Here is a 72089-nt window from a genome sequence, read left to right as displayed (position 1 = left end):
GAAAAATTCATAGGTAAAGTATTTTATAGAGTATGAGTAACATAATTATAATTCAGAATATTTTAGGAGCAGGAGGCAGTTTTACTACAGCCCTTCTCCATCAGACTGTGAATTACTCTTAAAAAGCACTGTATTACTAAAAACTTGTGCAGGCCTGCCACAGGTGAGGCAAGGAAAATGGCTCAGATTCAGTCCTTCAGGATGGATCCACAACCAGCATTTGTCCAAGCAAGTATATAGGAAACATTTCTTATGGCTTCAGAGGACTTTGAATTAGGCACTTCATAATGGTATTGTTGAACCCTGATCAGAAATAGGAGCAATGGTCTCAGGTTGCTCTTCAAGCTGATCTTCCCTGGTATAAGTCACATGCAGCTGCTCCTAGTTGTGCGAACTGCAGATTAACTGCTGGGGGTGAGGGAATCCTTCTCTCCTGATCACCTGCCCTTTTCGAGCAACACCAACTCTTTCCTGCAGTACAGCCATAATGTTCATGTTCCTACTGATGGAAATGCAGGCCAAAAGCTATGCATTTTATTTTATCTTTTTTATTTCCCTCCATTTTTACTTTGCTACGTGCTGTTTGCCCGAGCAGCTGTCTGGCTTGCAGGTTGAGTAATGCTGCTCCAGACCACGCAGGCCCTGGAGAGATGTTCCCATTTATTACCCTATTGTCCCAGAGATGAATAAAGTGGGTTTTACTCATGAATGCACTTTAAAGCACACTGGTGGTTGGAACAAGCTGCACATCCAGCTATATTAAAATAAAACTATGGAGTGTTTTTGCTTTTAGAAGTCCTTAGTTCAGGTTTTAAGGAATAGTCTATATTTGAGCACCTTTTTCCCAGGAAATGAGACATGCTTTAAATCGCCCTTGCAACACACAGCTTAAATCATGCCACTGCTGCACAACTTGGAGAGAGATTTACCCCCATCCAGGTTTTCATCACAGTCTTCTAGATGGAAATTAGAGTCTGCAGCTCCTATGCTTTCAGCATGTTATTCCCTAGCTAAGTAGATGCAGGCATTCGTGCAATGAAGACTGGTCACAGAGCTCTGGGAACACCAAAGAGGAAGGAGAAAACTCTTCCCCACTTTTCTGGGCTGTTGGAGCAAAAACGTGACTGGATGAAGCCCATGTCATAGTGGAACTGACCAACTTTTATATGCGTTTATGTATGTATATGTATATGTATACGTATATGTATATGTATATGTATGTATTTATAATTACTAGAGGGGATAGTAAAGCACATATACACTAGGGTATTTTAGGCAACAAGGAGGCTGATTTGCTAAACCAGATACTCAGTGTGCAGGCAGGAGCTCCTTGTCTCAGACACCTCCTGCCTTCCTGTCATTCACATACCAAGAAACACAAGTTATAAACAAGCTCAGTTGCTACGGCTCATGCCTTCTTCTCCCTCCGGAGGGATCCATGCTCTTTGACTTGGGTCCAACTGCCCTCCCGCCTCCGGCTGCCCTGGCACTTGGAGCAGTCTGTCAAGGTCACCTCCCCGCTACCGGGCCAGACAGTGTGAGTGCTTGCAGTCATCCTCCTCATTCTGTGCATACTGACCATCCCCTGGCGGGTCAGGCATCCACCAAGCCAAGAAGATCTTAGCCCAACCGAGCTGGACTGTATCTGTCTAGATTCCTCCTGCGTCTCTCATTTCTGGTCTCCTTCCTCCTCTCTTCCTCTGGCCGAGATGCACCTTAGTCTGCCTAGGAACAGCAGAAGATGACATTGCTGTCGGTCAAATATAAACCCAGCGCTGCAGTCTGGAGTCCCTCTCTGTGGACTCAGACAAGTAGAGCCAAGGAGAAGACCAGCACACAAGCAGCTTTAGCAATACTGGTCATAGACACTGTAAGGTACTCTTTGCTTTGCCACATTTTGATGTCAAAAGTTGAATTCAACTGTGGAAAACATGTCAGTATTTACCCCACTTCACCATGAAAAACTGAGCTGAGATAATATTGTCTCTGATTACAGACAATTACACATTGTTACTTTGGTCTGGTTTTTCAAGTTGCCTCTTGTCTCCCATAGCAAGGTTTGGAGGGGCTAGCAATAGCTTTTATTGGGCCAACAGATAGAGGCAGAAAAAACGGGTGAGCTTTCAGACACCCCTAAGGCAGACCTATATATAGACAAAAGTTCACTTATTTTTCTCCACCTGTAATATCTGATCCAGTAAAAGCTGTTGTTCTTCCTGCATCTCCTCCCTCAGTTATGTCCAAAACCTGCCACAACACCATGACAGCTGCCAGCTCCTGAGAGATGCCTGAAGTCTGCAGTGCCAGAGTGAATCGCTTCCCTTTTCACAGGATTGCAGGATCTAACACGAGTTTTAGCAGGGCTCCTTGCACACCACCTCGCAGCTGTCCTGGGAAGAGGTTTCCCTGGGCAGAGAAGCAGTTGGAGGAAGAGTGATAAGCCAGGAGCCCACATCCACCTCATGCACACAGGGAATGAAGCCATCTTGAAGGCTACACATTGGTGCTGCTCTTCCCCTTCCAGGGCTGCCACAGAGCATCCAAAAGCACACACAGTTACATCTACCTTTGACAACAGTCTTGCTTTTGCCTGGTGTCTCTCCTGGTTTGGTGGTCTGTGGGGAACCCACAAGCAGCCCCATACTGTGACAGTGCAAAGACTGGATATAGCCACTTGGACTAGTACCCCCTTGACTCCTGGGCATGTTGTTGAAAGGCCAGCAGCCAGGGAATGGAAGGAGATTGGACAAAGTTCTGCCAGGACGCTCTCCACCCAGCTGTGCTGAATCAATCGCCATCACCTCTTGGTTAAATCAACTACCACTCCTGGTGCTACTTCTAAAAACCTTCACACCCCACGGTACACTGACCTCTATTCTCCTGGCCCCACAAGTGCCTTGTTCCAGCCCCAGCCTCCCATCTGCACGGACAATAACACCTTCCCAGTTCACCTTCTTTTGCCAGCTCCTCGTTTCTACACCAAGACAGAGAAGTGGCTCAAACATGCCCACACTGGCAAGCAAAGACAGTTTGGAGCTGACTCTGTCCATGTGGACTCCCGAAGCCCATGGGGCAGGGCACGTAAGCACGGACACGGTGGGAAAGCCAATGGGTGGCTCTGCCCCTGGCCCCAAGCTCACAGGTTGCTCACGGTGCTGTGTTGCACCAAGCAGGCAGAAACACACCACCCTCCGCTCCTCAATGCCCGGAGACATCCTCGCTGCCCCCGCTGACTCAGCCACCCTCACTCACCTGAGAGCACCGGCCATCGCTGCCTGTCGAGGCAGGGAGCTGCCTGCACTCCTGTCACCCCTCCACCTCACTGCAGATCAAGCCCACGCAAAAAACAACTTTGCTGCATATAGTTCTATGCTCGACCAGGGCTTGGGGTCACCTGTGTGGCTGAGACGTGCTGGTATTGCTGCTATTTGAGTCTCCCGTGGCTCCTGAGGAGAAGGGAGGAGGCAGGGGAACAGGCGATGGGTCCCTGTGAGCTGCATCCCAGCTTGTGTATCAGGCTGCACATCTTGCTCTTCCATGTCCATACCAAATACAGCATCCTTCCCATTAAACTATAACACAGACGAGGAGGATGTGACCTATGTAAAAGAAATTTATGTTTACATTTGACATTTATGCCTGAATTGTGCTTTTGCTACAGAATTGGCTCAAAGACTCTCAGTGCAGAACTGGTCTTCGCTATGCATTCCCCAGAAAAGAAAAAAAGAAAGAAAAAAAAAGAATGAAAAAGATGACAACAAACAAACAACCACCGAAAAACCTCAAACAAATTTAAATCCTCTGCCTTTTTATTTGGAAAGTAACTAAAATGCTCCATACTTTATGTATCCATTCTCCTCCTCAATTCAGAAGGTGTTGTTCTGTCTGGTTATACTCCCAGACCATCAAGTGAGGAGGGAAATGTTCCCCACTGGCAACTGGCCCTTGAGTTGCCTCAAAGTGAGCATGGGGCCAGACAGGGTGTAGGAAGTCTTCAGTGATTCTCTTGAGAGTTATTTCTACTTCAGAGAGCACTTTCTGTCTGTAAGCAAGACCTCAAGCCCTGCAGCCTCCTCCCAAAAGCACGTCAGAAAACATGCTTAGAACTGTCTTTTTGGAAAGGGAAATTTTGCATCCTCTGTGGACTTTCATTTTTATAAATCACACCTTCTTTTACTTGCACAAATACAAAAAAAGCTCTCCCACCAACAAACCTGTTTGGTTTTTTTCAAAATGCCCAGCTCAAAATAAGCAAAACAATGCATGGCTTTTTAACGTAAGAAAAAAAAATATAGCCCAAGGCTGAGCCTTCTTGCTAAGAACAATTTTCAAAAAAGACACTTCTGAAGGTCCATGAATAGATTTTTATAATTGGAAGTGCCTGCAAGGGCCTAAGTATAGCAGGCTTTATTACATCTCCACTACCAGGTACTTAGGTGCTTCTCAGAACCTGCCATTAGGCAGGTCTTTTGAACAGGGCACACAATTATTTTTTTTATGAAAATGCTGGCAGGGGTTCACACGCAAGGAAGGTGCTGAGCCTTTGATCCTGAGCGCCAGGCAGATCCTTGAAAATGTCACAGAGTGATTCATGTGTCCAAGAAAAGGGAGATCTTCTGCTGAAGAAAAGCAGGTGTGAGGCTGCTTCTAGTCAGGCTTTGTACCAGTGGAGCAGAGCCATGAGGATGAGAGCACTAGGAGAAGAGCTCAGCAGAGCAGGATGCTTGGGTCCTGCCCTGGAGACAGAGATTGTCTAGCCAAAACTTTTTCGGCCTCAGCATTGCCTTTCCCCTTCTTGCAATAAACAGGACATTTTTCACTTGAGGTTTGTGTGCCTCATTTCAACGGGAGACCAAGTGACTCTGCCCAAAAATAGTCCATATGTAAAAGATGGCAAGAGGGGAAAGAAAAGACAATTTCTTTGATTTGGCTGTTTTAACATGGCTGGTGTGTTTGAGTAGGCGGTAGGGTGCCAGAATAGAAGGGATAACAGCGTGTCACTGTGCAGAAATACTTTGGGCTCAGAACATAAAGGCCAACATTTTCAAAGCAACGGTCTAAAGTTAGGAACCTAAATCTGTCCAGGAGCAGCGCTAGACTCCCAGCAGACAGAGAGCTCTGTCAAAGCCTGCAGAGTCTCAGTGCTTGCGAAGCACTGAGCTGCTGATTTAAGAGACGGGGAACTTCTACTCTGAGCTGAATATCTAATCCTGCCGGGGGGCTCTGCCTGAGCATCCCAGTGCTGCTACTTAGATTTGAGCATCCAGATGTGAGCAGGCTCAGCTGAGGGCAGAACAAAGTGGAGCGCACGCTTGCTTTGAAGACACTCTGCTTCTAAATCTGCTCCTTTGGGGTGGAGGCTGCCTGGAGTATAAATCAATGGCCATGCTACATATGTGTGTTGTAAATAAGCGCTGGAGAGCATCCAAGGCAGCCCGCTTCCTGGCTGAGGCGCCAAGAGTCAAACCTGGACTCTCCAAAGTCTAAAGCACGAGATAAGATAGGTTGGGTTAAAAAGCTAACCATCTGTAGCTGGGGGCTGCAACGACCCATAGCTTCTGCAACTGGGCCAAAGAGGGTTAGCAACATTTTCTCCACTGGTTTCGGGGACAACTGTGTCTTTAAAAGGCTCCAGGCTGAACCAGTTGGTAACAGGGTTGAAAATGCCAGACCTCTGTCAAACTCCCTGAACACCTCTGAGCCCTTGTTCACAGTCAGCTCGGCAGCCACTGACAAAGCCCCTAAAATTAGCTCCCAGGACGGCAGAGATCTCCCCGTAGGCAGAGGAGGGGTCACCATGAGCACTTAAGCTTTCTGCAGAAGCTGGGTTTGGAGAACACCGCCAGCGCTACTGTGGGCTTCATGGCTCCCTTGGGCCCCCTCATCTTCTGTTCAGCAATGCTGCATCATGCTGGTCCAGGGAACTCCGCATGGGTCAGCCTGCTCCTCAGGGCAATGCTGGTAGAGAACAGCAAGAGGGAAAATGATGCAATGTTGTACAAATAAAGGCAGCAAAAAAAAAAAAAAAAAAAAATCACAAAAGCCACAACTAAAAGCCAAAGCTCAGCTCTGACATTTTTGCTTCTAAATGCTTCTGTGCTTAACTTTGCTAAAGAGAGCAGCTCATTTCCAAATGGGTAAACACAGCAGAGCCGCCCTAGTCCTCTGTCTGGTACTTGAACACTGCAAAAAGAGAGCATTTCTTCCCTTACAAGCCCACAGCTACTTAGCGTGCACTGTAGCCACCACAGAACTTTGCCTCCAAGTGAGGGAGTTAAAGATATTATTCTCCATGACAACCCTCATCTCCTGCTTTCCTGCCATGCTTTGCAAGTACCATGCTCTGTGGCCACTGCTTCTTTCTGCATATGCATCCACAGTTCCTTGTATCTGCAAGCCCTCCCACAGGGCTGCTCCTGGGAGCCCCAGGACTCATCACCAGGCTTATCCAGGAGATGTTCAGAAAGGGAAGAGGGTGGGGAGGGCCAGCCCAGGGGCTGTCGGCATCAGATTTAGGGCTGGGATGCGGAACTGAAGGGTACCACCTCTGACAGCTGGGAAGGGCTCGAGGAGGAGCAAGTGCTGGCGCCGCTCGCCGGGCCCTGGCTGCCAGCAGTTGAAGTCTGTGGCCACTGGATGCCTCTTAACATATTCCAGTGCCCTCAAGACAAGGTAAATTGGTGGTTGAGGCAAAACTCAGTTTGTGTGCAGTTGCACTGCCTGAATTCTTGGTCAACCAATTTTTGTTTGTTTGTGTTACATACTCATTTCCCTTCCCACTTTAAAGGCCATTTTATGCTGGCAGAAGGTGCCATGCTGGCAGCTCTGGTTGACCCAAGAGTTAAATTTAAGCCCTCGGATAGGTAGAGTGGAGGCAGCGGCTCTTTTTCCCCCCTGCCCACCATGGCGGTGGCCAGCCCAGAGGGAGCTTGTCCAAGTGGCTCTTTACCCTGGAGCCTGTCTGACAGCACCAACACCAGACAGGGCCTGCAGCAGAGCGCGTATCACCATGGGCAGCTGCCCAGCAGGGTCCAGCAGGGCGGGGAACCTGACCCTGCGTGGACACAAATTGAGTACAGGGAGCACTATCTAGTTATCAAAGTCCATTTGGCTTCTAAATATGGACCAGGTCCCCCAGGTACTGATGTCCTTCCTGCCCCAAAGAATGGTCCAGCAATCCTGACTGCAGGCAGCAGTGAGGTATCTGCCTTTTAGTATCTAATGCAGACAGTCACAGGCCCTGAAGCAAGTTTTCATGTACATTTTAACAACTTTCCTAGTTTTTTCTTGCTTTAACCATTGCTGCTGTATCTTCTGCCATTCACATTAATTATATTGACATCCAGCAATCCTAAGCAAGGAGTGACCCCTGGGACTCTCTGCCACAAGTAACTCTGTACTGACATTCCTCTTCTCTACATTACATATTTTCTTTTTGTTTTTCATATTCCTCAAGTATGCCCTTTTCCCTGTGTTCTGATTCAGCACAAAGCCTGTTAGACCTTGTTTGTATCTGTTAATTAAGCTTCTCTCTCCAGCTACATCCACCCATGACTTTGCACTCTGCCCAGGCACTGAGCAAGCATGATCAAGACCTGTCTGTGCACAGAGTTGAATGGAAGTTGCTTTAAAGGAGTTATCACCTTGAAAAACCCAAGCTCAGGTTATTGTAGGGTCAGTGCTATCCTATGGCATCTGATCGGTTCAGAGTTCAGACTGTGTATCTGTATCTGGCTGCGAAATACTTTGTAGGCATGCCCATAGCCCCAGGTTTGACCTAAAAGAAGTAATTCACCTAACTCCTTTACACTTATTTTTATTCCCCTAACAGCTTTTGGTCAGTAAGCTTTGACAGTCCCTTAATGAATCATTTCAATCATTTCAGCTACCAGTTTGCTGCCTCATTTGGAGACCTTCTGGCAGACGGACAAGGTCCAGCTTCCCCTTGTGAAGACTTGGTTCTTTGAAATCCACTCTACTGAAATCACTTAGTCAATTAATAGTTCTGGTTTCAATTAATTGTCAGCTGATCCCATGCCCTTTATGCACAACATGCTTGTCTAGTTCCCACTGTTCCTAGCCTGCCAGTCCCCCGCTGTCACTTGAAAGCAGCAAGTATAGGCATTTTCATGTTTTCAGCCCCCTTGCTCTCCAATCAGCTGCCCACACAGAGACTCGGAGGTCTCAGTTCCCATCAAGAGGTGACAAAGTGCTAACATTTTCAAAAACACCTGACATCCGAGAGGAGAACGTGAGCTCTTCTGGAAACCCAGGCAAGCACAGGAGAGGGAAATGCTATTCATTGTGGCACCAGTGAAGGAAAGCACAAGCAGATTTGGACCATCCCCAGCTGCTTGCCTGCGACAGGATGGGCACTTGCCACAGAAGCACTGATACCTCCTTGGGGTTACGCAGGGTTGTACGCTGTCTTCAGAGTGTTGCTGTGCTAGGTGCTCTTGATAGGAGCTCAGCCACTAATTTTCTCCAGAGTTGTTCAGATATTTCTGCCTAGCCCTTGGTAAAATATTTACTATGCCTTCTTATCACTTCCCTAGAAGGTTTTGTTGGAGGTGACTGATGCATTAATTCCTTCAGGATCTAGTTCGGGGTTTTTCTGCACAGTCCTGGAACACGTCCAACAACATTAAGAAAAAACCTTTCCTTTCTCAGTCCATTCTTTTAGGCAGAATTTCACCTGAAACCTGGACTCCATCTGGCACCAAGATGGCTGCACGGAGCCACCCTCCTCTCTCTTGAGTATGGCTGCAACTGTTGGCTTGTATGTAGGAAAGAGCAACCCCTCATAAGCTATTTGTCACATCTCCAGGAGCAGGATAATAATTAATGAGCTTAAGTAGAGCGAGGGAGAGCCATGTTAGAGACTGGGGAATGCTTTCTAATGCTAAGGGTGCGAGGCAGTGACACAGGGTACCTGTGAAGGCCACAGGGTACGTTTAAGAGGAGGTGATGCCCACACACATACAGGGCAGGTGACCCCAAGCTGCACGGCCTGGAAGGACCAGGTGGGCTCTCAGCTTCCTTCTGCCCCTGGCTTGCTGTGGTGCCACCCTCCTTCATCCCGCTCTTACCACAAACACTTTCCACCAGCTTGTTGTGTCCCGTTATCCCTTCTAATTCCTGTTCCTCCCTGCCAAAGTTACGTGTTTTGGTCTTTGCTATACTTCTCGCTGCAGTCACATCTGTGTTTTGTCCTTCTGTTCTTTTTCTTGATATGTTTACATGAGAAGGTGCTTACAGTGCAGCTGCAATTTGGTTACTTGTCAGTGCTTCCCCAGCATCTCTGCTGTAATTTCAGCTTCACACTCCAAAGGGTGCAGCAAGGTGCTATCGATGCTGGATCTCATCCAGTCATGTGAACAAGCAAGCTTTCACTCAGGATTATCACCAAGAAATTCCTTCCTAGGATAAATGAATGGCTGCTGCTGATGAACAGATATAGCTTGCCATTGTCTCGTGGTGTTTGGTAACTATCAGAAAGTTTTCTATTCCATTTAAATAGCATTTCTTATGAAAAAGCCCCTATGAGCCAAGGTGTTAGACAAAGACTACATTGAGCTCCTCCAAAATGTACATGAAAATTGAATTAACATCCCGTATGTTATATACAGTACCTGTGCAGCAGAGCGACTCCCAGGCAGGCCAAGACAGAACAATGTCATTGTCTATTCCCCACAGACCCCCTCCAAAGTCATCACCTACATGATGGGATCTTTCCACACAACAGAGGACAGATTGCCTGCAGCACAGTGAGCAGACAGAATGTGGAAAGGTCTCTCTGCAGTGAGGGACCAAAACATGCAAACCCACTACATTGCAGAGCTGATGCCTGATAGGTCAATTTTGCACTCTAAATGGTACAATATTATCTCCATCCCTGGCTCCTGGGACCTCATTCTCCTCTTGCCCCCCGTCAGAATGAAGCAGTGGTCATTGACTTCTCCATAATTAATCTCACACATGTCTCTGTCCACAACAGACTTGCACACCAAGCTGCAGTATGGATGATCGTAGCAGCCAATTGGTTTCTCCCCTGGGAATGCAATGAAGTAGAAGGCAAAGTGAACACTGCATCTGCACTGTTTAAGCTGAACCATCCTCTTTATACACCCACATCAGAAATGAGACCCCAGCCAGAACTCAGGCAACACCTCAGTGGTCAGGAAGGACAGGAGGTGGGGTGGAAGAAGGAGGAGAGCAGAAGTCCTCTCTACATCCTTTCTGGCTGTCCACTTGGGGTCTTCTGAGGACGTGAGGTGCCAATTTTCCTTCACCTCCTTGTCCTCCCGCTTCAGCAGCCTAACTGAAGGGCGAGATGGTGGTAGTGATAGGCTGGGGCAGGGTGGCAGAGGAGAGAGAAGAGTGGGACAGGGCTGCCCATCATGTCCCCCCAGGGCTCTTTGCCTCAAGGTCCTCATTGCTTGCCGAGGGCATGACCTGCCATGTCCTTGCTTACCCCTGTGGTTTTTTGTTTGCTTTTTATTGCAAAACTCAACACATGGATCAGCCTGTTGTCAGGGTGCCAGCCATTGTATTTGGCAGTGGAAGAAGAGGATTATCATTAGCCCTGCATTCGTGTGCAGCTCCCCCAAACAAGGATTAACACATCATTGTACTAACCCATAACCCAGGCGGCGCTGCCTCCTCTAGGAAGTGGGCAGTCTGGTCTTGAAACAATATATGTATCACACAGATGAGTGCAAAAAGGGAGGAAGAACCAGACCGGAAAGCAGGGGCCAGGAAGAAGAGAGAGATGCAGACACCGAAGGCCAAACACAGCAGCCTCAGCAGCCAGAGGTGGAAAGTATAAAATGGAGTAATCTGTTTTGACCAAGACTTATCCAGGAACACCCCATGTCTCTAATGACTGGACTTTATCTGGTAGCATTCCTCTATCACAGAATCACAGAATCACAGAATCGATTGGGTTGGAAAAGACCTCAGAGATCATCGAGTCCAACCCTTGGTCCAGCTCTAGTCTCTTTACTAGATCATGGCACTAAGTGCCATGTCCAACCTCACTTTAAAAACCTCCAGGGACGGCGAGTCCACCACCTCCCTGGGCAGGCCGTTCCAATGCCTGATCACTCTCTCTGTAAAGAATTTCTTCCTAATTTCCAGTCTAAATTTCCCCTGGCAGAGTTTAAGCCCATGCCCCCTTGTCCTATTGCTGACTGCCTGGGAGAAGAGACCAATCCCCACCTGGCTATAGCTTCCCTTCAGATAGTTATAGAGAGTGATGAGGTCACCTCTGAGCCTCCTCTTCTCCAGACTAAACAACCCCAGCTCCCTCAGCCTCTCCCCATAGGTCTTGTGCTCAAGTCCCTTCACCAGTCTTGTTGCTCTTCTCTGGACCCGCTCCAGCACTTCAATGTCTTTCCTGAACTGAGGGGCCCAGAACTGAACACAATACTCCAGGTGTGGCCTCACTAATGCGGAGTACAGGGGAAGGATCACTTCCCTTGTCCTGCTGACCACGCTATTTTTGATACAGGACATGATACCATTGGCCTTCTTGGCCAATCCTTCACTGTCCCAGGTTTCTCCAGGAGCTCCCTCAGGTCTCCATCACCCATTGACGAGAGCGTGGAGAAGGAAGAGTCACCACCAGAAACTGTCTTTTTTTTTCCCCATGGGTGACTTAGGAGCCCAGTTTAAAGGAAAGGTAATTTTTCCACCATGCAAAAGTTAGGCCAGGGGGATCCGGCCCTTGTAAAATAATTGCAGTGATCTACCATTCCTACCATCACTTGCTAGCGAAGGCCTAATCATAAAGTATCTGTCTGTAGGCAAAGGTGTCAGTGTTTGTTACATCCCAGTTTGTCAGTCCATCCATGGGCCTGCCACCCAACAGTGTCCCATTAAGTCACTTTTTCTGAAAAGGCAGCATTTCAAAAGTGGAAGAATCCAAAATATTACTTACCAAAGCAGACATTTTCTGCAAACATTTTTTTCTTTCAGATTAAAAAGCCATTTTATATTAAAGCTTTTTTTTTTTTTTTCTTAAAGCGTGGGGAAAAATTTGATTGTGAAAATGAATGTTGCCACTATGATGGCAACACAGCAGTAAAATCTGCTTTCAAGATTCAGCTACTTGGAAGCAGGAGCATGGGACAAACAAGGAATATTTTTCCTTCCCCCTATGTTACGTTTTCATCCACAATCAGACATGTGAGTTGTGGAGCAATTTGAAATCACTTTCTTCTGGAACATCAAACACTTCTCAGACTTTGAAGGCGGAGTCTTTTGCATTGATAACTATATGTAGAGGACTGACTGAACATGGTGGACTTCCCAGAGGAGCTCTCTGAGAAGGTTAAGGTGTCTTTGCAGAGCTTTTCTGGGGACCCAGCAGCAGAACAGGAAAATAATATTTTCCCAAGTAAAAACTACACCAGCTGTGGTGGTGTATGCTTCAGAAAATACCATGAAAGTGAGAATGCAGCTGTGGAAAACAGGAAGCTTGGGAGAGCTCAGATTTTGAGACTGATAGGGAAGCCTTGTGGAGGGAAGGGAGAGGCTGGGCAAGGTCTGTGGTCTCTGGGTCTAACACTTAGGTTTAGTAAGGAAGGACTGGGTTTGGGAACGTTTCTGTTGGTGGAGAGAAAATTATTTTTGCATAAAGAACAGATAAGAATCCAAACAAACGAGTCTTATCCAAACCTTGCAGAAATGTTTGATATTCACCATCCTTTTGATGGACTAAATTTAATCTCTAGTTTGTTTCATCCAGATAAAGCTGGTGTTCATGCTGTACTAGAAAATAAACCTGCCTCCCCGTCTTGATTTTTTTTTCTCTATTTGAAATGCTGTAGCTGAATATGTTTCAGTCAGGACACATTTCCAAAGGCAAACAGAAGACAGATCCTGAAACTCAGTGAAAGACTGTGCAAGTTATGTACCTAACATGGAATTTTTGTACTCAAAAGCTCTCCTTACTATGACCAGTAAAACATCCTCCTGTTACTTTTGTGCAAAAGAGTCTTCCTCTAGCTCTTTGCTGGCTAAATGAGGAGTAGGCACCATTGAAGCTGTTTGGAACACTATAGTCCATGGAGTGTCAGATCCAAACTGTGACACAAAGCAGCCTGTGGGTAACTGAGAGGGATCTTAACACAAAACTCTCATTTTTAAGTAAAAAGTGACATTTAAGTAAAAGAATGAAATAAGAGTACCACATTATGAAATGTTATCTGGCAGAAAGTCATCTCTTCTAGTGCCTTTCAGGACCTTCTGGTGTGCCACAGAGATGAAAGGTTGCTTTCAGTATTCCATGCCATATAATTAAACGTCAAATATGTGCACACTGAAAGACATGTATGTTATTTCAAATATATTTCATCCCGGATACTGGACTCACATCCTTAGATGGTGTAAATCCACATGGCTACATCATTCACAAGTATGCTTCACTGTCACTCAAGTTAACACCACATTTCTGCCCATAGCCCACTCTCTGTGCAAGTTTCGTGATTCTCCTTTTGGAACCCATTCCAGAGGTTAAATGTATTGGTAGTATATAGCAGCACATAAGTCCTCAGAGCTGTGTTACTCCTCAGTCAGCCTCCTTTTTTTCCAGTTGCGGAAAAAACAAAAGGCAGTTGCCTCAGCTTCTGAGCAATACCTTCCTATTTCCAGCATTGTAAGCACCCATTCCCAAATGCCCACCTCTCTTCCCAGCCTGCAGCCCCATTTCTGTTTGAAAGCCTTACTTCTGAAATCTAATTTTAGCCAAGTGGATGCACACTTGCAAACTGCCTTGGGGTCAAGACCTCTGATCTAGAAGCAGCTTTGTTAGATGCCATAGGGTTTATGCCTCCTCCCAGTACATAATTTTCCAGTCCTTCCCATCACAAGTCTTGCAATTCGAGTCAGCAGCAGAACTGTCAGATCCTTGCAGTAATTCTTCCAAATCTGTGGTTTGCTTGCCTGTTGTGTCATGGGGTTTTACAGGGTAATTCCACCAAGAATCACAAACCCATCACTTTTTCTCAGTTTGAAGATGGAACAGCTGAGTTTATCTTCCCTGCCCTATTCTACATCCTCTATTCTTTCTCTTATGATTTTTAATTGGTCCCCTCTATATCCTTCTTTTTACCTGTACAGTTTCCCCTGATAAGCAACATTAGACTATCTATAAATATACTTATAAGGGTTTATATATTTACATATTTCAAAAACATAAAAGTGATCTAACCTCTCAAGAAAAGCCACACACACAACTTTTTTTGGCTACATTTTTACTCAACTTTGTCTCGGTTGTAGTTAGTGGTTTGGCAGATCTTTGTGTATTTTTGGATCAAACACTCACGCCAGGGACACAAAGGGTCCTGGTATGAAATTCAGAGGAAGACCTCAAAGAGGGGTATTTATTTTTGTTAAAAATAGTTCAGCCCATCTCTATCTGTATTGAAATTGGCAAAAGAATGGGTATGATTTTCATTTTTTTGCAATGCTCCATTTTAAACATTTGATAAAAATAGTCAATAACAAAAAAGCCAGTTTATTTTTACTGCAATGCAATTTTTTTCTCTGCTGTTGAAGTCCTAGATGACAAATATAGGCCATCGGGATAGCATGCTAAGGGGAAAAGGAGACTTTTCCTTCTCCTTTCCACTGAACTGAGCATGTAACCAAAAGCCTGATAACCTCTTCATCTGATATCTTCTGTCTTTCTCCTACCTATAGACTACCTCCAGTTCCATCTTTAAAAATATATATATATATATTTCCATGCTCGTGTCTGTACTGGTAGCTTTCTCAGTTACTCAATTCCTCTCAAAAAGATCAATATTTGAATGAGAATTTTGCATGCCCAGTGGCTACCAAACAGTACAACTCAAGATATCAAGGCACCTCTCAACTCTTTAATGTGCTCCTAGATAACATTTTTCTCTACTTAATGTCCTACTCCTGAAAACTTTGTCCCACAGTAAGAATCCCATGAAGGGTATGGTGGAGAAAAGTGGTCTCTGTGGTGAACGGGAGATGTCCTCTTGTGTGCTCTCTATGAAGACTTCCTCATCTGTGAGGAAGGTGGGAGGCTAAACCTCCTGGGCGCTGGCATCAGCTGCCAAAAAGCACTTAGGCCCCACCAAAGAACCATGTGGCCATGCAGATTTGCACCTCTTACAGACAAAAGCTATTACCCACAGCGAGGTGGCATTTTAATGTGATGCATAGCTTTTAGGGCATCCATATCTCACCTCAGATCTGTAGGAAGTTGGCAGCCCTGTCAGTAACATCCAAGGAAACTCAGGCTCCACAGTCAGTTGTGACCAGGAGCAGCAGCCCCTCAGAGGACTGTGAAGGGTTGTACTGTTGATATATAGGACCAACCACGCAAGATTGTGTATGGTGCTGTACAAACACAGCAGAACAAAAGTTAATCCTTGCCCTGAGGGTTTTGATGAGAGAAGAAAAGACTTTTGCAAAAAAGCCTCTCCCCAGACATTCAAGTGTACAGGAATGAGTCACCTGGTCAAATGTTGTAGTGGTACCTGAGAAAGAGGTGGTTTCTCAGAACTGTGGCAAAACCCCTCCTGTCACAGATCATTTAGAGCATTGAAACTGCACCAAAGCATATCTTCTGTAAAACAACAACAACAACAACAACAGAACAACAAAAAACAAAACGAAACCAACCAAACAATAACAAACACCCTAATATGTTTTTGTTTGTGGGTTTTTTTTGGTTTTTGGTTGTTTGGTGGTTGTTGTTTTGCTTGGTGTTTTGTTTTTTGTTTTGTTTTGTTTTCCTAGCAGACTGCTGTATGCAGCATCTCGTGCCATGACCAGCACATTAACACTGTACTGGTGGGTGTGGAGGACATCAGTAAATCACTGTGTGTATTTTTAGGCCACCTGAGTTCTGGCAGCATATACCCTGGGATTTCAACTCAGTCAATGTCCAGCTATACCCTTGTAAGCCATGCTGAAAGAAATGGATATACTCTTCAATTTTACACTTTCCACAGTAAAGTCAGTTAATTTCTCATAAATCACATCCTTGCCAGAGCAAACTGTGAGGTCGGGGATAGGATAATGGCAACAACTTTGATTTTTTTTTTTTGACCAGCTGACGTTTCTGATCTTCACAAAAGGACCTAGAAACTGCAAAAAACTTTCCATAACGTAATGCAGTCATCCAAAAAACAGGCAAATAAAAACCACAGATTCAGCAGAGAGACCTTGCCTTTCTCCACTGTGCAAAGTGTTTTTCTCAAGAAGCATATTCAAGAGTAGACCATGCACACTGTATGAAGGGAAGATCACATTTCCTTCCCAGGTTCCATTTGTTAATAATAATTATAAGCCAACACTTAGACTTGGAGTCATGTGTCTACTGGTGAGAGATGGGCTCTGTCTCTAATCTTGGTCCTCCTCTCCTGTTATTGTTTCATGGACTACTATTGACTTTATAGTGTGGCTGGAAGCCAGAAATGAATGGGAGAATTGCAATGGCAAAACTGGTGGGGCAGGTTTCCATGGCCAATGGTGCAGGAGGCAGAAAATAAATAAATAAATAAAATAATGCCATCTATCAACAGCCAGGATCCAGGTTCTTTTAGGGTCACTGTGCACATATGTTGCAATTTGAAGACAACGGCCTGGAAGATCTATTTGAATCTTGGAAGTGCAATTACATTTCCACCATCTCAATCCACACCAGAGGTCAGCCCAGTCTTACATGGTCTCTAGATTCACCAGCAAATGCCCAGTTGAAACAAAGTCAACTTCAAATCTGTTTGTTTGTTTTTGTTTGTTTTTCAAATCACATCTTCAGATCACATCCTCAGATGCCACTAAATCAGCAAGACTGCGCAAGAAAATCTCCAGGAGGGACTTCCTGACATGAAGGAGTTACTGTCATGTTACTTTTTGGACAGGAGAGCCAGAATGGGACAGAAAAAATTATCCCATGCTGTCATCTTTCTACCACCATCCAAGGGACCAGGTTCTCAAGCTGTATGAATGAGCCCTTTATATCACAGTTATTTAAATGCATGAGCTGATATTCTGTCCCAAGATCTTCCTCAGCTTTTTTAGTGACCAATTATTAGCATGATCTACTACATTCTCATCACATGGTGGGATTAAATTATTAAATTCTGCAAGAAGAGGATGCAGGAGCATCATGTGTGGTCACCATGAGCATCATTGGCTTTGTTCCTCTCTGGATAGCAAAGCTGCCTCACAGAAGACAAGTACAGGGCGTCTTCTGCTGAGACTTCAAAGAAAGTCCTGAACTATCCCCCTCTGTCTCCTTGGGGCAGACAGTAGCCACCCCAAGCCATCTAATGTTTTTTCCAAGGGTGGAGTGGGGCTGAGGGCAAGGATTTTCCCCCTGCTTAGTCTGGAGACATCTGAGTCTAGGTCAGAAAATGAAAGGAGGTGGAGACAAGAAGCCAACCCCTCCAGCTAAGAGCAAAGGGATCCAGCAGGCACTCAGCCCCTTCCTCTGTGGATGGAGTTCCATGACTGGCACTGGGTAGACAGAGAGGAGAGGTCACCGTAAAGTCACACTGGACATGGACATGACAGCTCCTAGGAGAGGCAGCAGCCCAGTAAAGAGTGTGGTGATACAGCTTTTAACAAATGGTTCAGTAAATAATTCTGATTTTAAACAAACACTCCAGCCAGAGCAGACAAAACTGCTTCCAGCACAGTCTGGTTCTACTATCCTCTGGAAATGACACCTCCTTAAAGGCAACTGGAGCCACCTAGGCAAAAAGAACTTACCTAAAGTTTCATTTGAGATGTGAGGTTCTCGTGACAGTAACCAATGATCCCAGTAAATACTTCAGGGTACTTCAGAGTGATATAGGGTGCCAGTTTTAATAGCTATCCATACAGTGTTCAGAACTACAAGTGACAGTCTCCCAATTCAGAAAGAGTTTCACCCTTTAGACATTAATTTAATCTATGACATGATCTAGGCAGAGAAGAGGAAATGATCAGTGACCAGAATAGTTGTTGGTTACATCCAGATAATCACATTTTAACTGTACTTTCTAGATGTACATGAATCAGATCCAAGCTCAGTACTACATGTGGATGGCAAGAAGTACTGCATGTAGATACTTAGGACAAGCTCCATGAACCTGAGGCTGGTTAGAAGAAAGAATTTCAAACAGAAAAAAATATTGAATTTGAAAAATATAAGAACTTGTTCAGGGACATGCTGATGGTAACTCTGTGAAATGAACTAAGAGGGATTCTTGAATTCACTAAAGAAATCAAATTGCGAAATGGATGAGGACATTGGCATGAAGAAAATGGGTGGGAAGTCATATCCCTGGACAAAATAACAAGGGTAACGGCACAATAGGTGCTGGATTGTGCATTCTTCTAGTAAGTCTTATTGGTGACTGTAAGTGGGGAAAGTCCTGATTCAAATCACGTGGAGCAGCACAGATAGCAGAAGATTTGGGGGACCCTAGGAAAGGAGCCAAAGAAAAGTAAGGTTCAAACAACCTACTGACAATCCCTTTAGCCCATCAGTGACAGAATGTGAGGATGAACTAACTACTGGTTAGCTGTGGGAGGTGACATTGAAGATCTGGGGTTTGGAGGGCACTAGGTCACATCCCCTGTATAAACAGGATGACAGGCATATTGCTGGTGAGAAAGGAGAACTAACCTTCCTAGCCTGAGTCTAGCAGAAATCAAGGCATTACACAATGCAAAAACTGTGTTAAGGAACTACAAACAAGCTTGGCATGTTGCAAAATGATTTAATCGTGTGACAAAGAATGTGAAGAGACGACGTTTCTCATTCGCTTTTATGTAGACATGAGGCATCTGGGTAACAGGCAAGAGGAATTGGAAATTCTCATTAGTGAGAAGAAATGTGATATAATCAGCGTTACTCAAATCTGCTGGTTTCAATTTGCATGATTGGAATGTTAAAATAACTGGTTATAACCTGCTTAGGAAAGATAGAGTCAGTAAAAATGGACTGTGTGAATCATGCCATAAAATCAGACCATAGAACAGAAATTACTCCACAGCCTCCACGAGAAGTGCATGGAAAGAAAGACAGTGTTGCAGGGGACTTCCATACCCTGGGAGCTTCAGACAGCTACTGAGAAAACATCATGATTTGGGGAAAACTACAGGCTACTTTCTAACACAAGGAGTCATCATGCGGTAACTCTTCTGGACTTTGTTCTGACAAAGATGAATTAATTACTGGGCTGAGAGTTGATGGTTGTCAAGGAAACAGTGAGGATGACCTGATTATACTCAGTATGGGCAAGTAGAGGTCTGTCCCTAACAGTTATATATGCACAGGGACTTCAGAAAAGCTAATTCTCAAACCCAAAGAAAATTAGGAATGAACTTGATTGTGGGGTAAAACTGAGACAGGAAAAAATGTGAATGAAAGTAGGAACGTCCAGGAAAATTGTATTAGATGGCCAATAGCTGCAAGCTGACAAAAATGAACTACCACAACATTAGACAAAAGCTTTGTGGTAAAGCTGAGAGTAGAAATAGGAATACAAAAAAAAAATTCAGTTAACAGGATTTTTAAAACTTCAGGGTTTTAAACCAGAAGATTCTAAATGGTGAGAGTATCTAGAGGAAAATACACAACCAGTAGGACCCAAGGCAACCAGAAGGACATTTTCAAAAGGATGTTCAGAACAAAGGAAACTGCAGTAATGATTTAGACTCATTACTGGATGAAGATAGTAAAAGCAGTAATGATAACATGAAGAGGCAGAGGCAGATTGATAAATATTCCTGCTTTGGTGTTGAATATCTTTGGAAGTTAAATGTCTATTAAAGCATTTCAAAATCAGCAGACCTAAATTATCTGCATTCAGGAATCATAAAATTGTTAGCTGGGGCCTGTTGGGATTAATTTTGAAAACATCTTGTGAAATGAGAGATTCCAGAAAACGGAAGGAACATGAGCACTATGCCAGTTCAAACAGGGCAAGCTGGATGAGCAAGGTAACCATAGATCATTTACCCAAACCCCAGTCCAAGCAAAATGGAAAAACTGACATGGGAGTCAACTGATAAAGATTTTTTTTTTTTTTTAAAAAAGAAGACAATTAATCCTCATAACATGGTATTGTGGAAAGTATGTCTCACTGAATAAATATAATAGTGTTCTTTTGATGAGTTTATAGAAGAGCCAGTAAAGTCACTAGTCAACTGCTAGATGATAGTCCTTGATGAAGTGTCTCCCTTAGCACCACATAACAGCCTGATTATAAAATTAGCATAACCAAACATCAGGAAAAAGCAGGTAAAATGGTATGAAGAACAAAGTGACTGACAGATTTAAAGTAGCTGTCAACAGAGAGCTCTTGCTGAAGGAGGATGTGTTGCTAGTGAGACTGGTAATAGGTTCTGTGCTCATCAACATTTTCATCAATGAGCCGGAAGCTTGAAATTACCACTGGTAATCATTTGTTGATGACACAAAGATTGCCACATGGGTAAACAGTGTCAAAGGCATGGCAATCACACTGCCTGACTGTATCACTTGATAAATTAGGCCCTTCAAACAACACATGTTTAATGAAGTAAATGCTAATATGTGCGTACATCTACCCTTTTTCCCTGAAAATAAGACAGGGTCTTATATTCATTTTTGCTTCAAAAGATGCCTTTTTTTACATCTATAGCTGCCTGGACACTATTTAAATTGACCTTTTTTTTAATGAACTGTAATTAGGGCTTATTTTTGGAGTAGGGCTTATATTTTGAGCAGCCTCAAAAATCCTGAAAAATCATGCTAGGGCTTATTTTTGGGGTAGGGCTTATTTTCAGGGAAATAGGGTAGGAACAGGGAACGCAAGCCATTCATTCAACCTGGGAATGACATTCTAGAAAGGGATTATTCTAAAAATGATTAAGGAGGAGAAGAGGACAACTGAACCTACCAAGTCTAGGGCTCTCTTAAGGCTAATACAATCCCTGGAGATATAAAAAGGCTCATAGAAGAAAGAAACCTTTCCTTGGCACTGCTGGAAAACTGCCAAATGCTGCAGTCAATTCTGTTTGCAGATTTTAGAAGGTGCTTAAACTTTGAGGAAGGGTGCTTATAAAAGAATTGCATAGAAGTCTCTATGGGTATAGAAAATTTTCTTATAGAGTGTGACGTAGAAAATTAAAAAAAAAAAAATAGACTGCAAGAGACTGCTTCGGGACACTCAAAGCAGGACCAGCTTCAAAACTAGCAGGTTGCTCTAGGCCTTATCTGCCCAAGTTTTGAAAATGTTTGGCAATCCTGAGTGCTTTGCCACTCTCCACAGTGAAGATTTTATGTCCATGCAGAAAAAGCCCTTGCTGCAACCTGCGTCCATTGTGTCTCATCCTTTCACAGTGCCCCTCCATGAGAAGCCGGTCTCCACCACCCGTTAGGCAGTGGAAAACAGCAGGCAGCTCGCCCTTAGCCTTCACTTCTCCAGGCTGAGCAATGCCAGATCCCTCAGCCTCTCCGCACACACAGTGTGCGTCCCAGCTGCCAGCTATTTTACTGGTCCTCTGATGGATTCTCGCCAGTTTGCCAGTATCTTTCTCATACTTCTAGAACTCCATTTGTTTTGCCTATCTAAAACCATAGTGAGAGAAGATTTAAAGACATGAGGCCTCTGTAAGGCAGAAGGAAAGGAAGATCAAGGATCTACAACTGAAAGCTGAAGCCAGATAAATTGGATTATAGTGCGGGTGCTTTGCTACTAAGCAGCCAGTGCAGGTGCTGGATTCTTTATCTCTTGATGTCTTCAAATCAAGACCAGATGCTTGTCTGGACATTATTCTTCAATCAAACAGTGCAATCTTGCCAGGGCTCAAGGAAAGGCTAACAAAATGGGAAATTGTAAGTTGGTGACATGTGGATTGCAGGACCCAGCTGACTCCAAACTATGAATTGTTTTCAGAATAGTGCATTCGAGGTCCAAACCACTGTAAATGAAAAAAAAAAAAAAAAAAGCCCAGAGTCACTCATCGGAGAAATAAGATAAGCAAAGAAAAAACAAAATGTACTGTATAATGGATAAGAGAAAGAAGTTTGTGATAGTGAATATCCCTGCTTGTGTTTTCCCTGGTTGGACACTGACTGCACTTCTGGGGCTTGTTTTTCAGGAGACTTTCTTGGCCTCTTAGAAGATCCTGCAGCTGAACAACCTTTGGCCCTACGGACTAGATGTCCAAGACATTCCAGTTCTTTAAAATACTATCTTCTGTAATCAAAATCCTGTGATTGACTTGAGGCCACAGTTTTCATTTTCAGGGATATATAACAGATGTAAGTACCCAGACGTATGCTTTGCATAGAGATTTTGAACACCATTTGTCTTTATTCAAATGACAAAGGTGTCACATTCAGGCCTCAGAAGACAACTTCCTGAAAGGAGAACCTTCCCTTGTTGCTCACAGGGCCCTGAAGTGAATCTGTGTCAGCCTAGACTGTAATCTCAGATTTAGGAGATTTATAGACTCAGTCAGTGGAAGGAAGAGTTGATGTGATTTACCTAAGCTTCCGTGACACATTTGACTTGGTATAACAATATTTTTATTAAGGAAATATGTAATACAGGACACCCTTGGAATGATCAACAGTCAACAAATCGGTAGGGTTTTAAGTGTCATTTTAAACGGGGAGCTGTTTCTCACCTATTTCCTCCAGATTTCCGCTAGACATCAGCTCTAGAACCTCTATTTAACATTTTTATTGATGGCTTGGAAGAAGACATAACTCCATTAATAATAAGGACTCATCCATCCTCAGAGAGGTGTGACATATGTGTTAGCCATGACAAACTGCTCTCTAAAAAAAGCCTATGCTTCTCCTAAGCTTAGAGGGAGGCCAGAAAACTAGCTCACACCAGAAGTGTCATTTTAGTTAGCTAGTTCAGTTAGATGGATCCCACTCTTGGACATTTAGTAGACACTTATGATGAGCTCCACAAAAAAGAAAGGGGATGTTTTGATCAACATCTTTAGGGGAAATTTGACAATTATCCACTAGATGGAAAAGCTTGTGAAGATGAAGCAAGATCTTATGTCGGGCAAAGAAAGAGGCAAACCAGAAAAGAGGCAGCAGTCAACTAGCTACTGGGGCCATGAACTAATGGCTGTGATGAATTCTCTGCCATGGACAATCTTTTAGGCAAGGCTGTCTGTTTTCTAAAAGCTCCTCTGTAATCCAAACAAGTGCAAATTCAAGGTTCCTCAGTAGCTGGTGGTATGTCTTGAAACTAAATGATCCCCTTCTGACCTTAAAAACCTAAAAGTCTCTATGCCATACTTGTAAGCTCTGCAGTTCTTAGCTTCAGAAGGTGTCTCCTGCTGCTGCTGCTTTTATTGAAGGGGTAAAAGTGTAACTGCCTGGCTGTTTCTCATGTTCTGGCAAGCAATGTTAACTCATGGTGGCTCTGAAGAGGGCATCTTTTTGTCCAGTGATAGTGACTAGAAGCAGAGATGGCTGTGTAAACACAACATTGCCCATAGTATGGTTTTCTGTTTAACATTTTGAGGACTAAGTCCTACCTGCTTTGACTGGCAGATTTCTGTATGGGAAAGGAGAACTGGATGCTTCATCAAACTGCAGAACAACAAGAACCCAGGACAAAATGCAGACTGTAGGCATGGTAGGAGGAAGTTGGGCATTTTACATGGAAGTTTAGAGCTCTGGTAATTCATTGTGTGGTCTTGTGATTCCTACTCAACAAACAAGTGGTTACAAAAGCTCTTCCAGTGAAGGCTTACTGCAGGGAGTTGGTACAATTCTCCAGGAGAAAGGCTCTACATTACTGGAGTTTTACTTAACAAGTCCTTTGTTAGTGCAAGAAAATACAGAATAAGCCATATCTTACACTAGTCTTGCTTTCTTGTACATTATGCTTGTGGCTTTTGGTCCTTTTTTACATTAGTTACAGGACCATTTCTAATGGACTATTTTCAGGACATTAGGAGGTGTCCGATGGTCATACTATGTCTTATGTTGGTGGTGCACAGAGTACAAGTGTTCCTGCTGGAAAAGGCAACAGTTGTCTGGCTGTTGAACGGTAAGCTTGATGACCAGAAAGACACTATTATGCCCCAGTGCTCTCATAAGGGCCCCCCTTCTAAGGGCTGGCATTTCAGGCTGCAATCTGACTTTCCCCTGCTGGGACAGTTGCTGAACCAGCCCTTATCTCAGAGACACTGGTATGCTGCAGAATCAAATATATCAGAGAAATTCAGTCAGCTAGAACAATAGATTCGTATTGCTATAATAGCTTGAATCTGTGTGTTGGAAAGCAGTGATTCATACACCGTGTTACAGAGAATCATGAAAGAAAAGTGGTACCCAGCGGTTTACACACAACAGGACTAGCTACACACACATTTCATTTCCCGCTTCATGTTAAAATTCAATGTTCCTTCTACTTGAATAAGCATATGCATTCTTACTCTGTCACGGCCACTTCACTAGGCTATTCAGCAGGACAAAGTCAGAATAGTAATAGCTGGAAAATAACCATTATATCCTGCTTTTGCACAAAACCGTGAGTTCACTCTGCAAAGAGGTGACTTTGTTTTCCCCTCAATCTGGTTTTGATGTTCTCTTTCTTTTCCTTTCATGCAAAGCTCTCCGCCCCACAAGGCAGGCAAGCAGCCAATCCACCTCTCTGCCCTACTCCAAAATAAATGTTAGATGCTGAAGAATGCACAAAAGGGAACTGTGAAAAGGTTTGTAAAAAGCCTGGCTGTTTTGATTTTTTTTTTTTTTTCTAATTTTGAGAGGTTCTCTGTGTTTTCCTCAGTGCAATTTACTTTGTTCCACCGAGGTTCCTAAACCGTGGCTCAGCCTGACCATCTGACAGGTCAGAGGACATCTGCCACACAGATAGACCTGATACACTAAAAATGCCACACGCCTTTCCTCCTCTACATTCCTCCTCTGATGAAAACAACATACTGTTGGCTGATAAAACAAGTGCTGTGTTGAGAGATTTGTCCAAAACATTGGATGCTTCTGTGGTACATCTGAAGCGCTGCTTGTTAGATCCATATCCATCCAGGATGATGTAGATCTGGTATAGCTCCACCCAAGGCCAGATTCCCAGCTGGAAAAAATCCCTTGACTGCAGCAGAGCCAAAAAGATTTACAGCAGCTAGGAATATAAGCCCACAGTGCACAAAACAGTGTGTGTACTCATGGATGCTCTGCTTGTCCTGTGCAATCCAGGGAGTCTTTGCTCACCGGTGGTTATTCACTGGCCACACTTCCTTTCTCTGAACTGATATGTCTCACTGTTCCATGTCCCAAATTTACACCCTTAGAAGATGACTAGGAATTATTTGGCTTGAGCAGTGGTTGTTACTGCTTTTACAGAGATGAAGCCCAAAGGGCCTGCACTAGGAACACCAGCCTCTTGGCTAAGCAGGCACCATCCCAATGTACAGCAAGGAGAAGGTGTGGAGTCCTTGTAGCACAATTTTGTTTCCCAGTGTTCTCTACAGAGGTTCCATCAAGGCTACGATGTGGACTGTATCATGCAGGGCAAGAGATGTATGCTCCATACAGCCCCTCAGAGCTCAGAGAGGCTCTTGCAAGGCTGATGTTACAGTTGCATCTGTGGTGCCTGGTTGGCTCGGATCCAGGCTCCCTCACAAATAAAGCATGCAGAGATACTGAAACTCCAGCTGTTGTGCCCAAATTCCACTGTCTGCCGCAGGGAAAGACAGATTGCTCACAAAAGGGCAAGTGTGAGTGACTGGCCACAGAGATCTGTTCTCCCCAATCCGTCAAATATTTCCATGTGCTCCATTCCAAAATATTGATGTGCCGAGCTTTGAGAGCTTTTATATTTAGCAAGGAACATAAATCACAGATGCAGGGGGTAGCTTCTGTAATGTTCTCTGGCTTATCAACTGTACTACTAATAGCTCAGAGGGGCTTGTAAACGGGATGGTGAACACCACAGTGCAAGCGGGAGGATGACACCATTTACCTCTGGTGTAGGCTGGGAAGTGCTTTCTGGTGACAGGTCCTCTGGGGCTTGTCAGGAACATCCCAGGGGGCTGTGTGGTGTCAGTGAAACAATGAGACCCCTGCCAATTTACAAAGCTGAGGGTGACATCAGTTTGTGGATTTTCCTGGATTTGCACTGAGGATCTGTGTGTAGGCTCCCTGTTATTGCTGCGCCCAAAGGGCAGCCATCAGGAAGAAGAGGAGGGGAGGTGGAGGGGGTGAAGGGAACTCCTGGCATTATTTCACTTTTGCTGGAGTCCCAGCAGATGCAAGGGCATGCAAAGACACCCCAGAGGTGCACAAAGGTTTGCCACATCCTTTTAAAGACCACGGCAAATGTCCTAAGGCAGAAAGTGATAAACAAATCAGATGGCTGGTCACTTTCTTCTTTTTCTTTCCTCTTCTGTTTATTCTGTTTATTTTCTCAGCTAAGAAGCCTCACACAGGTCTTGTTCTTTTAATTGGAAAGTGGCTTGTAAATTCAGCATTTTTGATAAATAGCCTGAGAGCCCAGGAACACCCATGCATTCCCCTGGCTGGGAAAGTCATCCGTCTTCCCAGCACGTTCAAAACTGATGCACTGATGTGCTACACCAAGGAAGGTTTGAGACCTCCCCCTTTGTAATTCATTGTTTTATGCCTCTGAATAACTCAGTGTATGGTTTAATAATAACACTTTGTATTCCTGTAGTTCATTCCATCTGAGGACCAAGAGTGGGTTTACCAACATCAAAGCATCTGTCCTCTGGCATTGAATTTTGACATCAACTGATTTTCTTAAAACCAGCATTCTAACAGATTTCCCCTCTAGCAGCCTGTCCTGGCCTTTAAAAATTCTTTTAGCAGAATCTGAGAATGGCTTTCCTGCTTTCCTCATGAGTTCACAGCGAAACTTGCCAAAAGGGAGAAAGTGCGCATCCAAAACAATGACAGTAATACGCACGAAGTCCTGCCAAATGCAAGGAGTGAACAGCCTGAAGGAGATAACCAAGTGCTTTTTTATTCACAGTGCTTGTGCACTAGCGGCCAGATTATAATTTTAGCAATAGGAGGTACCCAGTTTTGGACAGATGGGATCTGTGAGCTGACATGTCCCTCCCAGAGCTTCATTGTGACCCCATGCAGAGAAGCATTCGCATCACTGAAGCAAGCACAACTGTACCCGGCCTGAGGATCTGCCTGCTGGGCTGGCTTCACAGGAGCTGCACCGTGGGGTACAGTGACATGATGTTATTGCATTCACTTATCTCAGATTTAAGCAAAGGCTCAATTCTCTTGAAGTCCTTTGGAAAAGCAGCCTTTCCATAATTTCCCAAGTCTCTGGAGTTTTTCTGACTTCTCTCTCTTGCCTAAGCAATGTTTCACCCCATGGTCCAGCCAGGACCATCAGTGGAGCTTTTCTAGGTATTAATGCATGGTTATTCTTTCGCAACTGAGTGCAATAATCCCCTTGGACCTGAGAAAACTTGCCTGTGGTCTGTTACAACAAGGGTTTTGTCAAGCCTATTTTCCTTTGTTCCTTTAATTGTGTCCAGTCCTTACCTTATTTTAGATCTGGATACACACAAAGCAGCAGCATCCACAGTACAGATGTCTATAGGACATGGCTTCTTTGTCTGTAACAGATCCAAATCTCACATCGCTGGCAGGCTGACAGGACTGCACACTCTGGATACCCTTCTATTGTGCAATGGGATTTTACTCTAGTTACTTTCCGTGAACTCTGTTAATGTTGTGCAGGGCTCTGTTTGCTCTCTTGTGTCTATTTTAAAATGACACACCTTGTGGACTTCTGTCATTCAGAATTTTACAAATACTTCATGGTTTTTTTATGACATGTTGACTGTTGGAGCTAACAACACTTTATCATGGTTTTCTCCTTCTCTATTGCCTCTGGCAGAGCTTATTTAACTCTTTCTGCGGTAATTAATCTCTACTTCACAGACTTTCCTTACCACAGATCTAGAAAGATATGTACCTCACTACCTATGATCTTATAAAATCTGCTATTCTCATCCTTCATCACTTCAGCCATGTTTTTGTCAACAATGTCTTTCCTGTGGCCACCAGCTTTTCTGGATATTATACTCTCAGCCCGTTAGGCAGGGTTTCTTATCTGTATTATTACTGTGAAAGGAACCTTAAGAGTTTGGACCCTGTGGTGCTGAGAGCTGCATAAAAGCAGTCTGGAACAGTGGTTCCTGATCCAAGAAAGCTAACAAATCTTTCTTGGCTCATGTTATGTTTTAGTGCTTCGACATTACTTAAAAAAATAAGTTACGGCAACGAGACCAAAAGCTTCCACTAGAGGCATTTCTCTGGCTTACTCCTGCATCTGTATTTATTAGAGAGCACAGTTTTATATTCCCGAGTGTCTTGGGGCTGTCAGAAGAACAGTCTGTCATTCACAGCCTAACAAAAGGAAGTAACTGCTCCTCTTACCCTGTATTACATGACGTTCTGTGTTTACAAGACTCCTCCAGGACAATCACATAATGGAGAAGGTTATCCTCCGCCTGTTGAGCCTTCTTTCCTGGGAATCTATGCCCCTGCCACCCACAAATATCCAAAAAATACAGCTCAGGCATGCAAAAACATAAATCTATGCAAAAATTGCACAACTTCAAAAATGTGTCTGTAAGGGAAAAATTCTCTTCATTCTGATGTTGATATCAAGCATTCAGGAACATCAGGTTCAAAGTATCAAACTTTCTTCTGGAGCTTCAAGCATTAGAAACATGCATTTAAGTTGAGACAATCTCATGATTTAGCAAAACTGTCTCCTGATAATACACCCACTGTCTTTTGATGATATAAAAGGAGATGCTGGAGGGACAGAAGAGGGTGCTGTCAGCCTCAGGTAAGATGTGTTTATCAAAGCTGATAGTAGCCCAGGCACTGTGAAGACAAAACCTCTCTTGAGGCTTGGGGGAATGGAAGCAGAAGAAGTTATTTCAGCCCCACAGCAGGTAGCAAAGCAGAAGCACTTCTTCCAATACCTACATGTAGTGACTTAGCTCTAGCTCCATGGTCATGTTACCTCTCTGAGAGATCCATATGTCATTAAATACTCTGAGACAAAGGGAAGAGTGGTCATTGGCCACAATCGCCAATGATCCTGCACGATATTTAAAGGCCAGAACTGACCCCACAACTTCATGGAGGACCCTGCCAGGGTACACAGAAGAGCCCACAGGCAAGGCAGCCACAGGAAACCCTTGTAGAGGGGAGGTGGAGGAGAGGATGTGGCCAGGGCAGCTATCCCCAGCTCCTTAGAGACTGCTTGCCCCCTCGAGCTCCGCACTCCAAATTCTGCACTGTGCATCACCCAGTCCCTGGGTTGAAGGCCTTGCTTGGCATCAGATGCCCAGAGGCACTGCATGGCATATTAAGCATCATGTAGGCATGTGATCCTGAGTTGCTGGCAGCATTCTAGCAGAGTCATATTCCCTTGCATTCCTTGGATATCTCCCAGCTGCTGGCTTCAGAAAGCCGCTAACCTTAGCATGCTTCATTGTTTTGGCGTGGTGTCTCGGTCCAGAGGGTGTCTCGTGATTTCTACTGACCACTGCATGTGCACTTGTGCATGTCATCCCAGAAACAGCTGAGCAGATCCATAGGTCTCTGTGGCATGCACTGGTCGCTAGCACCCACCAGCAGGAAACAGAGGTGCTGTGCAGCCAGATGAATCTTTCCAACCACAGCATATCATAATCTCTCTCAATAATATCTTCTCCTGAGTGTGAGGAGATGGATGCTGGCCAGTCTAACAGGGTTTGAGCCCCGGTATGAGCGGAGTTTGGAGAGAGGATCACTTGGGGAACTAGAGCCATGGGAGCATGCTAGTAGGCTGACAGGCAAATCGTCTTCTCCCCGGGGCAAGTAGTGTTTTTTCCCCAGTCTGCCTGCAGTCCTCTGCCTCTGAAGGCAAGAGATGCCTGGGCAGTAACTATACAACAGAGACATGATTTCTCCTCTTTGGCTCCCCTGCCAACGGGGCTGGCCTGGCGATGTGAACACAACAGCCAAAATGCTTTTTAGGGTCTGTTTGCCTTGGATTCAAAGCCACAAGCACTCTTTGTAGCCTGTGGCTCTGCTGCACAACCATCCACACGCTTTTTCTCCCTGGGAATCTGGGCTGCTGATGTATCCAAGATCTTTCCCCAGATGTCTTGCCAGCATCCACACCCTTATTCCAGAACACTTATTTAACTAGGAAATAATCAAGCATGGGTCCTAGGCTGCTGCCGAGACACAGGGCTGCCACTCTGCAGAGAGGGCCTGAGGGTTTCTCTTAAACTCAGCTGCACAGAAACAAAACACCTGAATACTGGTCCACTCATCTTTCCTCCTCCCTCTCTCTGGCTTCGAAAATGAGCTAATTCTTTCATCAGACCAAATAGGCTAGGGTAACCCAGCACTGTGTGCTAGAGGATATCTCTGGGGGTGGGAGAAAGAGCAACAACACAAGATTTACAGTCATATACATCAAGATCTCTTCACAGACAGATGTTTGGATGAGGAAAGTGAAGTACACCTGAAGAAGAGACTGTGGAAAAGATGAGCCAGTGGAGGAGGACAAATAGGTTTGCTGGATGGCAGGTGGGTACAGAGGTCTTGACCAGCTGCTCAGACAAGGATGGAAGCAGTGGCAACAGTAGGGGGCACAAACCCTCTGGTGCTGTGAGAACTCCAGCCAGAACAAGAACTGGCTGACTTAGGTTAGAACGATGGACTACTTTTAGCTCTTCATCATTTCCTATTATCTAGCAATTTTATTTGTACTGACTTGGGTTAGAAAGTCAGGAAATCCTTCTCTTTTTCAAGTATTATTGCATTTTTACAAGTTATTAATGAAACAGCTGTAGGCTCCAATGTGTCCATTACTATTAAACTCTTCAAAAGCTTGGAGAAACAGAACGAGGTTCAGTGACATTTAGACTACAGGGGGTAGCAGAGATTTCTCCCTCACCTCTTTTTTAAAGTACTATAAGTAGATGTTACAGTTAGAATAGGAATGGAAAATATCTAGGACACTCACAGAAAGCAGGTCTAGTTTAATTTTATCAAACTGTTTGAAACAAAATGAAACTCAAATATATTGATAATATGTATTGCAAGATAATTCTCCAGCTTAAATGAAATTACTAATATACCACGTTGAAGAGGCTCTGCACTGTCTTCAAAAATATGCAGAAAGAGAGTCACTAGCACCTTCCATTGCCTGAAATACAAGGACTGGAAGAGTCAGTGTAAACTTCAGAGTCTGTTTCTTTCATGCAGTGAAACAGAGAGGCTGAGACAGCAGGAGCAAAACAGCAAGTAGCCAACAAGCCAATCTGCAGGCACAAAGAGGGTTAAAACCAATTATTAGATAGAGGATGAAGCATTTTGATTTGGGACTTCCATTATGAAACTATTTATTTGTTCTGTGATTTAAGTAACAATAAATCACATAGCACATGATATAGGGACGAGACATGGGGAATATGTTTGGCTGGTAGGAAAGGTCTTTACAGCACTGGAAGTCTGCCCTGTGTCCACTTAGAGTTTTGCATACAGACAACTACAGTAAACAAAGATGCATCCAGTGAAGTCCACCAGTAAATAGTTGAAGTCTACAGACTTCATGTTGCCTCTACAATGTACATCCACACCCTAGAGCATATGTTACTGTACAGCACTTAATTTCATGAACACATACTCTTTTTCCATAGGGCTTCTGTTGTTTTAACTGTATGCATGGTCATTCAGCTCGGCTATTTGCCCTCCTTACCCAGTGTGTGACCTGCAGGCCTGTTGTCCACATGTAGCCCTGTAAACATGATTACTGAATTTCCTCGTGGTCTTACCCTCAAGTCAGAGAGCTTAAAGAAAAAAAACAACGTATGTTTCTTCATAGCATGCATTGGAGAGAGGATGGTGCTGCCCCATAATAAAGGAGAGAGATCAAAGTTGCCAGAAGTTTGTTGCTAATTGTGGGTGCCAAAATGAAGGCACTCAGGGCTTAATTTCCCCAAGTTGCTGGCAAGCTTACAGCATTTTATACATTTAGCGTGCAGTTTCCACACATTTCCCCTCCAGGTGTGTATGCTCAGCACTGCCACAAATATTATCTACAGGAAAAACACAGCACACAAACAGAGTGTGACAAACAGAGTGACAAACAGAAGAAAGTCTCAGTGGGCTCTAGCACTGCCCAGACAGGGAGAAGAGCATCTGTTTCTCCAGCACAGCATCCCTCTGCCTCACCTCTCAGAATCCTGGCTGCTCCTGATGTGACAGCCACACCAGTGACATCAGTGAAACTCAGGGCAGGTGACCCAGAGCAGCCTCCTTCTCCACAGCCCAGTTCCTTCCCAGATCAGCCAGCCCTGTGTGCTGAAGGAGGTAGAGGTCATACCAAAATACAGTATGTGCTCATGTAACCAGAGAGCAGCAGAATGTCTCTTGAGCACAAGGCACAGACATTCCTCACGCTTGGCATCTCCTAACCGAGTGGTCAACTCTGCAACTTTAATGTAAGGCACTGCAACAAAAAAACCTGAATCTTTTAAAGAAAAAAATGGAAAAAAAAAAAAAAAAAGTCACATGAATTTGTATTGATCACCCACTTTGGCTGCCATGGAAGAGTTATTAATTTCAGTCAGGTAACAAAGGTCTGCACTGCAGATTTGCCGTGCTAAACGAGTTGTTCTTTTCTTCATAGACCAGCCGCTGGTTAAAGGAAAGGAGGTGAGGGAGTAGGACACCCATTTTTGGCTAGGAGTTTCATAGCTATTTGCAGACAAATAGGAAGACTGAAGTCTTGTGGGTTCAGCACCAGGGTGCAGGTAGTCATGTGGACAAGCAGCTGCACACCATTCTGCTGTTACATCTCCCCTCACTTCTTTGCTTCTGTAAACAAAAGAAAAGATAAAAAGCATTAATAACAATCAAGTCCACAGCTCTATATAAATCCACAAAAGATAAGAAATAGGAACAGTCCAGTACTTCTCCTAGACAGATAACGTGGTATACATTTTCAATGGGAGTCCGGCCATTGAATCTTGGTGATGGTAACAAAAGTGTCTGAAGAAAGAAACATTTGTTGCATATAAGCATAAACAGTAGCCGATACTCCTGACATGATTATGACATACAATTGTGGAAAGTAAAAATTGCAATTGATTTTGCTAAGTGGCTATTTCAAAGTGATAGAGGTCTTTCCCACGTGCTCTGGACAGCATCCGTTTCAGAATGCCTTGGAGACGTTCTCTCATTAATTTTAATGAGAAGCCCAGACGTGCGTCTGACACGACCATAAATTGTTCTTTCTGTGTGTGCGTGTATGTGTGTGTTTAAAAGAGCTCCCTGTGTTACCCCATGAAGGACCTGACTGTGTTTCATGCTGATGTCCGCTCTTCAGGCACACGTCATCCTGGCTCCACCACACAGCTCCCTTTTCATGCCTTGGCCACCCTTTGCAGATTAGCTTCGTGCCTCTCCTTGCCAAGCCCTCCGTGCAGACCTTCTTCCACCTCTCAGAGAGGAGAGGTCCTCCCGCTCCAGACACAACTCTAGATCAAGGCCATACCATCACTGCCAAAATGCCAAGGAGCCACCTCAAACCTTCTCACAAGGGACAAACTTAAGGTTGGCCGCATGCTGTGAGGCTATTGATGGCTGATGACCCTGTCAGCCCCCAGCAGGAGACAAGGAAGGTGTACTGCAACAGCTCGCCCTTCTGTTTTCCCAATATAACTGCCCAGCCTGCTCTGCTGTTGACCCTAGAGGCATAAGCCACCGACAGAAACCATTGCCAAGGGAAAACCCCTCACTCAGAATATCCATCGTGGGACGAATCCGGCTTTGTACCTCCTATTAAAGAACATCATGGAAAACTGGTGTCCTCAATGCAGCCCATTCACCAGTGACCATGAGCTCAAATCCCAAGTGTCTACTGTGGGCAGCGGGTGCTGGCTACTTAAGTGACATTGCCACACAGTACAACAGCTCTTTGTCCCTGCAGTGACGCCATTTCATCTTACATAAGAAACAAAATGAACAGCAAAAGGTCACCTCCCGTGGTACCTGTGCTCCTAAAATGCCTTCCTCCCACATGCTTGCCATTTCCCCTTCCAGAAACATCTTTGTTTCCTCCCTTTGCACAATAATATTACTTTGTGAGATGCTTACTCCTACCAGGGAACAGCTCTGCCTGCATTTCTCATTGAGGTTTGCTGCCATTCCCTTTCCTCAGCCACTAGGTAGGCCACCACATCCAGCTATGGGTCATTTTCAACCCATAATCAAATTCTGACATTAGCTTGATCATCTCAGACTGGGGAGATGTTTGGTTTGGTTTTTGCAGGTTTCACTTTGCCCAGCTGGTATCTATTCACTCAGCAAATACCCAAGATTAAGGCAAATTTTACCATTTATCTCTGTCTTGTAGGACGATTCTTGCACACAGTTTGCCAGTCACTTCGGTATTCCTATCAGTGACTATATTTATGTTGTTTTTAATCCACTTCAAAGCATTAAAGCCCACTTACCAGCTCTTTAAACAGAGATGCTGCATTTGGTCAATGGAGAAGTTCTAGATCCGCATTGTAAACTTTGATTTAACCAGATACCCTGTGACAAAGGCTTCCTCCACTTCCTGTGTCCTGATTAGCATCTGCCCTTCTGCAACCATCCTATGTAGCTTGACAACGTGGACTCTTTGTGTCTTGTATGACCGCATATGAGTGCAGTGTCATTTTGTCTTAATTATAAAAGTAATTATAAAAGTCTCCTCTGGTACTGAGAGCATTTTAGAATTTCAGGGTGTCTATCTCAACCCAATGTCACAAAGCAGCCTCCTCTCCAGCCTGACTGGGTACATGTAAATGGAAACCTGAAGAACTGCAGTTTTTGTCTCATCATCAAGCCTATCAGTTCCAAGTCTTTGTCCCCTCAACCATATGTGCATAAATGCACTTTGGTTTTCTATGTCTTTGACGTTTGCCAAAAGCAGCATACTTTTGTTAAATGGGATGCTTTTATTGAAACTTTGTAATTAAATCTTCTTTGTTGGACTCATTGTTTTCTGCTGCAATTGCTTCCATGTTTATTGCAAACTAATCTGTTCTCTGCTTTCTGTTTACCCTGGCACTGGGTTTTGTGCCCTGGTATGCATGTTTAAGTAGAATCACTACCACTGGCCTGCTGCTTGTTAACACTTCCAAGCACTGGTTTCGCTAGATTCCCAAATCTCTGGTGCTACTTGTCAACTCAAGTCCACTTCTAGCAGTGACCTCCCCTTATGGTCAGTCACTATGAATCACCTGTTCTCAGACCAGCTGCCAAACAGCCATTAATGAGCAAGGTTTCGTTACAGCCAGCAAGCCAATAGAAATAGTCAACAGCATCTCCTGTTGGGAGATCTCCTGTACAGTTGCTTTTGGGATGTTTCTGAAGAACTGGAGAGTAACGTCCGTCATGCTGGAATGGGCTGCTGATTTCCCATGCCTCAGAGATAAAACCTTCTGACTTCTCTTTATTTCTAATACCATTTGCTTCTAGATAAGCTCAGACTCAGTGCAACCCAATTCTTCTGATTCTTCACCAGAGTCTTTTTAAGCCTGAGGACTGAAGCTAGGTTTGGCAGGTATGTTTCCACCTGACACAGCACAAGAGAGATGCTGCTGCCAGGGGTCCTGGAGTGGAAGGTCGGCCATTCATGCCTGGCACACAGTGTGTGGCAGCAAGAAAGGAGTAAACACCATGTTCCATTCAGGCTGGTTGTAGCCAGGGAAGCAGTGGAAAAGCTTTTTCCCTAACAATTAGTCCTTCTGTGGTCTGATTTTTTCATGATTTCCTCTTTCCTCCATCCATCAGCTCTCTGCTCCTTCCTTTTCTTCTCACAGCGTCCAATGTGGACCCTTTTCTTTCCATCCTCAGCCTTGCATTTCTTTTTGTCTTTGGCTGACTGTGCAAAATTACCTCCCACCCAGGGAACAGCAATTCTCTATGCTTGGTGAGCTGCTAACAGGATTCTGTCAACAAAGTGCCTGTATGAGCAGCACCATCTTTGCGAGCCCAGCATTTTGCATCAGGCGAAGGAGTACGGACCTCCTCTGTGGCTGAGGTCTTCTGTTTGAGTTTTCATCCCTCAGGTGCAAGTGAATCTGAGCTTAAATGAGACATGTTCTCCAGTTTCTGCTTCTAAAAGTAGAACCCATTTAACTCAGCAGATTGCCCAGCTGGAACAGGCTATTTACAGCTGTACCTGAAGCTCTGATAAGATAATGGATATGTTGTAAATACCTATCATATTATGTTGCCTTTTTGGTTAGTGTTTGTGATTCCATGTGAAACAAATGACTCCAAGGACTGAATAACATCTCAGGGTTGCCCCTTGAAGTGAATTGGGAATCTCATAGGATTTTAAAAGTTTGTTTATTTTACTGGAAATTTCCTAGGGATCTGGTAAAAATAATCTGATTGCATAGTAAAAAGCATGCGTTACAGCTCAGTTTCAAGGCAGGGAGTCAAAGTGAGCCATTTTTCCACTTAATTTGTTTCATAGGTGTACATTTCATTAAGTGAGATTGGATCTGACATTTATTGGAATTATTAAGGACCTGGGAAAGGAGTAAGTGGGAGAGCTTAGAATAAGGAGATGAGCAGAAAACACATGTGCACATCATGGGGTGAGAGAGGACTTGTTCTTTCTCCCTCTGCCTTCTTCCCTTCCCCAAATTTAGTCTTCTTTTAGAGCAGAGAGGAGGCAGGCTTCTGTGCAGTTAGCCTGAAGTTATCCTGAATTCTGCTGTTGGTGATGGATATGGGAAGAAAGTGCAGAAAAAAGCTATTGAAAGAGGGGTTGTCCAGCCCAGGTAGGCAAAACCTAGATAACAGAGATGTGAGGCAGGCTGGTCAGGAAAGGGAAAGGCTGGTGTGGGTGGTCTGTGGTTTGCTGTTGTTAGAGCACAGGGAGGATTTTCCAGGGGAATTGGTTGGGGTTTAGGATGTCTCTTGGCAAAGGGGCAGGGGAAAGACAGCAATCTCAGCTCTTGTTTGGAGCTGAGCAATTTATTCTATCTCCTCTGCACAGGACTCCCCACAGTTTACCAAGAAATACTTGCAGACCAACGTTGTCCTGACAGCTCCTGCATGGCAGAAGTCAGCTGAGGTGCTGCTCTCCACCGGCACTCGGTGTGGCTGCTCTCATCTCCGCTGAAATGCTTCACAGAAACCACCCCTTGAGTAGGACTCCCTATGGGATCCACACATCGTTGAGCTCACAGACCACACAGAAGCTACAGTCCACACTGGATGGACCATTTCCTTTGTGTTGTTCCTCTTAGAGAGGTGGGAGACCCCATTAAATGGGAAAGCCGTGCTCCGCTGTCTGCCCTGGTTTCCTGTCCATGTGACTGCCACGAGAGGCAGCTAGTGTTAACTTTTTGGGCACCATGCAAAGCTCATCAGCATCTGTTCTGAGGTCATCAGTCAATATGGCATACTTATTTTTTTTTCACTTAATTAAGCAGATTTTTCTATTTAATTACTGAACTCATCCACCCTTTGATTCTGTGCGTCACTGTGGTTAGGTTTACACAGGCACTCCCAACCTGAGGAGCCAGAAAAAAGCATCCCCTGAATGATGCCTAAAGCACAGGAGAAGACATGGTTCTCTCCCCCTAGGAAACCATAATCAAGTTCATATGTGTTGCTTAAATCCACTATTGTGTCTGTGCAACCAGTAACTGCTGCTTGACCCATTAGGTGAAACGACTACAAAATACTAGGCTCTTCTGGCGCCAGAGCTAGAACCACAGCAGAGCTGCTGGAAAGTCAGGAATATTTATAGGGGCAGCAAAGTCACCAGCTGGGCTATTACTCCAGGATTCAGGAGACATCAGTTCCCTTCCAGATTCATCCACTGTGCCTTTGTTTTTGCTCCCACCTTCTGTCCGTCCTCTCAGATATACAGACTGTCTCCCTCATTAAGAGCCCATACAGTGTCTAGCATAACGGGGCCTTGACCCTGTGCAGCTCCAGGCCCTGCCTTCATTAATCAAGTATAAGAATGGGATTACAGCACTGTCACCCGACAGTAATAACATGTGCTCCAGGTCAGAGACACTGAAGGGCAAGAATTGCTCATTAAGGAAGAGAAAAATATGGGATTTTTCACTTGACATTATCAGGGAAACATGTCCATTCAGGTTTACAGAGTTATTGTAAGAGCTCCCTGCAACAAAGATACCCTCTTAGAGAAAAAGCAAAACTGTACGTAGCTGCTCCAGGCTGCACTCCAAAACTGAACAAAGTCCCCAAAACAGAGGGAGGATTTGGGGCCCAGAGAAAACCCCAGGCAGAGCTAAGCTCTTTGGCTGGAGGGAGCCTCTGTGCTGTGCCAAACCACCAAGTCATCACACGTTTCTCAGCTGGACCAGAGCTGGTGGGAATAAGCCCCCAGCCCTGCCGCAAGCCTCCCAGCTCTCCTGCAGCGGCGTGAGTGACTGAGGCCCCAAGGCTGGATTCACAGGCATTTTAGCCCACCGCTAAATAGAGCTGACCTTTTCCCACTCTACTCAAAATGTAGTTCAGGGTCACTGGCAAACTCTGAAACTTCTGCCAACCTCCAAGGAACTCTGGCCAGTAATGGCACCCCAGTGTAGACCCCCAAATGTCTTGGTTTCAGGAAGAAGAGGCTTTCTTCTGTAGGTTTGCAGCCTGGATTTTGCTTTCCTAAAGAGGAGATTTTTCATTCAAGCAAAGCAGCATTTCTAATCCACTCCCAAAGACACACCAGCTCTATGCTTCTTTTCCAGGAGGTGAAGTTCCTCTTGGACTTGCAGAGAAATTTTGAATTATACAATTATTGGAGAGCCAAAAAAGCAGAGAAGGCATCCTCTGATGTAGTTTTGTAGGCCAGGTGTACTCACACCTAACCCTGCTTAGGTACCTGGCATCCGGGTGATGCATCTGAATGGTGGCAGGTATGGGTCAGGAATGAGTTCTACAGAAAAATGATGTGACACAGCTAAAGCAGCCTGGCATCCTTGGTGGGCCAGATGCTGAGTCCTTCACCTTTTGAAATCTGGGAAATATTTTTCTCATGTCTTGTTGGAAATTTGGTGACTTAAATACTCTGGTGTTCGAACTGGCTCTGCTGCAGAGGGGGAGGCTGCTCCTTCTCTCACAGCCCTGCTTGAAAGGAGGGTCAAAATTTCGCAGGGTTGCAGGCAGGGCAGAGGTGAGGGCAAAAGCAGGCTCTGAAGCTCCTGTTGAAAGCATTAGTGAGGGATTTAGGGAGATCTGTGTTCAGCTCGGCCAAATCCACTGAGTAGTCTGGGGCAGGTCATTTCATCTCTGGTTCCCTGGTTGTAAAAGAGAAGAAAACTTTTCCCTACCTCAGAGTAAATCCCTTGGTTCTTGTCAAGCACTTAACTACTACAGCAGTGAGGGCCATATAAATTATAATTACACTGAGTGCCTGGTGCTGCTGCCCGGAACTAGCACTTCATTCTTTAGTGCACAAGATTTCTTTTTGGTGGGGAAATTAGCTGCTGCTGCAACCCTAATTAGGTTCCCTGTCTTGAATGGCTCATTTCAGCATATAGAAATCAGTTTTCCTTGTCTCTAAAGGAAGCTTGAAATCATGGTTTGGAATTCAAACCAGGTTATATTTGCCCATAACACACAGCCCTCAAAGTCTGATTAGGGCAGAGTGTGGAGGCAGGGGTGTTAAACTTAGAAATGGATTTAATTAACCTTGGCTGTTTATTGCTTGCTTCCAGAGTTCAGCTAGGTTAGGAAAAGAACAAGGAATGGGTCACCCAGTGTTTACACGAGGCTTTTGAAGAATGGCTCAGACACTTATTTCCCCCACTTGTTTCTTTAAACATTCCGAGTTTAAAGTTGTGGCTTAATTTTGGAGTCAAGGAAGGGGGATGTTGATTCAGAGAATGGTAAATAGGTAGTGGTAGGAGGCAATATGATCTTCTCTGTGCTTCCTTTAATGCTAGCATGTCCTTCTACCTCCTGAGCTTGCCTTGTGCAGGAGGTGGTAGGAGAGCCTTAGCATGAGGGTGACAATTCATTTCCGTGCTGTGAAGCATTTTGGCCATTTGTCTTCATACTGTTCCCCCGTGAAGGATGTTTTTCACTCACCACATGAACCAGGAGTATAACAAATTTGCATCTTGTGAGTGTTTTAGTAAATCCCAGAGGTACCTTTCCCTACGAGGTGTCTCTCCACACCCCATCCCGTGAGGAGCCTTCATGCCCCCACCATATGTCCAATTCTGACAGGAATCGACGGATATGCCACATCCTGGGTGAGGAGGTAAATACATGTACTTATGCAGTGGGCCACTTCGTTTTAGTCCTGACAACGTCTTTGTGGTTCTCCACACCACACCTACATGTACAAGCACAGCCAGGAAGGTGAGGAGGGATGTGCTGGGGAGGCAGGCTCTGCAGCCACAATGTCCTTTTGGGTTTTCCTGGGCTCAGGAAAGAGTCAGACTAACTGAAGGAAGATCCCATTTATCTCTCTTCTCTCAAATGAGTCATCCCCAAATCAGTTCTTCCTTGAAAATAAAGTTGCTGTGCACAATGTTGCAGAGTGAAAAAATGCTTTTCAGAATTTTATGAGCCAGTCCAATGGCATGGAGCAAGAAGCCACACAATTTAAATAGCTGGCATCAGACTGGCATAACCATGACAAGAAGCTCCAATAGTGCCTCTGAAACTTAGGAAGGTTTGACAAATGATTAAGCCAGCAAACTGAACTGTGAGTGGGAAAAAAGAGACACAGCACTTTTTCAGCCATTGATTTTTACTGTTTTGTTTTTTTTTTTTTCCTGGTTACATAAAAGAGAAAGGGAGAAGAAAAAAAAAAAAAAGAAGATATGAAGGAAAATAAAACACGCATAAAAAGAATCAAAGAGGAATTTTACACGTTTCAAAAAGCAGTGTTTATAGTTCAATACATGACAGATTTCTTCCCTGAAGATCTTAGATTTTGGGATGGTATAAACTGATTTACACCCATTGACTTCGGTGAAGTCACACTTGTTTACATCAGTTGGGAATCTTGTCCTAGAATAGTGAAATGAAAGAAGAAAAAAAAAAAAAGAAGGAGGTCACTGAGAGATGAAGATTACACAGGACAAGGTTTTGACTCAAATGTTGTTTGCAGTGACAGCAGCATCAGTCTATTGTAGCTCCGCAGGTTTCCACCAGGAGTTTCAATAACTACGAGAGATGATCTTAGACTGGGAATTCAGTAGGGTATACGCACAAACACTGCTTTAAAGAAAGAAATTCCCTGCAAACAGAAGGGAAATGGCAACCAGAAAGGAAAAGAATGTCAAGTATCAGAGTATCCACATGCCTTTCACAATCTGCCAGACTGTAATTCCCTCTAACAATCACCCAGAAGATACCCCATCGTTTTGTAATGATTGCAAGCTGTGCCATGAGCTGCAAGTAGAAAACAGAGGGTCCTCCAGTAGTGTGGGTGTGATGTTGTCAGTCAGAAAGAGTGAGAGAGAAAGAAAGAAGAAAGAAAGGAAAAGAAAGGGGAAGGAAGGAGGGAAGGAAAGGGAAAGGAGAGGAGAGGAGAGGAGAGGAGAGGAGAGGAGAGGAGAGGAGAGGAGAGGAGAGGAGAGGAGAGGAGAGGAGAGGAGAGGAGAGGAGAGGAGAGGAGAAAGAAGAGAAGAGAAGAGAAGAGAAGAGAAGAGAAGAGAAGAGAAGAGAAGAGAAGAGAAGAGAAGAGAAGAGAAGAGAAGAGAAGAGAAGAGAAGAGAAGAGAAGAGAAGAGAAGAGAAGAGAAGAGAAGAGAAGACCTTTGTGACAACCCTGAGCCATGAAATGCTGATGCTGACTGAGTCAAAGAAAGAAAGAATAAAAGAAAGTTTTCCTGGTAAGGTAAGCTCAATGAAACAGGGTGGGAAGATGACTTTATATTTACAGGACAACTCAGGAGACAAAGAGCAAACACTTTCTTCTTCCACAGGAACAGAAGCAGGAATAGCTCATTTCTCCTTGTTGGCCTGTGATGTAATTGGACTCAAGATGCTCTCTCATTACACTTTTGGACTGTGTCTGGGAGAGTGAAATCTCAGTCACGGCAAAGCATTTCTGGAATCCCAGTGAAGACAAAGATGTCATGGAAACTTGGATCTGGACAATCCAAAATATTCCTCCAGCCTTGCAGTGGAAGGCCTTGGAGATACTGCATGACAGTAAGTGGCAGTATTTGCAAAACAGAGGGGCTGCAAGCAAGCTTGCTCCTTTCTAATTATGGAGCAGAGCATAGTTGATTCAGCCTTAAATGGCCCCTGGAACAGGAACACGCGAAGAGAAAATTTCCACTTGGACTGAAGTATTGACTCAGTTGGTGGAAGCCAAGTTCTTCAGCAGAGTAGATGATCGGGTAAGGTTTCTCAGATCTCCTTTGGCATGGAAACCCCAGGGTTGAACACCTTCAATATATTTATTGGGCAGGTTCCAAAACATTTTGTTGTACAGATGCTAAAAACCCTGTAAAAATTTAAGTGTCTACTGATGACATAATTGTCTGGGACAGAGCTGTCACTGAGTATCAGGAATTATTTCAGCATGCACTTACTGAAGTTGCAAGTGGGGAAAGGTTTCAATTAAACATAATGAAGTTTCAGTTGAAAAAAAAAAAAAAGAAGGAAGAAGAAAGAGAAAGAAATATCCTAATTATTATAGATGCTGATCTTAAAGCAAATTTAAAGTTCTCACTCTCACACGTGGTATGTCCATAACTTCATAACAAGATTTCTACAACCTGTGTGAAATGCCTTCCCAAACACTGTCAAGGCAAAGTGACAGCACAGAAAGTTTAACCATTTGTAGTATGTACTGTTATTAATCTAGGTTGCATTTTGGGGGCCTATTAAAAGCATCGAGTTCTACAGACATGCTTACAGTGGTGGCTCAGAAGCTCTCCTTCACCCAACACATTGCATGACCAAGTAGATGCCTACAGTACATGCAGAGACCAACAGAGGTAAAGCAAATGCTTGCACAGCTTCAGAAAACAATGCTAGGTCTTGCGCATGGTTGTCCTGATTTGCCCATGTCTCCCAAGGGTTATAAACAATGCAAGGAGACAACAGTTCCCTCTGAAACTAGAAGAGCACATTGTGAGCCTTGAATTGATGACCCAGGATATGATTTACTCACAACAGACATGCTGTTGAGAGCATATGCTCCACTTGTCAGCACATAGCCTGATGATGTGGAACAAGCAGGAACAGCTCATGCAAACACAGTAAAAGCACCGTGCATCATGCACTGCATCTCTTGAGACATGGGAATCCTCCAAGAACAAAATAGAGCAATCACCAGTGCATACAACAACTGCAAATTTCATGAACACACTTATTCCCTGTATGTGCACGTGCTTCTGGGATGAAGGAAGCAGAAAGCAGGTGAAGTGGACAAGGAGAGCATACATAGCTGTGTCCAGAGTCAGTCAGGGGTCAGTCTCCCTCTGACACCAATCAGCCCAGCCGCACTGAAACCTAAGCCAACAACAGAGGTTTGCTGCTGGCTCAAGTTGGCATCGGTCCACTGACAAAAGCAAGTCTCATCCTTGAGTGATGTGAAGCAGTGTCATCCCACTAAAGTCAGTAGACCGATAACCCAGCCTTGGCTCTTGACAAAGTCAACAGAGCAGCAGTGATTGTCAGGAGCTGAGGTTTTGGCCCCTTCCCATTTGTTTTACGGTAGATTAGGAAGACAGAGATTTCTCCAAAAGACCAGTGAAATGAACTGACAGCACAGGGGAGGGGAAGGGGAGGCAGGGAGCCAAAGTAAGGAATTTTGCTGGGCTTATTAGTGTGGGCTCCAAGCTGATGCTGCTAGAGCCAGCAGTGGGACAGTCTAGAAAGAGGTGGACAGGAGGCTGAGCAGGCAGCTGCCGCAAGGGAGAAGAGACAGACACTGAGGGATCAGCCGCAGGGTGGGTGAGAAGTCAGTTGGCCCAGGGGATGGGGCCAAGAGGAGGAGAAGGCAGCAGGACCCAGCAGCAGGACGAGTGTTGGAAAGGCATCCGCTGTCCTCTGACACATTCTTGATGTAACAGCAACAGCTACACCATGGGGCTTTTCTCACTCCGTCATTGTCCTTCTTCAGCAAATTCACTGGTATAGCTGAATTTAGAAAAACTGTCTTTAAAAAAAGAAAGGGAGATGGAGTTTCAGTAGAGGTGGTACCACCTAATGCTGAAGTTGCCCAATACTTCTTATTAAAAGGCTGTTTTCAGTCACTTATAACTTTGTCACACTAACCATCTGGCCTGCAATTCCACATGCTGGGTGTCTGCCTCAAGCTGAATTTGTTTTGTTCGTTTGTTTTTTCATTTCTGCTTAAGTGGTGCGGCTGTTTCTGAGAACAAGGAGAAGAAAAATGCATTGTTTCCCTCATGGTGAAACATCCTTACTGGCCTGTGGCTCCCATGCCTCAGAGCAGCCACTAAAATACAGGGCTGCACTCGTATCAGGGACGTGCTCTTGGCAGCCTTGGTACAATCTACCCCCGTTCAGCCACCTCATAAGCCTCAGAAAAGCCAACGTTTGCATTTTGTCTGCAGAAGAGGCAAGGCAAGCATTTGTCTTTCCTGAAGGTTTCCTGGATATCTCTCCCGGGTTTGTGCCCTGTCTCTTTCAGCTCCTCTGAGCAACCATACAGGAGATGTAGGGTCACAAATGCGTCTCTGCGTAGGGACATGAGGATCGAGCAGGATTGCCTTTGCCACCACTCCTGCTGAGATCTCCAGCTGTGAGAGGACTGTAGCCACTCTACCTTCGAAGGCAGAGGTAAGTGGAGACACAAACTGGAAGGAGCTGGGGGTAGGAATGAAAATAGCATGAGGCACCAGCCAGAGCTGCAAGGAGAGGGGGTATGAGTGAAAGAAGGAACAAGATGGAGGCAGAAAGTACCATGGTACATGAGAGTACCTCACTCGAGATCTAAGTGATAGAGCAAGAGCATTAAAGCCACAGAAATACCCCCTTTAGAAAGTCTGCGCTTCTATGTCCCTTGGAAGCCCAGGTCCCAACACCAAGCCCAGTGTGCTCCTGTCCCTGCTGCCACCTTCCCGTCACCTCAGGTGGCAGAGGGCTGCAGATCTCCAGGTCCCTCTCCCCCCGTGACCTGTGCCAGGGTCAGCCTGCCTGCATACTGTGCACTCTCTCAGGGGTAAGAGAGAACGCACTGAAACTGTGTTGTGGTTTCCCCCGCAAGCCTGTGCAATAGCACATGGAGAACTATGTTAAAGGAACATCATGACTGCATAGCAGAGTGAGGAGATGCTGCTCCAGAGGCTTTCCACCCCACATTAATTCATCTCCTTTGTGCCTGTGTGTTATAGTACAGCCTTTAATTACATGATCACATACTGTTTTGTTGGGTTTTTCCCACAGGACCCCTGCATCCTTTCTTGCCAAGCTGGAGGGGTGTGTAGGAAATGAGGAAGGGGATTGGAGGGGGAGAAGAGGTGATCTGGTCATTAATGCAGCTGAACGCTGCCCAGCCCTGCTCCTGCCACTCAGTCCTTGTGTGCTACTGGCAAGTCACTTTTAATAAATAAGCATTTTCTAAGTTGGCTACTGCCTCCCATTCTGTTCGCCAAGCCACAGACATCTGGGGCCAGACTAGCAAAGGTGCTGAGTGTTCTGCATTGCAAGCAAAGTTGCTGGGAGCTGTGCCTTCAACATTAAATGATGGGAGTCCCTAGAGCTAGAGGTTCAAGAAATCTTCAGAAATTCCCTGCCCCATACTCCTATCCTCCCAGCCAAGGATATGTTTTCCCTAGAGACAGTTTATATCAAGCCATCATAGGTTTGCCAGTGATTCCCTCTCCACTTTGGGTGGCTTCAGCATCAAAATCTGCCAACAAGGATATTTTAGGAGCTGTTTAGCTCAACTTTCTTTCTGCTGTCTCAACTCCATGTCCTGCCCGAAGAGTGCTCATTTGATTTTTTTTTTTAAGTACTCATTTTATTTATTCGTGAACCCTCCACAATATTAGACTTTCTTGTCCACACACCATTCTCCCTCCCTGTTCTCCTCCCTGGTTCTCTCAACGTTTTTTATTTTTCTTGTTCTTTTGTCTTAGTAAGTACTCAGCTCTCACATTCTCAGAAAACAATTGGTTTTGTTATATATCTGCAACTTTGTCTTTCACAACAGTCATTTGGATAAATTCTTTGTGGATTTAAGCAATGTGTCAACATCTAAACATATAGAGCACATACACTCACACACAGACCCCACCAAAAAAGCAAACTTGTGTAGCCATAAAGTGAACAACTGGAGTTAGTGGTCCCAACGATAATGTCTTTATCTTCATTTTAATTTGGTAAAATGGAAGTGGTACTAGCTCCTTCCTCTTTTCGTAAGGGCTGTGGTGAAGGGAAATCTGTTCATGTTTGTGAATTGCTCAGATTTAGAGTGAAAGTGTCACAGGAAAGCCCATGAGGAAATGTAATCAGTATGTGTTCTAGGCAGAGCTTAAGTGGTGTTTGGTAAATAAGGTCTGAGGTCAAGTGATGAGGATAAGAAGAAATTCTGAGCAGTTACTCAGTGAGCACAGTGACGATCTGTCCTACACAGTGACAATCCTGTGACTGTGACACAGTGCAGATACATATAGGAGTTCGAATTAAGGCATGAGGAGCAATCATGATTTCAGCATTTCTTTTTTCTGAGCATTTCCTGTTTCTAACCACAGTCATTTTTGATGTCATTATTAAGAGGTAATTAGGTCACTGATAATATAAAAATATGTGTTCATCTAGCTAAAATACTATACAGATAACACATTTATAAAATAATTGCTTAATTATCCATTTGTCCTCTGCAACAGTATAGAACTAGACTTTATAGGATACATGACACTATGTACTTTTGAAAGCCCAAGGCAAAGAGCCTGAGGAGATATTAATATTCTTGTGCATTTCATTGTTTAATTTTTCCCCATGATACTGAGGTTACATTTTTTCCTCAACCCAATTTCCTCCCCTTTTATAACTATACATACAAGCAAGCACCATGTTAAAGACTCATTGTCCTGCTTGCTCAGAAACCAGTACGTGTGAACAGGTACTAACATGCCCTTACAGACTCAGCCAGCCAATATATAGCCAAACCAAGCAGGTTTGGGTTGTTCTCCCATTGCACTCTTCAAAAACCCAAACAGGCTCGGATGATCCCTCCAGGCCCTGAGACCCTGCTGTTGTTGCGCTTTGAAGACCAGCCAGTTTATCGCCACCTCCCTCACTCGGCAGACCACTGACTTCAGAGCAAGATCATAACTTCCTGATCCTGTTTTGTGTGCTCTTTGTGCCAGCACGACCAAAATCCACTGACCATCCTTGTGGTCACACTGCATGCCAAGATCTTATCAAACCTGTTCCATGCATTGGTCCACCTATTACCTTCCATTTGTTGAGCCCTGCAGCTGGCTTTAACCAAGACACTCTTGAGTTCTTTCAATATCACATCTGCCAAGGTTTTTCTTCCCTTCTCACAGGCTACATATTTTGGGTTGATTAATAGATGTTTGTTTTGCAGGGTTTTTTTCAAGATGAAATGGGTTTTTTTTTGGCTGGCTTTCTGATCCTCCAAAGTCACATTGTATTTGTTCTCTGCCTAAACTTGCATTTGCAATTCAGCCCAGTTAAATAGCATTTGTTAATGCCATTAACGGGCTTTTAACTCCCCGCAACCCGATTAATAGTGGAGATATTATGTACACCCAGAAGTAATTGTTTACAAAAGCGTCCACGTGATTTAGGAGCGTGAGTCCTGTCAAATGTCTCCGCGTCAGCTTTGCCTTTGAAAGTGAACTTCACAGTCTGGCATGGACCCAGAGAACTGGGAGCATGCTCCATTTGGGTTTTTTTTGGGGGGAGGAGAGTTGCAAGCTTATCCCTCTGTAGCAGGACATTGGAGTAAGAATCAAATCAAATCAAATCAAAGCTGATTTGCACACATTGACATTTTTCCTTCCCTCCCTGACTGTTCACAGTTTTACCAGATCTTGTTTTCTGCCTTACATCCTGTTCAGCCTCTCTTTTTCTTTTGTCCTCCTGTTTTTAAGGAAGCAATGGGGACTCTGTCACTTCAGACTCCATCTCATTTATGCATGGATAAGCTCTCCAGTACTACTTGTTTTCACAACCTCACTTTCTAAAAGCCTTTCATCTTTCCTTGGCAGCAAGAACTTCCTTCACATTCCTCTTGCATGTACCCTTTCCCTGCAGCAGGTGATGACTGAACATTCAGATTTGGTTGCTTTCCTTACAGCAAAGGATATTAACATATAGAAATAAATGCACCTATTTATGCAGGAGCCAGACAGGTGTCCACAACAGACAGTGCTTACTGTGTCCCTCTAATTCTCTTATCTAATAAGCTTCACAAATGTCTTATCTCAATTGAGCCACCCTTACTTTGCTTTCAGATCTCTGTATGGGCCAGTCCTAATTCTGAGGGAAGAACAAGACTAGACACCTAGCTCCTTTCCTGGGCTCCTCCTCCACAAAGAGATTGTTTACACCTCAGTGCATCTGAATAATTTCCTAGAACGGCAGCTAGCTACTTAGTGCTAATCCATCGCAGCAGGAGCTGCACAGTTCCATCTCACTCATTGCACAAAAGCACTGAAGTTCCAGGGTCCCACATCCTGCTCCAGCTGTGAGTTCTTCCTAAACATTCGTGAAAGGATGAGGGCATACCTTTCCAGACACTCTCCAAAGCATTAAGTTGCTGCGAAGCTTCTCATTCCTCGACCTTGGGTCAGCCCTGGCCATCTTAGAGAACAAACATGACTTTTGCATCCATCCTCTTGTTGACACGGAAGAGCAAAGATGCCCTGCAGAACCTAGCTCCATTGCATTGCATTCACCACCTGAGTTAGAGGTATGGAGGTATGGGGCATCTTCTGTGCTGACATAGAGAGATGGTTCCCATACCAGCTCTGAAGAGCCAACTTGTTTTGCTCCAGACACCATGTTAAACCTGAATGACATTCATCAATGATTCAGCAGAGACTTGCTAGCTTGGCTTTTGGCTGCTGCTTTCCTGTTGTTTGCGTGGCAAAAGAATGCTATCTATCATTGTTCAGGGGCCTTGCCTATGCTGGCATGCTCTGAGGTTTGTTATTTGACACAAATCGAATTTTCAAATGGTGATCATGCTAGATGAGCGCATGCTTTCGGTTTCTCATGCAGCAGGAGGGCAGTGGTTCCCTGTCTGTAGGCAAAGACACGATGTTCCAGCAGAGCCGCTTCCCCCTCCCACTGACAGCTTTTAGTCACCAGACCACTTGCAAAGACCAAGGTACAGGGATAAAAGGAGACGAACCTCCAAAGTTTCTCCATGGAGCAGGGGAAGGATGGGATGTGAATTGACATTGCACTGGTTTTCTGCCTTTCCCTACTACTTAGAACTACATGTTACAGAAAAAGAATACTATTTGGAAGTCACAAGATTTCCCATCAGCTTTTCACACAGATGGCAGTGATTTTCTTTGTATATATATAATATATATCTAAAGCCCAGTGTGAGAAGCACCAACCTCACTCAGATCAAGACCTTCTGGGTACAACGTGGTAATGAGCACTATCTCAGGCACTGTTTTACAGCAACTTGGCATCTCCTGTGGCCCTGCAGAGGGGGAGACCACGTCAGTGAATCCTGCTTGGTGAAGATTTAGTGCTTTCAAAGAAAGGGATGGTGATCTGCAGTGGCCTGTTGCCCCATGGTTCAAGGGTGCAATTAGGCCTACACCCGTCTCATGGCAGCTGGTGTGACAGAGAGGGGCAGAGTTAGCCAGGGGGCCGAAGTGTCATTTGGTACCTAGTGAACGTGAGACAAGGACCAGTCAAAAGGGAGGATGGAGAACCACAGAATACACCCAAGGAGCTACCCTGCTGGACTGCGTGCTGCTTCCCCATGGGCGCCTGCCAAGCACAGCCCTGCTTGATTTTGAACACCCTGCTGTGGGTATGTTTTCAATAAAACAAAAGAGAAAAGAGCTTTATTTCAAGAAAAAAACAAAAAACAAAAAACAAAAAACAACACCCACAAAGAAATTGAATAAATGCTATTTAAACCTTCTGTCTCATTTTCATGAGCTTAATACAGAACACAGGTCCATCTCAAAGTCCCAGAACATCAGAGTACCTCTGAGACCACCTCTGCAGGAGGCCTGTCTCTGTTGTGGCCCCATCCACAAACTCCTCTGAAGCATGCCATGCAAAAGCAAAGGACTGCTGGCAGCAACATCCACTGAGAAAGCAGCTGGCTTTGCTGGGAATAAAAAGTCTGTGTGCCTATTGCTTATTAAAAGCCCTTGGGTTCTGCTGAAGAAAGATTTCTGGATTTATTCAGGGAGTGAAACATCACCTGTTTTCCTGCCTATATGTTACAGCTCTGTGGGGAAGCAGAAACCAGTTATCAGGAATGGGATTGCTCATGCAGGGCCTGGCCTTCCACTGCCAAAGAGCATCAAGGGCATGCTTGTGCACTGCAAACATGAGCCATAGTTGGGAAACCTGAAAGTCCCAAGGCTCTCAGTTTTCCTGTCATCTTGTGGTCTGACACTTCGTTAGAAGTTGGTTCAAGGAGTGGTGGGGTGTAGTGGTAGCTCTAAGGAGGCTGTCTGTCTTCTTGGAGCACTAGGAAACCTCAGGCAAGCAGTCTGATGGATGAGGGGTGTCAGTGAGGCACCTGACAACGGAGAGCATGACTTCTTCCATAACCACCACCATCCTCTCTGTGGCCGGTTTATAAACTGCAAGAACCTATCTACCTCTACATCCTCCCCACTACTACGAAGTTTATTATCATGATCATTATTATTTTTCAGGAGCACTTTGAAAACATGAGGTAAAGATTAAGCCCTGTTTGTAATATGGTCTGCATCAGCTGTACAAACCTGTCCCAAAGAACAGATAGACACATTAGAGCAGGGGCATAAATCACAGCACGGAGGCTGAGTGTGGGAAAGGGAGATGCAGGAAGGTCAGAGGGGTTGGATGATAAAAGATTCAGCACATGCGACTCAAGGGCACAGTTTGTCTCTGATGGTGCATAACTCACGTGTGACCTGCAGATAACACCCAAGCTTCACCTCTGTTGTCTTCTCCTTTCTTCAACTCTCACCATGGCATCTATTGGAAGTGAAACTCAGATCAAACTAAGATCAAGGGGAAAGGGAAACTAGGCCATGAGTGTTTACAGCTTACCGTGTCCACATCTATGTCAATGTCCTAACCAGTGGTTACAAGGGCACCTGCCAATGTGTGCAAACACATGTTGAAGAAATTGATCTTCCAGGTTGGGACATAGCTAAAAAAAATAAAAAACACAGGGAGGTCTGTAAGCAGGAGAGTTCAGGCTGAACCACTAAGAGCTGGACAGTCATTAAGAATGCAGCAATGCCCTGATGGCCACAGCAAGACAGATGACAGCTCATTAGATCTTCAGTTCATTGGAGTGTGGTAAGGGAGAGCATCCACAGCACTGAAGTTAACGTGCCAAGGAAGTCTGCTTAATGCTGCTACTACCAAGCTACAATATACTCAGGTGGTGCAAATTAGTGCAACGTCATTAAAAAGTTAGATGATGATCCTTCCCAAAATTTCTTTTTTTTTTTTTTTTTTACTGTTTCAGTGTTGTGAACTTTTACCACAAGCAGAACTCTACCCTGTTGCTGTTTCGATAAGAGACAGAGGACGTTTCGCAAAGCTTTGTGGCAGAACATGTAACGCTGGCCAGAGGGCTGTCAGATTTGCAAAACTGGGTGAAATGTTGCAAACAGGCAGACTGGCGCCATTGGAGAGCAATTCCGAAAAACGAATTCCCGGACACTTCCCACTTTCTGCCAGGCACCCAAACACCCTCCAGTTATGCTTTTAACAAACAGCCCTGCACCTCAAATGCTGTCTAGCCTCCAGGACCTCAAAGCATTGCCCCAGCATCTGTGAAAGGATACAAACAGTAAATACAGACAGTTTAAAAAAAGAAAAGAAAAGAAAAGAAAAAAAAAAAAAAGTCAGAGGTTTAACTATAAACATTTAAAAAAAGTATTGGCTTTGCATTCAATAGTCTTGCAGGAAACTTGCCATCCCATGATGCCAATGACTGAAAATGCCACCAATATGTCCCTCTTAGGGGCCACCCAAAATGTCTGAGTAGATGGCCATGCCATTGTGTGATTCCCTAAAATAAAATGACTATAATTGTGGTTAGGCTTTAGCTACCCAGGACCCACATGAAAGAACGTGAAAGCCACAGGATAACTTAGCTACATTGTCTACTGGGGCTTTGCCAGGGCAATTTCTGAGATGGTGAAATCTCTATCTCTGCAGAACTTATACTCAATTTCAGGTTCCCAGTTCTCTGATTTACCTCGCCTAGAAATTGGCTCTATCACCTTGAATTCACTGGTGTTTGTTCTTCCGCAGTTGAATCCTATCGTGGAAATGTAATTAAGGATAAGCTGTTCTCTGGCACCAACCTTGCTCCGGAGGCCCAAGTCCCACCCCAAAACCAATGCAGTCTGAAGAAGAAGCGGTCTGTTCCAGGACATTGCATAGGAATGCATGGCTGTCCTGCTGAGTCACCCTGATAGAAGGAATCTCTGCCATGCAAAGGTATGCAGTTATTTTTCCTTGATGCCTGATCACGTGCAAAGCCAAGCCAGCTCAGCCAAGTATAGGAAGGGGAGGCAGGGAAGAGCTACAGTTTGTGATGGGAGCAGCACAAGGGGGTAGCCATGCCAGTTAAACTGTTCCAAAGTATTTAATTATCTGCCACTGCACAGCTGGTATTCTTGACTGCTTTTCAAAAAATGGAGCTGCAGCAGCAGCAAAATAAGTAAGAATTATTACCTACAATCACAATCTACACATTAGGAGACACATCTAATGCTGAGAGACGCAGAAATGAGGATAAACATTTTCTCTTACAAGGGGACTGGTGGAATCACTGCATGTGGGAGGAAACTCAGGAAAAAGAGGGATGGTACAAAATCTTGGGTCTATATATGGGGCATTTGAGAACCTTCTTTCAGTCCTTCCTTCCCCCAGAGAATGCAAGTAAACATGGAAGACAAGCCATTCCCAGTGGTGACACAGTAACTTCAGATCCTAAACCTGTGTTTCAGAAGTGGATTGGGGGAGGGCTTTCAGCAAGAGAGTTTTCTAAAGTACATCAGATTTTGAAAATAAGTCTTGGGTCCTCAAAGATTCCAACCTATTAAGCTGCAGAAGTTCCCACTCTTGCCTCCGTTTTCGTACCCTGCTCCCATTCCTCCCCGGAACTATGCTGGCACTGCGGTTCACCAGGCAGCTGCAGCTGCCTTTGTGCCCTGCTCTTTGCATATCATTCCTAAGTTACAAGAGCAGAGTCAGACAGTGAGCAGAGTCTAAGTTATTAGGTTCAGAGTCGGCAAGTACAGTAGCAGCGTAAAGAGTAGACATGTCCAGAAGCTCCAGTGACATCCCTTCTGTCTCCAAGGCTCCTGCATCTCTGCTGTCCTGAATTTCTGAGTAGTTTCAAGGCTGATGCCAGCCCTGTGCTACCCCAGCAGAGCAGGTACAGCCCCTCGCACTTGGTGGCTGGGGAAGGTATAGCCTGCATGCATCACCTGCCTATATCGGCAGTAAAACATTCTCAAGCTGCTCCGCTGATACATGGGCAGTGATTAGAGAGAGCAGGAGAGAGGGGCACCAAATGCCCTGCCCCATGTAGAGCACACTTGCATGTTCTCCTGTTTGTTCAGATGTGATGGGCCTCAGTTAACAAATCCCCAAGGTGTTGCCCATGTAGATTTGAGTAGGAGAGTCTATGTTCCAAAAGGAGCTGTTGGGGTTTCTAAGCCATTCAAAGAGCCTAGTCATATGTTCACCTCCTCTTCCGCTTAGTCTCTTGAATTGTGCTTTCATTGCCCATAATTTGGGTTACAGGTGGTTGTGTGATGATGTCTAAACCGCTCATGCTGCCTGTCCCTGCTAAAGTCATCTGACTCATGAAACCCCCTTGGAAAAATGTCTTGATCTTCTGACACATTTCAGCATGGGCCCCACACACCCACCAGGAGCACTGGTGGGACTGTGACCTGGCACATCATTCCAGGCATGGAAGGTTAAGGGGGTAGGACCACCTGCCCAGTTCTCAATGCTCTCTCTGATCAGGAATTACAGACACAGACAGTCAATGAGGCCATACAGCTGGATTGTTTTGTCCACTGCTGCCCAGGGCATCTCTTTCTGCTTCCATCTCCCCTCTGTAGCCACAGATAAATGTGTTGCAGAGCAACTGAGGAGGGACCTTGATAGTGCTTCCCTGTCTCAGTGGGAGCTGGGTTTCCTGCCAACTCCAGCTCCAGAAGTCCTGCTATAGTGCAGCAATTTTAACTTTTACATAAAGCTGATTTACAGACACCTATGCTAATGAGAAAAACTTCACAATGTGAAAGGTAACAGCTTTCTGAAAACTGAAATGCAAATCAATCCCCCTGTACCAATTACCTTTCTTCTCAGTGCCTGTGCTCTTTAAGGCAAACCTCCAGGAGTCTGACCTGGGACAAGGGACAGCTGAGGCTGGTGATAGCACGTAAGTGGCACCCAGGCATTGTGCTGTGCTGCACAGAGCAGAATGCGCCAGCAAATAGGAAGGCAATGCATAATGTGCTGTGCTAATTATATGTACGTCTGTAACCAGGGAAGGGCCTAGGTACATGCCAGCGCCTGGAAGAGCCTGGAAAGACAGGCTCAATTGGCAAAACTGCTATTCCCCCTTTCCGCTCTCTTCTGCATTGAAGTCACTCACACAGAACACAATTAAGGATGGTATTTATTTATTTCTTTGAATGAAAAAGAAAAATTGTGCTTGTGATTTGGGAGGAGAGCTGCCAGAAGAGGAACTGGAGCCTTTCCAATAACTCACAGTCTAGTAGTTAAGCATTGCCTGAATTGGGCACCAGGGAATCTTGACTCCTGCTTTCTTCTACTCACTGGTTTATAACTCTTGGCATTTAAAAAGGCACCTTGTAGACATTTATTTCATTGTTCTTCAGTATATAATTGAGTAATTTGTCAGCTTACCTTGTTAGAGGGAGGAAAGCACCCTGCAAGGGGAAGTTTTCTGTTTTCCCAGCTCTTCCTTGCCTGCTGGGGTGTGACGGCACCAGCAGCTCAGTGCCTTCTGCTTCCCACCAGCTGCTCTCCAGCTGCCTCTGAAGGGGCGGAGGTCACCTTGGAGAAAGTCTTCTCTCTGCATTGCCAGATCTTCCCTCACCTCCCACATCAGTGGTGCTCAGCCAGCTGCTGTGCCTGTGCCAGCCCCAGCCCCAGTCTCACGTTCCCAGCCAGCCAAGCCAAGACCTTCCATGTGGCTGGTTCATGTAGGGCTGGCAGGGAGGTGCGGTTGCCTCCTCCCAGCCCTCCCTGCTGAGACAGGTGGTTGCTAGTCTCAGTGGTGGTACTCTGAAGTTTGCCCAGCTACTCAGCATGTCCCTGCTATCCACATGAGGGTGGCATATGCATAATGTTGTCCCCAGCATGCCTGGGGTTAACTGGCTCCCTACCAAAGTCAATGCGATTGTTTAAAACAAAATGTTTTCCTCTCATTATTACTTGCATTCAATGCACAGACGAAGGCTTGCTTGATGCTGTGACAGAAGCCCTGCCTCCCTGTTACACCTTACGTACAAAGTTAGTGGAGATCTTCGCTGCATTCCAACAAGGGACTGAGCAACAAATCTGCTGGTTAATCATTTGTTGCTGTGTGAACCTGCTGAATAGCAAATATGCTAGAAAGGGGAAAGGAAAGGGCATGGCAAGAGATTAACTGAGGACAGTCAAAAGTCAACCAGAAAGGAGCGGGAATGAGACTGGAAAGGTCAGGTGGCAAACAGGAAGGCTACTGTAGTGTAAACACCACCTCTCAGCAGCACAGGGGCCAGATGCACTGTCCCCGTCCCAGTTCAGCCCTCTCTGCTCAGTGACCACAAGTACTGTCAGGTTGAATAACCAGCTACTGCCTCCAGCTGAATTTGACAGCTTATCTGCCTAGTGGAGCCTTTTGGATTCATTACATTTCTTTCACCTTTCCGAGACTCATATCTCAACTATGCCCAGAGCATGTGCTTCTCACAAGGAGAGTGCTGTCATGATCTTTACAGCCAAAAACACACTTCTCCATGCAAAGTGCTATTTTCACCAGTGGCTCCGACTGCTGGTCCCAGTGGCACTGGGGTGGTGGGAAAGGGAAATCAACTTGGGTTATAGATTGAACTTTCCAGAAATGGAGTTCTCTGATGGGCCACTGCTTGTGCAGTGTGGTGCGGCTGGTGGGGCAGAGCACAACGTGTATCTGGTAGGACCATACTAGACCTTGAGCAGAACAAACGTCCCTCTCCTAGAAATCTGTGGCATATTCACTTTATCCCTCCAACAGCTGAAGACCAGTCATCTGGAACAGCGACTGTGGTCACTGACCACTGCAGTTAGATGGCAGTTAGCTAGGTAAGTACCAAAATGGGTTGTAGGCACGACCACACAGGTGCTGGCAGGATTTATCTTGTGTTTTTACTAGTCAGGGGATGTTGGGATGCTCGGTCCCACGGCAGCAGTGCCTGTGTAGGTGGCAACCTCATGCAGGCTGGGATAGTCTATCCCCATGTGGAACACACCTCCAGGAGGGAAAGCAGATGGGAACAGACCCCCAGAGCCAAGGAAGAGGCTTTATTTCATCATCTGTCGATACAGCAATGGTATAGCCATTGCCAGCATGACCAGAGCATGGCAGCAAAACATTGTACCATGGGATATCTGCCCAGAAAGTCGGTGGTTTGTTTTGAGAAAAGTACAATACTGGGTGAATGCCACAATTCAGAGAGAGAAGTACTTCAGCCAACATAAACAAAGCATTTATTGATATATTTACGTGACTGAGGTTCCAGATTTGAATTGTCACTATCCATCGGACTCAATTGCCTTTGCTTTCTACCTCAAGCTTCAGCGTTGAGCCAGGCACAGGAGAAGCTCTGAGAAGCCTGGTTGATCATCATACACTTTTGCCCACGTTGACAGGGGACACTCTGGAAGAGCCTGTGGTGCCAGGATGCTCAAGCCTGCTGCCTTCAGCAGCACTAGTTGTGCTCTGGGGAGGGCTGTGAGCACCATCACTGCTGCCCTTGCTCCAGCAGTTTGGGGCTGTCCATGTGAGCTTCATCTGGGGTCATCAGTATGAGGTGCTGGGAAGGCTGTAGCAAGTCTTGGTGTCTCGATGGAAAAAAGGGTGAAGGTGAAGCCTGTCCCCTATATCTGTGGGTGTCTCCAGAGCTCATGTCCTTCTTCTGAATGAGGGGCAGGAAGCAGTTGTGTACACCTTAGCCAAATTTAGGAAGGCTACCTCCACACTCCCAGGGGTCAGCAGAAACAGTAAATACACTCTAGCTAGGAAGCCTGTCCCCACCTCAAGTCTTCCACTGCACTGTCTGGCCATTGCTTTGTTAATGAATTCCTTGAAGACATCTTAGGCTGTTCCCAGCCCTCCCACATCACCTTTCTGACTCTTCTAGGATGCAGTTGAGTCCTTTCTGCCTTCCAGATCTTGTAACAGGCATGTTCCAGATACTCATACAAGAATAACATTCCCATCTATGGGGCCATGGTACATCAAGAAACGGTACAACAGAGACACAGCCTTGCCTTTGGTGTCTCAGTCTTTATGACAGCTGCAGGAAAATAGTTCATTTTCCTCCATCTGCTCATGACAAACTGATGTGAGCTTAGCAACAGTAAGAGATTTGTCACATTTTTCTGCCTCTCCTGTAGAAGACCCTGGTCTGGTTTTCAGCTGGCTGGGAAGGAAGATAACTTAGCAAGGGCAACAGGAACTCACCAACTATTTGAGGACTCAGTAGGCTGGCCCTTCAAAGGCAGAGAGGACTTTGTTACTCTCACTGTTTTTTAAAATAGTAAGAAGTGAAAGAGAGCAATAAGCTATTGATGATTTGATGGCTCCAGCAGGATTATATTGCCTCATGGTGTACCTGACAAAAACCAAATATGTTTACTAGAAACTCTCCTGTATTTTCCTGCACACAAATACAAATTGTACTGCAAAATCTTTTTGCAGTCAGTGTTCTCATTAAAAGCAATTAAAATAAGTAGGAATTCTTTGCCAAAGCTGAAGGTATCTCTGTCAATTTGATTTGGGCAATTTACCTTGCACCAGCTAAATATAATCTGAAAATGAGGAACCCATATCTCCATTTTCCTGTTTAACGCTCTGCCAAACTACAGCAGAGTGTGAGCATTGGGCTGGGGAGAGGTGGCAACAGGTGGCTACAGAGAAAAGGGGAGGGGGAACAGAGGAATGGAGCTGGCATTACTGGCCAGTGGTTATATGATTAGATGCCTGACAGAAATAAAATGTTCTGGCATTTCAGTTTTTCCATGGAGCCAGCAGCAGAGCAAGGGAGTCATCAGCATGGTGCAAGAGCCAAGGCTGCTCACCAGCCAGGCAGCAGCCGTAGTGCAACATAGCACAGCATCCTTCTAGGAAGACAATTGCTCCCAGCATGGACAGCTTTTCTCTGGCTGGGTTTGAGGTCCTCTTCCATGGTTCTCTTTGCATGTGACATGTCAGAAAAACGTAAATGTAGCAAGAAGTCTCTTCTTGGCCAGGTCCATGCTCCGTTGGCCACAATGTCCAGGATATGGTTGCCCATCTGGCAAACTTTCAGCCTAGCTCTACACAGGACTTTGCTAGATATCTTGAATTCCTCCACTTCATTTTGTCTGACAGTCCTTGCAGGTCTCACCCATCCAGCAGATGCTGTGTTACACCTGGACACGTTTCTGTTTGCGGAAGCCCAGAAGAAAATTGTCTTCCCATCAAAGCACAAGCAAGCCACAGTCAGCAGTGTGCAGACCTGGGCTCATCACAAAACAGGGATGCAATCTGAAGGATCTGATGTCAAATGAGAGGGAATTCCCTCCTAAGCAAAATAGTGGCTGGGGAGTGGGATGCCACATAAATGAGAGTAGGTAGGGGAGGGAAGGAACCATCTGTGTGTAAACAGCAGTGCAGTTTTGTCCAGAAAAATACAGGTGTTAACTACCAACTAAAATATCCTTGTGCAGACAGGGCCAAAAAAAAAGAGGTTTTGCAAACTGTACAAGAAACATGAGGGTGATTATGAATATAGTAATAAAAAGGTGAATGCCACCTCATGGCAGAGCTGACCCTCTGCTCCCTCGTGCCTCTTAAGACTGGGGGGCTACAGGTCATGCAGACAATGAACAGGCCTCTGGCTCCACCACTGCGTGGGGCAAGGGAATCTCAGCCATCCCATTCTTCAAAGCTGGCGGCCAAGTTATAGAAAATATGAAGATCTCTTCCTCAGGGACTTTCTAGGAACTCACTTCAGGAGCATTCCTCTTGGTGAAAAGGACGTGGATCAAAGAGCTATGTATCCTGTGGGAGGAGAAGAGGAATTCTTTGCAGTCATCATCTCTTCCTTATGTAATTAAAAAAGTCAATGGGAAACGAATCCAGACATGAATATTTATCTTTGGTTTCCTGGTAAACGTTTTGCTGCTCTAATTTCTTTGGCTTCCTTCCAGCTTGCTTATAGAGAGAACCCAGATACAGTGGCTCCCCATAAGGACTTGGGCACCTGGGGACATGCAGCCTGGGAACCTGTTGACCCTCAAGTTGTCTGACTGGACTGACACATGCATTTGCATCTAATGTATCCCCTGAAGACTCACTCCTCAAAGTAGTGTTTTCCATAAAGGGTAACACTACAGTAGTTCTGTTAATGAGCAATGCTGTGAAACTGCCTGCTGGTCCCTTCCCACACACCACCCTTGTCCCAAGGAGATGTTCGTGGGGGTAAGATGGAAAGGGATCCATGAGCTCAGCTGCATTGGTTTTAGACATCAGCAGGACACAGACCTCCTGTGGACCCACTGCACAAGGGTGACTTTGACCATGTGAGGCCAAACTGTCAGGGCTTGGGAAGGGACCACAGACAAAACCCAAGGCAGCATTAAAGATAGCATCCTGCTGTGTCCCCTGCTTCCCCACATGCTCTTACCCCCATAAAGCTCTCCAATGTAGTTCTTTCCATGGTCTGGAGGAAGAACAAGACACAGCCAAGGTCTCCATAAGCAGGCCCCAAGTCCTTGCTGCCAGTCCTCCCCTGCTCAAGGATGCAACTACCTACTCTGACTTTGTATGTGAGAAGGAGCCCCAGCCCCCTACAACAGAGCACTCCCTCAGCTCACTTCTTGTGCACAGAAAGCTCTGTTCAGAGTCAAGTAAACTTGCAAAGTCAAGGGCCGTCAGATTAGAAAGAACGTAAGTTAGACTTCTCTGTATAATCCTATTTCTGCCGCTTCCCCCAGATATAAACACCATGTCACAGACTTGATATGCAAAAGCCACCTGCTTTTATCATACAGGTTTTCTGTCCGCAGAGAACAAACTATAATATATAATCTGTACAGGTTCAACATTCCCTCCTGTTTTTCCCATGTTTATTTACCACTCTATTCAGCCTCTGCCCTGAACATACTATTATTCATTTCCTGCTGTGGCACTTTTCCCATTGTACATGCTCCTTCACAAACATTAATGAGATTAAGGGTAATGTGGTGGGATTAAGCCTCAAATTTTTGGATCATCCACCAGTCTAGTGTTCTATTCAATCTGGATTCCCCCCACACCACCTGGGGTCCCCATGTGGGGAAAATGGCTGCTTGATGTCACCTCTGTAGTTAGTGGGCAGAGTTAGAAACTCCTCAGTGAGTAACTTCAACCACCTTGTTGACTGCAGGTAGACTCTCTCTTTTGAGCCTATTTTGAGATGGCTGCTCCTTGCCATCCATTGGTGTTTTCCTGCTGCTTCTCAGTGGTTTTCATTTCTGAGCAGGCATTGTTCAGCAGCTCAGGTAGGACCTTCAGTCTCCAGCCCAGTGCAGGAGGATGAAGTGACATAGGCTGTACACAGCAGTAGTTCACCAGTAGTACACCAGAGCTGTCCCCGTGGTGGGGTGGGAAAACAGCATAGCAGCAAGCAGGGGCACGAGCTCTGCTAAGATAATCCCTTCCTGCCAGTGAGTCAGGGAGTTTAACCTGCTCGTATTACCTCACACAGAGCTAATGTGACTCAGATTGATAAATGTGGTAATGCATGTCTAATTGTGAGCCAATTATGTCCTACTATTCCCCAAAAGTGATAATTTTGTTTAGAGTGTGATGGAGAAGCAGGATGAGTCCAGGTGATCTCTCTCCTCATCTCCTGGACAGCCTGAGCCTGCAGATGGGGAAGGGAAGGCCACATGTCAGAAAATGAGGTGAAACAAGAGAGGAAAGGAGATTAGTAGATACACGTCCAGAAGAGATGAGCTGTTTAGCCTTTGGGAGACAGAACTGATGGGAGATAAGATTATGATCCTTGCATATGCAAAAGTCTGCCATGGAGAAGAAGGGAATGAATTGTTACTACTGCTTACTTGGACAGGACCAGAGAAATGCAATGAGGCTGTTGTGGGTTGGTGCTAGACAGTTGGGGTTAGACTTCCTCTTCAGGAAGATGCGATATACAGTGTGTGGAGATGCCACGGGAGGTTGTGAAACACAGGTTGGTCATATCTGGTTTAGACAGTACTGACCCTGTCTTGGGACAAAAGGATGGAGCTAGTGACCAGGATCCTGGACACCAAGTGGACACAACCAGGGCACTCATTTTGCTACTGGTTTTCCCAGCTACCTGGGACAGAAGAGCTTGGACATCCCTCACTGTTCTCGAGGCTGGGGAACAGCCTCTTGCTCTAGGACTCACCAGTTGCTTTGTTTCAGTCACTTTTTCCTCTTGTGTTTCACTTACCTCCACCAGCTCCTTGTTTTCCCTGTCTTCTCCTGCTTGTCTGTGGTCTCCTGTTTCTTCCCACCTCCCTTCTCTACAGCTTCTGACTTTTCCCCACCCCTTCCTACTGTCCTCCCTGCAGCCTCCAACAACCAGCCCCCTAATCATCTCCTCTTGTCCTACCTACTATCTTCCTACATTAAGACTCAGGATGCTCCTCCCCTACATCGTCTGAAGTCACATCTGGCTACGACTACCTGGAAAAGAGACTCACCACAAGTTCCCACATGCCTGAGGCTCAGTGCCTGTGGTGCAACTGTAGAGAAAGCCTTGCTCAGCGAGGAGGGATCCCTGAGACAGCAGTGCCGGCTCTCCTGCACGCCAGAGCCAGTGGAAGCCCTGGGAAGGGCTGGAGCAGAGGTGATGGAGGCAGAGCCCTGGGAGAATTTAGCAGCCAAACTCTCACAAACCTTGGCCAAGCAGTTGCCCACTGCAGCTTTTGGACCTTATAGCCTGGTTAGCTCCAGGTCATTTTATAACAAGAGTGGTAATCAATAATGTATTTACCCCTTACTGGGAAAATAATGTGGAAAAGGAAAGATTATTATTACAGGGCAAAGCAATGGTGTTTCCCTAAACCTGTTCTCAGAAACTGATGTATCATTTTAGCCAAAACTTAAAAAAAAAATAATTAAGTAATTAATTAATCATCCTCAAGCAAGAGACCTAGTATGGAAAATTTTAAGCAAAATACTGACTGGCAATGGTATGAGCAACTATGAGGGGAAAAAAAAAAAGACAGAATTAGACAAAGTGCTGGCTACGAAGTGCTGGCTAACTTTACCCATTGCTGTCCCTAATATGGCATTTGCACAAGAGCGATACCCCTCCTGTCAAATTTATCACTGTGGTTATGCTAGTACCAGTTTAGTGGGAGTTTTGCCTGCATAAAGGCTAAGAAAAATATTGAGTAAGGAGTTGGGATATTGCCTGATAAAATCATGGTGCAAATAAGAAAGTGCAATAGCACTGTGTTGTGTCTTAAAAGGGCTGAACTTCCTCGTCAGTCAGGAAGTCCACATAGTTTACCGTGCACAAGAGATCAGGAAGTCCACCAAGATGTTCCTGGCACAGATTAGTCACAGGACTATCTATCCAAGGGTCAGTCACATGTGTGGAAAATAAAATAAAAAAATTAAAAAATAAAAGTAACAGCTGGCAATCTGTTGGTCTTTGAGCATAATCAACGTGCACTGTAACACTCCACAGATCACGCAGTACACACACACATGCCTGTTCTCAGACTGAACATCCTCCATGTCAAGAAGAGGATTTTTGTGTAAATCTAAGCAGAAAAGTACAACTCTGAATTACAAAGCAGAGAGGTGGGACCTCACTGCAAAACTGCCAGCTTAATCTCCTTTACAGGCAGATGGCAAACTTGCCATAAAAAGACTCTAAATGAGGAATTTGCCAGTAAAACATGGAGGGGTGTAAAGAGATCGTCCCTCCAAATTGAGGAAAGAAATGTCAAACCAATAGACCCAGATTGCTGCATCCCTGTATAGGTTTATCCCCAGAAAGGGTATAAAAAGATTCGCATTAGAAAATCAGCAGTTCTGGGATACGTCATTGCAGAGTCACATCTAGCAACCCAACTGTTCAGTCAGCAGAAGGAGGGGAAACTAGAGCCACATCCAACAGTCCATCAGCAGGAGATGCACCAGCCTCCTGGATTGACATGTGCAGATCACTTGTGCTAAACATGATGAAAGGGTAACAGAAATTTGGTATTAGTGACTGCCATTAGATTTGCTGCCTCTCCCAAGTGCTGGTGACTAAGAATGTGCTATCTGTGCCAAGTGGTTTCTACCAGAGAGAATATTTTTGTCATGTTCATATGGAATTGGCTTTTATTAATTTCCCTACCCATTTTCACATCTTAAAAGCAAGCCATCTAAATTACACTTGCACCTCTGCAGCAAAACCCAGAGCACAGGTTCATTGCCATGAGGAAGACTCCAAGAAGTGTGATATGGGAAAGAACAGGCCACATGGGGAGGAGGTAGAGGAGAGCTTTTCATGAGCATTTGCAGATGAGCCCAGCAGCGGTAACTGAACCCCAAACCTAAAAGCATGGGCCTCTATCAGGCAGCCCAGCAGTTCGGCCAGATGTTGCCAAAGCCCAAGGCAAGGTTCCCATCCCCGTCACTGACACTGCAGTCACAGTCCTCTACGCTCAGCAGCACAGACCAGGGTAACATGGTATAGGAGGGAGGTTCAAGATGTAAAACACAGACAATAGCAGGTTTCAATAACTTTCTTACCACACTACCTGGTATTTTTTGCTTTCTTCAAGACTCCTACTTCTGCAGACTCCCAGCAGAAGAACAGGCATGAAACAGGGAGTGTGAGTGGCACCTTCCCCAGATAGATTTCACACTTCTAAGGCACAAAGAAGGAAACCAGCGTCACTTTGATCAAGTTCTGTGTGCTGTGTATGGTTAATGATGATATACCACTTCCTCCTGCACTTGACACCTTGCCAGTTTGCCATACTTACCCCAGATCTCTGAGTATTACCTTTTTCCATAAAGGTATTTATTTTCAATAAAGATATTTTCAAAAGTATGGAAGTGACTTAGGAGCCCAAGCCCCATCACTGCTCAATGAGGCATTACATCCATCAGACTGCAGGCATGTAACAAAAGTACTTAACATGTCAGTCACCCAGATGTAGAGTGAGATAGATGCCAGCATGGGGAACTTGAATCTGAATCAAACACCCTCTGGAGGTGCCCATCTCACCTCCAAGAGAGCTGAGGTTCACTGTAACATACCCTGGTCCTTCAGGCTGTATAGGAAATGCAGATCACAACAGCAAAAACTCATTCCTAGGTCCCAATCCACAGCCTGGTCACATCCTGTCTCTAGCTCAGCTCACAACCAAGGTATTCCGAGGAAACCGTTTTTTCTCAGGATGGATCGGCATCTGATCACCTAGTTCCTGCCGAGGAGCACTCCCCTCAAGATGTGGCTTCATGGATTGGATGGGCTGCTCAAGGACTACAGCTGCTTCCTGAGAAGAGGTGTTTACAGGGGCTTTTTCACAGCTAGCCCACTGCTTGTGGAGGTACTGCCTTCACCCACCATTGATCAGAGCTCACATGAGACCTGGGGTCAATGCTGCCTGCAGGCTGAGGGGTTTGCCATTCACATCCCCTAGGAAGGATGAAGCAATAGAGCCTGCAGAGGTGAAGGTGTTCTCCTTGCTGTCACAGGGGCTCTGTGAGCCTGGGAACAAGAGGTCTAAAGCTTCTCTATAGACAAAAGTACACTTTGCAAACTAGTCCACAAGGTCCTGTGCTGCAACACCTCATGTTCCTCCAGCACAGCAGGCTCACAACAAAGAGTTACCCTTAGAGTATCTCCACTCCCAGAGCTCAATCCCACCACATTCCTGCTTAACCTTTGAATGCAGATGATGCAAGGGATATTTATGTCACTGTTGCCACAAAAGGATCCCCCTGTATGGGATGACTTCTCCACCAGCATTATCTAGACAGGGCACCTGTGCCTCACACTGTGATGCAGAGATCTTGGTCTCATAAACTTTGTGGGCAACAACCACTGCCACATCAAATGTTGTCTCTGCTATTTCATGTGTGATCCGTGAGATCTATCAGGTAGCAGAAGCCATGTGAGGGCATCCTTAAGCATGAACACCAGGTTCCCCTACGACAAGAGATTAAATATTCACTATGACCTATTAAAATAAACCAACTCTTCTGTCTTTGGAGCCAGCTTGTGAACATGTAGGGTGTGTGTAGTCAGATGAATGTCATTGTCAGATAACAACATCTCACACAATACTGCAGTGTGGAGAGTGCAGGTAAATGCCAGTTACTGATCACTGTCACGTCAGTGTATTGCAAAATAGTGACTACTCTGTTTGCTGTTGCCACATCATGATTTTGCAGAACCTCACCACTCATCCATGAGCAGCCTCTAACACTGTCCACAGTGAATATCTCTATACTTTCCCCTTGCCCATAACCAATACCTTTATATCAGGTGATTGCAAGTATATTCATGTGCAGGGAAGGAATGGGACTGAAGCCACACACTAAAATAAGTCTGTCTTAGAAAATGCTGTCTGGGGCATACAAAGACAAAACTGTGGCCAAAATGTTTATGAAGATGTAGCTAAACAGAGCAAAGGGACATACTGAGGGTTTTTCTTCCCTGTGCTAGAGTGGATGCAATGGAAACCTTCTGAGCTCTACAACACTATTTTGGGCAGACTCAGATGAACACAGAACTGTCCACAAAGAGTTAAACTGTCAATGTAAACGGATTTATTTCTGGATTAGAGTCCTGTTTCCCGTCCTGCTTTGCACTCTCATTTCTACGTAGAGGAAAAGACCTTTCATTTCATACAAGTGTAAATAAATACCCAGTGCCAGACACAGTCACAATGACTGAGCAATGGAGGAGGAGATTTAGCCCTTTCAAACCATGGAGGCAGCCACCAGAAAAGAGCCAGATTCACAACATATAGAAGGCTGTCAGATCCCTCCTGTGACTGGGAAAGACACTGACTTTTCAGTGTAGATTTAAATCCAAGAGAAATATTTATTTTAAAAGATAACAAAGGATTCACAGTTGCAGTGTCAACAATAAGATGGTAACAAGCAGAGCCATGTAAGAGGAACGTCTCACCCATTACCCACATAGGTTCAGGGAGTGTCTCATCCAGACCCAACATCTGCCCAGGTATTTGAGCAGTGCTTTCAATGGAGATCAGCACTTGGTAAACATCCCCTACAGCCAGACCTCGGAGTGACATGGAAAGTATAGGCTTCAGTGGTACCTACACTACAGGAGGTCTGACAGCAGCAGTCTGCAGCCAGCTTTTGGCCAACCATTTTGGGCACACAGAGCAGTGTTTGCATGCTGGCAAGGACCCCAGCAAAGGTTGTCTTCTCCTATAGGAACCTGGTCTCCATCATGCTGCCTCAAGGCTGCATCTTTGTTGCTGCTGTCACTTGAACCACTGAGAAAACAAACAGGCTCAGACACAGTTTGCTATGCCCACCTGAGCTGGAGTCTGCCAGGTGTCCTGAGCATCTAAAATGGAGATGCCCTTTTTGGACCCCATAAAAGACTTTCTAAAGAGGCTTATTTAGAAAAGGATCCTAATGCTACTAGGACTCATTGCTTTTTTGTCTTCCACAGCCAAAGACACAGAACATCAGTGCATCAAGTAATGAGGAAACAAAGGCAGAAAAGCAGGAGGGATGTGTTATGGTCCAGGCAGAGGCTGGAGAAGTGTGTTATGGAGAAGTCAGCAGACTGGTACTGGGAAGATAGGTGCTTAATTCCCATTGCAGAGGCCCTTCATGACACTGAGACACACATTTCCTCTGTGACATATAGGAAACAATTTCAGCTGCCCACACTCCAGTTCCCCCTCTGGAAACGGAATCATCTGATGCTCACTGTTCCACTTATCTCCTATACGGACCAGTCCTACTGGCATTTGGGTGCTTGCCCGGGTGCTGTCATCATGGGGATCAGCTAATCAAAGCCTCAGGAGAGGGACAATCCAGCACACTGTGGCAGCCAGTGCCTAATGAGAAAGCAGGCTGTGTTGGAAACGCCTCAACACCGTGAAAACAGACCCTTTGCCTTGCTCAGTGTTCCTGGGGATGGACTGAGGAACATGGTGGGTACAGCAAGGAAACAATGGGTGGGCTGGTGCCTGTAGTTTCTCTGGTGACAATCAGGAGCAACTCTGTTGCAGTTGTTACCCTGGCAGCCAGAGGTGTTATCTGACACATGTAGGACTTTCTCACCTCCCTTTTAACTTCTGATGGTGCATGTCAGCCTGCCAACCCCAGATTTCTCCCTCCTGCAAGCCTTAAAATGCTGGGTTGTGCCTCTCTGTATGGCAGATAAAAAACACTCCAGAAAGATCTGTTCTGTATACCTATAAAACAGTTCACTGTGAAGCTCCTGTTTCTCAGAGACTCATTGAAGAATGCCTTCTCATTGAGAGCACCAAGTGATGGGATCCCCAAGACATGCTACTTGTCTGCTGTGGGTCTGGTTAAACACCCACTCAGCTCCCAAACCACATGTTGTATTATAAATTGTGAAGATGACTCTCCTGCCTTCAGCTGAGCACCCTCCACCCTGGAGTACACCCCTGCCAGCACCCAGGCACCCCTTTCCTCATTTCTCCAAAGCGAAGAGAAACGCATTTGCAAAAATATAGGCATGTGAGGGGGGAGGAGGGTGAGGGCTTCTGCTGGGTGTGGGGGCAGAAGCAGATCCTCTGCTAGAGCAAATCAAGGTGGCCTCATTGACTTTGCCTTGCCCTGTCTGGGTTACGCGTCCTGTGCCATGTTTCCTGAAATAGGGATTCGCATGTCTGGCTCGATGAGAGCAGGCTGTCCCAGCAGTGTTTAGAAGCAATGTAAGTGGAAAGCATTTTTACACAGCCTAATTTGATATGTAGCATTTCAGGAACTTACAATTTATTCCATTCACATTTCTAGCCAGAGACAGCTTCTTTATTTTTATGGTTTGTGGAAAAAAAAAAAAAAAAAATAGAGGGGAAAAAAAAAGAACACTGAGCAAATAACAACATGTGTGGGTGGGTTGATGTGTAATACCCCAACCACAGAGCCACAGCAACATTTGGTCCCATTGACCTTTTTGCTCAAATTGAGGTAATTACTCAACTACTGACAATAGTCAGCTGTGTAACGTCTGTGGATTAGCCCATAGAGAGGGACATGACAAATACTTCGTAGTTTGACACACGCAGGTGACTTCAAACTTGATTCAAAGTCTAAGGACAGACTGTTCTTACGTGCAGAATTATTAAACCTTGATTAAACCCAAAGACATGGAAAGGCAGAAAAATGGAAAGCCGGAAAGCTGGAAAGATAGACAGACAGACAGACAGACAGACAGAGATAGATAGATAGATAGATAGATAGATAGATAAATAGATAAACTCCATGTACATTAGAATAGATCTAGTCAGGAAGTTTCTGCTGTAATGTGTTTCTGAGGATAACAGACTTTCTACAAATATCGGCAGGTTTTGTTTCCCAAGGGCTTTTTTTCTTTTTCTTGGTGTTTTCCACTAGGAAAATCAAAACTGTGTATTTTAAATCAGATAATTCAGTGTGACTATGTGTTACATTGTTGACCTGGCCCAAAATACTCTCGAGTGCATTTGCACACTGCAATGCACTGTCTGCTAAGTGTTTGCATTTCTTTCCCATAATACAAGAAACTTCTGGTTCACATGAGGGAATGGGGGTACCATTCAACCTGGGTCATGTGCCTCCATACAGATATTCTTTGTAATACTGAATAGACTCAAAAGGAAGCATTCTGGTAAACTAAATGAACTGACTCAGAATGATGCCACCTGGAAAAGTCAAATAGTTCAATCCCCTCAGAAATGTCAATAAAAACAATTTACAGATGTAAACATTTTAGAATTTTTCATTCAAAAAGCCTCTGTATTTCAAATGTACTTCTATGTTTGTCATAAAACAAATGCTGAGGCATCTATTTCATTGGATAGAAACTCTGATTTGTATTCTGCTTTCCTGATGCATAGCAGTCAACACAAAAAAAAAAAAAAAAAAAAAAAAAAGTAATATTTTGATAGCTTAAGTTATAGTATAGAGCAGATTTGCTATTATGTGAAATCAGTTATGTGTTTGACATGGAGATGTCATAACTTACATACTTACGCAGTGTTGACTACCTTTGAATCAGTCGTAGAGACTTTTGCTGCTTGAGTTTGAACATTTCATCCATGCATTATTTCTGCTTACAAAGGCAGAAGTGCCCATTGAATACTGCTCATATACATTATCGCTTTATTTTTTCTTTAAAATGAAACACCTGAGATGAGTCACAGAAGACCTCAGGCCATAAGATTTGTGGCATGACAGAATTATATTAAACCCTGCAGTGTAGCACCACTGAGAGCAAGCCCTGGGAGCTCACTTGCCAAGCAGCAAGGGGCATCCCTGAGGTCGAGCTGCCTGTGAACCCTTCTGGTGCTGAGCCATCTGGTTCCAAGGCTCAGGTCATGTTTGCAGTTTCCCACTATAATTTGCACACCATGGTTTTACATGTCTTGAGGAAACAGGGGTAGTATTTTTGTAAAGATGTGAGAGTTCATATTTTTACCTCTGACTCTTCTTCTTAAGGGTTAAGAGGGCCTTCACATCCAAAAGAGATATTTGGAAATATTCAGCAGTTTAAACTGAAAGACGGACCTTTAACCCACTCATTTTGAGCCCTGTGTGGAATAGGCCTGGTGTTATTTGTTGTCCTCTAAGGAGAAAGAGAGAACCTCAGCGAGGAGCAGAAGCTAGAAGGAGACCTACAAAACTGAAGGCGAGAAAATAAAAAAAGCATTGATACTCCAAGCAAATGGATGGAAGATTGGAGGTATATGAGCATTTGTGCCCTGTTTTCATATCAACCTTGTAATCCAGATCCTCAGATGAGGGATATTTTGAGCCATACTTTCAGCCGGTGTTAAGCAGCGCATCTCCATGTCACAAGCCCCAGCTTAGAAACAGAGGGTCCTAGAAACCAGGACATGAGTCCTGCCCTGCAGATTGCTTAATTAGACTTTAGTTACCCCTGAGCCACATTTGCCCTAACCTCTTTCTAGATATCCCCTGCCTTCCTAGTCAGTCTAAGGATAGCTTGGAAATCAGATTCGTAGTCTAAGCTGGTAACTCCGTGCATTAACACTGCAGTAGCACCAATTGATTGTTTGCTCTTTGAAAACACATCCCAAAAATATCTGTGGTGCTCTCATTTCCCTGGTGGTTCTGGAGGTCTCACCTAAAAGCCCAGAAGGCAACGAGTCCTTGACACTGCAAAACTGACTTCTACTTTCCATGTCAACACCACCAGACTGAGAAAAGTGAGCAGAAGAATCCAATAAAACAAAGCCAAACAACTTCCCACTGTTATTTTAAGCCAGGAGAGGGGACAGAGGGAGGGGGCGGGAGGGAATGAACTGCTCAGCATACACTGGGAAATCATTTCATTTTGGCCGATGGCCTCTTGTGGCTGTGGTTTCCACAACGTCTCTGTATTCTATCTGTGTCAAGATGGAACCAGCCTCCTGAAATAGACTGAACAAGCTAGACGGGAGCTATTTTAATACCTGCAGCTTGTTCTCTTTAGACTTTGTTGAGTGAGGGGAGAGAGTGGAAGGGGAAAGACAACAAGCCAGGGTGATGTTATTTTAACACACGCAGCAGGGCTGTCAGAGCGTAGCAGTTTGGCTGTCTCAGCACACACCCTCATCCGCCCCATTGCTACTACGTGCAAAGATGCACAGCCTGAGCTAGCACCTGCGTAGACCAGAATTAGCCTGGTTTGTGTATGGGCACGCACACATCTTATTGGAAAAGCATCATGGCTTCCTTCATGTTGCACTGAGAGGGAAAAGTGAGTTAATGTCTCCATACGAGTGTGCACAAGGTATGATGGACAAGCTGACAAAAAAGAAGATGGACCTTCATTACACAAGATACACACACACCACCCCTTCATTGTGCTCCTACAACACCTTGGCAACAACAGCTCTTCTCAGAAGGGGAAGGCAGCTCCTTCCCAACATCAGATATTGGAAGGCTGGGAAGGGTGGTGGGACAGTACGCAACAAAGTCTTCAGAATACCAGGGGCTTTTTCACACTTGCAGCCAGAGTTTAAATACTATCTAGTGCTATGTGATAAGAGAGTAGACTTCCAGAGCCTTCATCTACTGAAACAATACGGAGCAGTCTTTCCCCCAGGCCTGCCTGGGTCATGGTTTCATGACAGCTCAGACCACAACTTCCCCTCAGTTCTTCACTGATTTTGCAGAAATAAATAGTATGTCCTGAAAATGTTCTCACAGGTCGCCAGTGTTGCCCTTTCAAATCTCGGTGCAGGAAAAGGCTTTAACATCTGCACCTGCAGTGTTTTCCTACATTTCTTTACAGGGGGATGGTATTAAATTTCTTTTGGATGACATTAAATTTGTCTTGCTCATGGCAGATTGTGCAGAGGGCTCAGCCCCTCCATGGCAACCTCAAACTGAATTGTCCTGATTTATACTG

Source organism: Nesoenas mayeri (assembly GCF_963082525.1).
Source record: "Nesoenas mayeri genome assembly, chromosome: 3".
Taxonomy (NCBI): domain Eukaryota; kingdom Metazoa; phylum Chordata; class Aves; order Columbiformes; family Columbidae; genus Nesoenas; species Nesoenas mayeri.
This window is presented reverse-complemented; position numbering follows the sequence as displayed.